Here is a 71,321-nt window from a genome sequence, read left to right as displayed (position 1 = left end):
TTTTCAAAAATTATAAGCAAGTTTTGTCACCTTGAGTGGTACTGATATCTGGTCTGGCCCATGAACTACATTAAAAGATCCTCGTGTTCGTTTGTCTGGTGCATCATAAGAAACCCAGTGAACAAAATCAAAGGCAAGGCAAGTTTATTTGTATAGCACAATTCAACACAAGGTAATTCAAAGTGCTTTACATCAACATTAAAAGCAGCAAGACAGAATTAAACAGTAAATAACAAATAAAATGATAAGAAAAGAGGTAAAATAATAAAAAGCACAAGTTTCTTAAAAAGTAAGGGCAGTTGAGTACAGCAGTAAAGTATTTAATTTAAGAGTATGCTTCAATTTCAATAAATTCAACAAAGTTGATCAAGCGGACATTTCTTTGTCTGCAAAAACTTTGGTAAAGAATTTAATTGCTGATGATGCTTGTAACTTTTTCAATAGTTTCTTTTATTTTTATTAATCAAAACAACAAGTGCAAAGTGAGATTATTTTTGACACGTTTTTAGATTATCACTTTGAATCTTGGAAGTGTGTTTAAAACTACTTAAAGACACCTTGCAGACTAGAAGATGTTGTGTAGGAACAATCATCAGACTGTAAAAAGAAAATAATGGAGGTAAAATAGAGGTAAAATAATAAAAAGCACAAGTTGGATAAAGCACTTTGAATTACCTTGTGTTGAATTGTGCTATACAAATAAACTTGCCTTGCCTTGTCTTTTAAATGCAGATACTTTCTTTGTGTGAGCATTCTGAGGATATACTGTACGTCAGGATGATTCTTTGAACATAAAATGATGATATTTTTTTTTACATTTTGTGTGCAATATCTCCCTACCTCATACCTCCCATACCTACCTGCTTTTTTTTTGCATTTTTTTTTCTTCTCGTACTGCACTACTTTTATTTTTTATTCCACTGTATATACTGTTTATATTTTGTAATTATATATTTCTTACTTTTTTATCCTTCTTTTGCTGCATGTGTGTGTGTTGTGTGTACTACTGCTGCACAAATCAAATTTCCCCACTGAGGGATGAATAAAGGACTATCTAATCTAATCTAATTTTAATTTTGGTGTCCCCCACATTTTTTTTTTTAATCTTTAAAAGTTGTGTATTGTGCCATTTTGCATCTAATAAGGTTATATGGCAACAGGAATGATGGGATCTTTTTTTTAAGAAAAAAAAGAGAGCATCTAAAAGAGGCAGGGTCTTTCATAAGTTAAAAAGACGACAGCTTCTATAGTAAAATAGATTCTATGGTCTTGTAGTAATTTAAGAATACTCTTATTTAATGTGAAAGTTCAAGGAGTTTGGGGATTTCATTGTCCATGTAACCTAATATCAGAAAATTCAGAGAATCATCAGATATCATTGTAAGGGATAGAAGATGATGCTGCAAACTGATGACGGTTATCTTTTATGTCTAAGGCAGCAGTACATTAAAAAAAAGACATTATTTGAAAGTGAAAATCATTGTGTGTGAGCTAAGGCACACTTCTAAAAACCAAATTTTCTCGCTTCATCCACAAATTTTGTACCTAAAGTAATCAGCATTTTCAGTTGTCAAATGCTGACAGAGTGTTGTTAAAAGGGATTTATGCAGCATAGTGTGGCAGTAATCTATCTTCTTTTTTTAAGCACCCAGCAAGCACTAAATGAAAGATTTAGCTAAATGTATTTCGAATTTTAACTTCAACATTTGATCTGATATTTTTTAACTATTTTCATCTCAACGTTATTTGAATTGCAATTACAGTTTCTATCAGTTGTTTACATTATGTTTACATATGGATTACTTTCTTAAAAGTCAAAACCTTACATACACTATGTTGACTGCAGTCTTAAACTACGACGGTGTTTTGGATATAAAAATTTGATTGGCACACTGATGTGAGTAAAACTGTTCTGTACTGAAAAACCACACACTTGAGGAAGCCTGCCCCAAAACCAACATCAAAAAGACAGATTACAGTAAGCAGCTGCACTTTTTTTTTTTAATTAATTTTTTTTTTTTAATACTGTGATGAAACTAGAATCGAACTGTTTGGAAATATAGATCATTATATTTGGAAGAAAAAAGGGAGATGTTTGGAGGCCTTAGAACACCATCCTACCTGTGAAGCATGGGGGTGGCAGCATCATGATGCTTGAGTGCTTTGCTGCATTAGGGACTGTTCCACTTTACAAAAAAGATGGCATCATGATTATGTAAATATATTGAAGCAACATTTCCAGCCATTAAGCAAAAAGTTCAAACTTTGGCTGAATCTTGTAAATGGATCACCCCAAGCATACACCCAAGTTAGCTGCAAGACGGCTTTAAGATTTGGAGTGACTAACACAAGCCCCTTACCTTAGTCCTAAAAAACTTGTGGGTGGTACTAAAAGGATATGTGTGCCCAAGAAGACCTGCAAACTTGATCCAGCTCCACCATGTCTGTTGGGAGGAATAGGACCAAAATTCTAGCACGAGATTGACATAAACCCGTGAAGGTCTACCCAAAATATTTTTGCCAAGTTCAAAGTTTGAAGGCAAATCTACCCGATACTAACCAAATGTATGTAAACAGAGTTTACAGAAAGAAATTAAAGAACTAGAGAAAACAACTCATATTATTGTGACATTTTACTGTAAACATTTTTTCTACAACTTTACTGTCAGTTGTAGGAAAAGAAAACATTTGCAAGTAAATTTCCTGAAGCATACATTTCATTTTGGTTAAATTTTTACTGATTTCTACAATCAGCATGGTCTAAAGCTGCATACTTTGATTTGAAGTAAGAAAAAAAAAGGGTCTCTGTAATATAAACTTCCACAGATCTGCCCAAGAGGCCACTATTTTAAAATACAGGAAGATATAGAGGGGGAAAAAAAAAAAAAAGAAAAATGGTGGTGACCTTGCGGTTCTGGCTTTCACCCAATTATTCAGCTGTTTTTTACGCTGCAAATAAACAGGAAGGATGGTGAGGTTGCAACGTGTTTATTGGACATGTTTCTCTCTGAACATCGACTGAAGCAAATGTAAAAAGAGGATGGAGATGATTGTCATGTGGACGCCTGATCTATGCTGACAGACCGGACTATCTGCTTTAGCTGCACACATATAACACATGGTCTTCATGGGTTTGTACCGTTTGATTATAGCCACAGCCGACAACCAGCTCAAGAGACAACAGCAATATATTTCACAATTTCCAGACAGAGCGAGGGAACTCCAGCCTTGTGGCTCAAAGCAGCAGTGTTTAATGGAGCCCGCGTATGAGTAAAAGTGATGACCAATGTTTACAATCACAGTGAATGTTTCAGTAGCTAAACCTCTGTGCTGTGTCATCTACAGCTAATCCGTCTATGAGTCATTATGATTATAAAGATATGAGACCATTTTAAGCAAAATAGGAGTCCATGAAAAACAAAATTTCCCTTAAGACGAGAAGTCCTTGATGGATCGACCGCAGGATATACAGCATGTAAAGTAGTCTGCAAGCACCTTGAGGTTATCACACGGTACACAGCCTCATCTTTAAAAGAACAAAATTAAATTAAATTAAATTTCAAGAAACACTTTTGTGTTGCATAAGCTATATCAAAGTATAACATGATTGACATAAGCGTTAAATCTCTTATTTGGCACTTGGCACATTAAGATAAAAACACAATAAAAGTCAGTGCAAAATTTAAATAGACACACGCACACACACGCACACGCACGCGCGCACGCGCGCACACACACACACACACACACACACACACACACACACACACACACACACACACACACACACACACACAGCATCTCTGCGAGAGTACCTATCCTTTCAAACCGAGCCATATGAGCAGTAGCATATTATCCGTTCTGGCCAAATACGTGTGGAGTATTTGCAATGAGCATGTGGTCATTTCTATGTGGGGCTACAAACAATGGTTGTGTTTTATAAGAATTGTTCGTATATTTTAGAAATTGAAACCAAGAAAAAAAAATGAGGGAAGTGGGAAAGACACAAAGTTTCGTTGTGTGAAGCTCATGACTTCTTACGTCGGGACATTTAGGGGTTTAAGTAGGGAAATTATTTATTTTTCTTTTTTTAATTTTGATAAAAACCAAATGAAGTGACTCCACCTGTTTCCAGTGTTTTAAGGGGATGCCAGCTCCAACAAAGTGCTTTTTGTTTGAGCAAAAAAAAAAGCTGAAATGGCAAGTGACCCCTTTAATGCACAGTAGCCGTTTCAGTGAGAGCCGCTGGGCGACGCAGCCTGGTACTCATGCACGTTACCAAAATAAAAGACACAAGTTCTCATCCTACAAGAAAACCAAAATATTACAATACTTCGAGTGTATCGGCAAGCGAGAGGCAAGGTACCCTACTTAAAGGCAACAATGAACAACATTAAAGCAGTAAAACCCAACACATCTTTTTTTTTTTTTTTTTAAAGAAACAACAAACTTTTATGACTTTTCAAGTGCTTCAGATCAGCCATTTTAAATAAAATATGTTAAAAAAATACATAAAGAAACTATTGCAAAGAGGCAGCTGACACGAGCGGAAACCATTGAGTCGTCCAGGGTTTGCGAGCTACACGAAAGTCTGGAGGTGAAACCGCCACTCGCTTGTTGTCGAATCCTCTGACTGAGTTATGAGTAAAGTTTTGCAGTTTGCTCCTTTGCTGAGTCATGTAGTCCACGAGACAAACTTTGTGTTTCGGTGACTCACGGCACTCTGCATGAATAGTAGCGTTTTTTGACGAATCAAAAACACATGTACGACCTGGTTTTGAGATGAGGTCTTGCCAAAGCAAAGACCTCCACTTGTAGTCGGGAGGACAAATGAGAGCGACAGATCTCATTTGTGAAGACGTTGGTTTTGAAGTGATGCGTTGTGGTCATCCGATCATCTTTGGAAGCCTCTGCTTAGATGTTATTCTTCAGTGAAAAAAAAAAAAGGGCCGGCGACTTGTAAACATTTGCTTTGAATGCCATCTCATCTGTAATACAAAATGTTTCATATCTTCTCCCATTTCACAGCCATAATTTAAATAAAAGTTTTATTGGTGAGTTCACTGGCGCAGTGCTCTTGGCTCATGGTCTATTATCTTTGGCCATTGAGTGCATCATCCAGTTGACCTTTGTCTTCCAGCTTTCCCGCAAAGCTTCGTTGAACTTTACTTTGAAATTCTTCAGTGCTTCCTCCTCAGACCTGCCCAAAGCTAATGAGTCCTTAAAAAAAAAAAGGAGGGAGGGGGGTGAATATTCTCAACATGCTCCTCATCAATATTGGCAGCAGTATTTCTTCTGTTAAATACCTTCAGATATTGGATATCTTTGAAGGAGGTGAGCTCAGGCAGCCCTGCCGCCTTCATCATAGCGAAGAGGTTGACGAACAGCGTCCCGTTCCGACACAGGATCTTGTAGGCTTGCTCGCAGCACTCCCTGAACCTGGCAGCACGGAAACAAGAGTGGGCGTCCGTCACGAGAGCGTGACAGGACCTGGAAATGCATTAAACACGTCACAAAATGTCACTGCACCTCTCAAACTTCTCGCTGTTGTTCGTCTTTCCTTGCTGGATCACGTGGACGAAGTCGTACGTCAAGATAAAAGGCACACGCTCCCTGTTTATCCCGAGTTTCCGCTTGAAGTTGCCCAGGAAATGCCCGAAGTCAATGTGGAACAGCTACAAAGCAAAGGTTAAAATCACGGTCAGCAGGGTTCTGAATCACTGATCACAGTTATTTCTGATTAACTCAAAGGAAAGTGTAACGGCATGCAAACAGAAGCGCAGTAATGGCATGTGCGGTAAACCTGCCTGTCCAGTTTCCCGGATCATGATGTTGTCGTTGTGGCGATCTCCGATGCCCAAAACGTATGTGGCTACACAGTAGCCGGCGCAGGACAGCGTGAATTCCTCGATTGCCTGATCCAGCTTGTCCCTGGTGATGAAAATAGCCAGAGAAACAGGAAAGCGGTACATTAGAGTACACGTAAACATCTCTTATAAACAAGCATTTGACAAACACAAACACACAGCCTTGAGGAAGGTTGTCTTTACTGCTGTAGCATACTGCCTAATATAAAGTATTCACAGAGGACTTCCTGGGGCAGATTAAAGACTGACCGTCATATCCTCTCATAGTCTAGACTCTCACTGCGTTAAGCTTTTACTCCTTTTCCCTGCTCCGTTTCAGGCTTTGCAGCATTTCAAGTTGATTACCTTTCTGTGGTGTCGTGCGGTCAGCTGGAGTCTTTGTTGCCAACGCGACGCACAAAGGCTTATTCATTATATCTAACAGTCTGCTTTTTTTCTTTTTTTCTTCCCTTAGAGCTTTTAGAACAGATGAAACCTTCAGACTGCAGGGCACCAAATCAAAATTTACTCTCTTTAATGTTGCTAAATTTATCAGTGCAATTAGTCTTGATTTGTCATTTGTTTGAAAATGCTGCGCAGGAAAAGAAAAATAAAACCAGACGGATCACGTTGAAAGAGCACTTCTTGTGCTGTACGTATGCACCCTTTACCAGTCTGTTTGTATCCCTTCCAGAGGAAATAAAGAAAAGTTAAGCACCACATCGTGCCTCTTCAATTACGGCGCTAGGAATGGGTGATATTTTACCGTTAACGATATACCGTCAAAAAAATTCCCCACGGTAAGAATTTGTCATCTCGCGGGAAAAACTATAAATTCCCGTTGATGACGTTTTTGTGTAAAACTGATTTATGGTTCTGTGTTAAATCCACGCACAACCTGAAGGACGGAAGGAAGGAAGGAAGGAAGGAAGGAAGGAAGGAAGGAAGGAAGGAAGGAAGGAAGGAAGGAAGGAAGGAAGGAAGGAAGGAGAAAAGAGGAAGGGAAGAAGGAAGGAGAGAGCAGAAGGGAAGAAGGAAGGAAGGAAGGAAGGAAGGAAGGAAGGAAGGAAGGAAGGAAGGAAGGAAGGAAGGAAGGAAGGAAGGAAGGAAGGAAGGAAGGAAGGAAGGAAGGAAGGAAGGAAGGAAGGAAGGAAGGAAGGAAGGAAGGGAGAACAGAGGAAGGGAAGGAAGGAAGGAGAGAGCAGGAGGAAAGAAGGAAGGAAGGGGAAAAAGAAGGAAGGAAAGAAAGAAAGAAAGAAAGAAAGAAAGAAAGAAAGAAAGAAAGAAAGAAAGAAAGAAAGAAAGAAAGAAAGAAAGAAAGAAAGAAAGAAAGAAAGAAAGAAAGAAAGAAAGAAAGAAAAATTCCAATTGAATTGGTATTTTTTTTATCGTCATTTTTATCGTTATCGGGATAAATGCCAGAAATTATCGTGATACATTCTTTAGTCCATACCGCCCATCCCTATACGGCGCCATCAATTATTTTTTCTTTCAGTTTCAATATGTTACGTGTGATAACAGAAAGTGCAGGCAACAATCGCACGCCTCCCTCTTTACTGTCTTTGAGGTGAGCACGGCATACACCATGAAAACAAAGCTGCAACTGGGACACGGCTTATGACAGCGGCGTCTTCGGAGCACACGAGGCGATTCAATGTAGAACTGGGGCAAACCCCCCCCACAAAAAAAACATAACTATAGGTAGATGTGCCAACACCCCTGCTGCTGTGTGACCCTTCCTGTAGCTCAAAATAGAGCGTTGGTGCTGACACAATTGTGGTTATGTTTTCAGGAGTTAAAGAGGGTCATCGCGCCCAGAGAAGCTGACATTTTTAAGGCTTCTGAGAAAAACGTTCACCATCAACTCACCCGGGATTCTTAGATTTGAGCCAGTTGAGCAAGGCATCCTTTTTTAAGGCGGCCGTGGCTGCACTGTTGCTGCTGTTGCGCTGGATGTTGGCAATAGTGTCAGAGTTCTTCACCGCCTCGATGAGCCCCATTTTGTTCCCGGTGGACAGGCAGCCGTACGGGATCATCCTGTGAGCGCAGAGTTTAGTTTGTATCGAAGCTCTCCTCTCCTTCAACGGCTGTAAGTGGGCAAATAAAGCAGCTCCTACCTGAGATCCAGGCCTTCGCTCTTCCACAGCTTCTCCATGAGTTGGATCATCTGCAGGGTCAACATGTCTTGTCGAAGATCTAAAAGCAGTTGAAAGTAGAAAAAATACATTTCATTTAACTTTTTGATTGATTGATTGATTGAATTGTTTATTTCGAACACATAAAAAAATATAAGATTTTAAAACAAATTCAAAACATACAGAAAAAAAAGCAACAACAACAAAAACGTAATACAAACAGGGGAAAAAAAAAACAGTGTCCGAAAAGGAGCAGGTTGAAGTAAAACTTATTTAACTCTGCCCCTTTGTTACCTCTATCATAAATTAAACATAAATATTAAGAATAAATAGCTGCAATTACCTAATAGGCTACCAATTTTCCCATTGGTTGTGCCTTTGGGAATAACCAGCTAACAAACTTTCAACCGTTTATTTATTTATTTTTTGTTTTTTCCAATTGTTTTCTTTTTGAGCTTCAGTTATATTTAACCTTCCCACATATTTTTATCTTAAGCTTAATTTTTATGTTAAATGAAATTCAACTCCAGCTTCCGTCTGGACTTGAGTATTTGCTTGTGATCTATTAACTTGCATCTCACCATCTCCATTTTTGAAGATGATGCCCACCATGTCTCCTGGAGCTGAAGGGTTCTTGTACATCAGCCAAAGCGGCTTCATCTTGGAGTCCATAAATCTGCATTTATCTGCACTGCAACAGCAAAAACAGCCACTTTAAATACGTGCATGTGTTTTTTAACAGAGCTTTAGTATCCTGGTGAGAAATGAAGGTTATTTTGGCAGTATAATGCATATACGTGTGTGTGTGTGTGTGTGTACTTATGTGTGTGTTGTGTGTGTGTGTGTGTGTGTGTGGACACAAACCTGATCTCAGTGAGGAGGATGCTCGGGTTGAGTGGTGACATCAGGTTTGACAGGGCCTCCAGATAAGATTCCTGTCTGATACAAAGCTTCAGGTCCTCCACCGTCATCTTCTGCGAGCCCGACTTGACGATGTCACTCAGGGCCTTCATTTTTCCCAGGGCCTCGTTCTGAGAAGCAACGGGTTGAGGTTTAGAACCACAGACGTACGTGTTAAGTGGGTTCATGTCGGCGTGAGTGAGCGTTTGATCACCTGTTTGGTCAGGAGCTTCATGTGGTGGATGTTCCCCCTGCAGTAAGCCTCCAGAATCAGGCCGAAACGCAAACTTACAGATGGAACGTGAATCTCTGACCTACGATAAATGGAGAAAAAAAAACCCTCCAGTCAAACAAAACATTTCAGATGCATTTGATGACTTGAAAATATAAAAATTTTAAAATTAAAAAAATTCTTAGACTCCATCTCACCTGAGGTGCCAAAAGAAAAAGTGTCCTATCCTCCTGTTAGACAATGCCCTCTCCAGCAGGAATCTGGTGAGGTCGCAGTCTAGATAGGACTCGTACTTCAGGACCTGCACCAGCTGGATTAAGTATTGCAGCAGCTCGTCGTTACTGTGCCCAGAGAAATGTTGTTGACATTATTAGCACTCAGATCTGATTCTACATGGCGGTCAAACATGTGTATAGTGAAATTATTTGTGCACCTGAGCTTCCTGAGGCATCTAATCGTGAAAGAACGGACCGCTGGGTCGGGGAAACTGTAGTCTAAGAGCTCCAAAGCAAGAATGGCAGGAAGTTCGGGCCAGTTCCCCAGTAAACTCACCATCTGAGAAGAATCAGGCGAGGATTTGACCACAATTAAAAACGTGTTTGACTACATTGGAAACCTTTTGTGTACCTTTTTTTGTACTTAATTCCCCCTAACAAGAAAGATCATATCCTTCTACAGATGAATATTGACAAAACATCATTTAGTAGCAGTTAGGACTATGGAGGAGGATTTTTTAGAGGTTTATGAGTCTCTTAAGTGCAGGAGCGAAAAAAGGTAGAAGAAGAAAAAAAATTCTTCAAAGGTTGAATGACAGTAAGGTCACAAAAGGTCCCTGATTATAGCTGGATACCTTAGAAACAAACCAGCATAACAGCGTTCTTCAGTCCAGGTCCTCGGGACCCAGGGCCGTACATGTTTTAGATGCGTCCCTGCACATCTAAAACACATAAATGGGCCGTTAACAGACCTGTGCTGATGGCAACCCTTTCATTTGAATCAGGTGTGTTAGGGCAGAGAAACATCTAAAGTATGAAGGGCAGTGAGCCCAGAGGACCTGGATTGAAGAAAACTGTCGTATATTGTAAATAAACCTTTTTTCTTGTTTGTAATTGTAGCTGAGGTGATAAGAAACCTGATCGTTTAGCATGGCAAAGAAGTAGTCTTATTCCACTGGTCTCAGCCTTAATTTTTCCATTGACTTTGATTATTGGCATCCAAAATAGCGTGTAGTGAAGCAGGAATGAAGTAAAACCTATTGATCCAAGGTGTCATTAGCAATTCTGCAACCATCTTGATTTTTTATCCCTCTTTTTTTTTTTTAAACAGTGGCTCTTGGAAGCTCCTGAATGAGTCATTGCATAAAGCCCACCCCCACCTTGTTGGGATTGGTTCGGTATGTTCTGCAAAAGTGGAAATGGCTATGAACTGGAGTTCCAGATCCTTTTTGTAAGGGGTTTTCTGATGACACTAGTGATCAGAGAGCCGGATGTTAAAATCCAACCCAAAAATGCTTAAATGCTTCGCCTATATGTGCAGTGTCATAGTGTTTAGTTTGTGATATTACATTTCGTTAAAATATATTACTGCCATTCTTTTCTTCTAATTATCTCCGTAATGACACAACCTCCTCTTCTTATAAGTGAAGTGTCAGGAGATAGGGGAATTTTGTGTGAAACAAACATCAAAGACTCGTGCCAGGCTTTTATGTGGGTGCAGAGCCTAAAGCAGAAAGCTGAGCCGAACTAATTCGGCTGATTATCACTGTCCAAGTCCCCAGTTATCTCTGATCCTCTATTTCTAAAGCTGAAAACTTTTTTTTTCTGTCTTTTACAGCCTCATGATGGTTACTCTTCACTTTCCATTATGACATTTTAACAAAAATGCACCAAGAGTGTGTGTATCCCTCTGTAGAAGAGCGTTTTATAGAAGGTAGAACTGAAACGTATTTGTGTAAATGCACACATTTAGAGGTTCTCTTCTAGGTTTCCAAACCTACAACTTAGTTAATATGTCATCTGTTTTCATGCACTGATCAAACACTTTCAGATGGGTTTACAGAAACCGAAGACAAACTATTTACCTGTGCTACATCCTCGCGTTTATTCCACTTAGTGATGAGGAGCATCTTGGACAGACTTTCAGGATAAATGTCGCGGACGTCCGTGCGGAGATTCCACAGGAGCTCTTTCTCATCCTCGAAAAACTCCACGCTGTTCTTGTTGTCCATGATTTCTTTTAGTTTCATGTACTACGGGAAGCAAAATAACCAAAACACAAAATTCGTAAAAACGGCAAGAATCATCGTATTCATGCGCCTGCTACATGAACCGTGGAGTCTCACCTCGTCTTTGGAACAAAAGTGTACATCACCATTCTGCTCCTTGTGACATATCTGAAAACAGATTCATAATGTTTTTCTTTAGTTTTATTTTGTTTTTACTCATCTGCAGAGTTCAGTCTCCTTATTTGGCCAAATACCTCCTTTCAGGAGAAAGTACCTTCTCAAGCGCAGGGTAATAGAGGGGGTGCGGCCGGATGTTGGGGAAGCATATGAGAAGCCCAGCGGCACTGTCCACGTTGGGGTTTTTCTCCACCGTTCCCATCGGGTTCAACAGGTCACTTTTGTCATCTGTGATGAAGATGCCAAATATGAAAAGGTTTTCTCAAGGGTTTCGTCCACATACCGGCACCATGTCATCCTAAAATCCCTTTCCTTTAGCTAAAGCAGACTGCTGGGTCAAACCGGTGAAGTCAAAAACAGAAAGATAAAAAGATTAAATGTAGCTACAGTGTACTGAACGGATATGCTTATGAAACTGAAAAAAATTGGTCTTTCAATGTTTCAAAAGGGCTTTTTCATGCATCAGAAAACACAAAATATGCATCTGAGGTGTTTTTTTTGGTTAAGGTGCCACATGTTAGTGTTTTAGACGACTGTAATGGCGCTTTTATACTAGTACCTACTCAGCGCGACTCGACTCGTCACGCCGCGTATCACCTCCACTCGCCTTGTCCTCATTTATTTTCAACACCCAGATGAGAAGTGGGCGGGTTGGAGCGAAGCTGCTGTGACATATTTGATTGTGTGATCTAAACGGAGAAGACAACAACACTAAAGATGTAGAACCTGGAGGAGATGATATATGTGCTGCTTGGTCTGTGGCTTGTGTTCGATATCAAGTTAAAAAATAAGAGTGAAAGAAGCTTCAAGCGGCAACGCTTTTTTTGTTTGTTTGTGTCGACGCTGATGAAAAGTCCGTTGGGAGCCGCGAGCAGCTATGAAGTGACAGAGCTCCTGGTAGATCTTGTCGTTCCTTATCGCCCGTCTAGATCCCTTTTTAATTCTCTCCTCAGCCACCAGGTTTATGAACATCTGCACCTCAGAGTTGGATCACGAAACAGACGTTTGCGCTACCGTTGCCTGTTGAATAAAATCGCCGCGAGCCGCTCTTGCGCTGATTCCCGCTTCCTGACTCAAATGTCTGACGGCCCCGACCCCCGACCAATCGGTGGCGTGTATTGTGATGACGTCAGATACAGGGCCGACTCAGCACACTTACAACCTCGGCAGAATAGGTACAGAAAAAGTATCTACTCGGCACGCCTCCACCCGCATCGACCCGTAGTGTAAAAGCGCAAATCGGAGGCGAGTCGAGTCGCGCTGAGTAGGTAGGTACTAGTGGAAAAGCGCCATAAGTGTTTCCAGCACCGCGGATGTGGCAGCGAGTATGTGAGGTGTTTTTGAGAAAAGAAAGAAAAGGCATAAAATACCAGGTACAGAGGGCCATGTGGATAAGAGGAACTCTCCCGTCTTGAGCTGGTCCTTGTAGTCAAACACCATGGTGTTTACCCAGGCTATCGGACAGTCCTGAAAAAACAGAGAGAGTGCCAGGAAAGATGAGGTTTGTTTGTTCGCTTTGTAGACTGCAATAGCAATGCTGCAAAATCGTCCTGGTTTCTGAGTCCTCAACATCCATTTCTCTCTAAACTAATATCTACAAAAGTCAAGTTTTTGCTTATTCACAACAAAAGTAGTTTATTTGAGTTCAAATTAAGTCCTTCTTTCCATGTTTTTCTCTAAACTATAAGGTCAATTATTTCACAGCCAACTCATTCATATAACATTTATCAGATATTACAGATGCACGCTCCGCTTTTTGAAAGTTGCGATCTGATTTGGAGATATAACGATTCTGATATCAGAGGTGGGCTGTTGTCGTTTTCAAATGTAATATTTGCAATTTAAGTGTAAAAGTCGTCAAAGAAATAAACGTCTACATTAACAAACCTTTCAAATGAGTTAAAACAGCAATAATTGTCATTAACAAGATAAATCAAATTGGGGTATTTCACCATTAAAAACCTAAAAGGTTTGAATTTGAGTTTATTTATTAATTTATTGGTCGTAATGTTCTTCATTACGTCAGCATCAGCCCCTGATACTTATATCTGATCTGATCGGTTCCACATCTACCAGATTTAACTAAAAATCGTTAAATATCAAGCAAATCAAGCAAAGTTTTGACCTTATTAGCATGTCCATAATGGGCTTTGACTTGTGCACCAGTTGCATTTTCTTTCCCGATTTTCTTATAAGCCTGACCTGCTAATACAGATTTTGGGCAAATTCTTCTTCTTTTCTTCTTAAGAACTATAATCAATTGCATAAATTATCTTCACCAACAATAGAGGATAGCAGAGACTGCAGGCTGCATGGTTTGCTATTCTGAACTCTGAGTGAAAAAATGTTCACATCATCATGATGTTGTCAGTGATCGGGGAATAACATTAGATTTGTCAATATTTTAAGCTGCTTAGATGGTGTATTTACCAAAATGTTGTATTTGTAGTTGTAACTGGATTATGTGAGGCTTCATGTCTTACTCAAAGATGTGAAAATATGATATAAATATCGCTGTCCTGCTCTCATTAGTTATTTGTGCATCCAAGTGGTGAGTCTCTTTATAAAAAAATCGTCCGCTCATTGTTGACCCGTGAAAAAGAGATGCTGACCAAGACGAAGACCGGGAGTCTCTCAAAACGTGACTTTTGCAGCCTGTTGGTGTCTTGGTAAACCATTCACAGGAAAAAAGAGCATTGCCGCTCCTAAAAAATATATCCTGCTACATAAATGGAACTCAGTTCCAGGCAGTCAGTCGGTATGAAAATAACTCCAATTATTTACAGCATGAACTGAGAACACCCAGTTTAAAACTGAGGCGACGCACATAACAAGAAAAGCTAAAATAGCTCCTCTTCCGTTTGTCTCAACGCCGTCTGGCTGCAGGACTTCTCTTCCAGGCAACAGAAAAGAGAAGTGGTTCAGAAAGCAGAAGTTGTTTGAAAAAACACACCTGAGCAGCGTGTTAGGGTTGACCGCCCAAACACGCTGCCCACAGCTGTCAAAAACAAACCAGACTGAGAGCACAGCTGCACAAAAGGGGAATTTGTTGTTTGCTGAGGGGGTGTAGAGGGGGTCTTTACAGTGCGGCTTCACGCTATTGTTGAAGGGGATTTGAAAAAAGTAAACAACAAGAGGAAAAACCCTTCACTCAACGTCCCGCAGATCGCAACTGATTATCGTTACTCACCGCAGTAAGAGGTTGGAAATGACTTATTAGATGTTATGGATGATTATGTTACACCTGTTAGAATTTAGGCATTCACCTTGTGAGAGAAATTTAAACAAATTCTAAACATTTAATATTTTCTGCTATACAGTACGTCAATGTTAGTTTACTTGTTGATAATAGATGGATAATGCCTTTTTTAATGCCAACATGAAATGGAAGATAAACAGCTAAAGTAAATGGATCATTTTTTTGTTTAAAGATTAAGGTCCTTCATGTGAGCTCTGATTAAATTCAGCAGGTAAAGCGTCACATTTAGGAGCGACCATCTACAACACAGCGGCACTTACTGACACTTTCTTCCTTTTCTGTGGGGGAATTTGATTTGACCGCAACTGTACTAAATATGCAAAGTGCATATTATTTTTATCCAAATAAGTGAAAAAGTAATATTTGTGTAGCTTATAATGTTATAGATGTGTCTGACACATACAGTAGGTTTTTTTTTTAGGCAGTATCTTCCCACAAAATAATTAAATTAAAAACTGTCACTAACATCTTATGATTTGTTGCAACAGAGAAAAGAAACTAATCCTCACATTACAAAAGCTGGGATCATGCAACTTAGTATATCTAAAACACATTCCATTTTGTCAGAATGACTTATTTGATTGTTAAAATATAAGGTTGTTTTTTTTAAATCAATTAACTGTATTTGAGACAAATTAGACATTTTGCACTGTTTTATTCATATTTTACTTTCCCATGTCCATAGTTATTAATCTTCAAAGATATTTTACTTTGCTTCCATTTAAACCATCTAAAAATATATAAACTGCCCCTCGATACCTCGGGGGGTTGAGCGGGTGCCGCTTACAGAGGCTGTCGCCCTCGTGCAGCCGGCGCAGGTTAGAGGCCTCTCGCTCTTTCCTGCATGTCTTCCCCTCTCTCTCTATACCCATTTCGTGTCAATAAAGGCCACTAGCAACAAAATATAAAAAAGATTACCCACACACACACACACACACGTATATGTATATATACACCGTATACATATATATATATATATACACACATCAGTAAATGGCCTGATGCCCTACTCAGAGACAACCTGTCAGGCTGTTACAAAAAAGGCCAGGTGCCAGCAGAATTTAAAAAATGCACACGCAGTAAAACATGAACAGAACAACCTTCAGAATCTCCATCACATTTAACACAAAGACGATAAAAACTCGGCCACACTTCGGAGAGTAATTCAGCCTTAAGCTCATGACAGGAAACAACCTTATTCCGCAGTGTTTGCTTTGTTTACCCAGACAGCTGAAAGCAAAGCAGCTGGGTAAGAGCCACGCTGCAAAAACAGCCCCTCCAAAAGTAACCTAATATTCCTAAATCCAGTCAAAATTGGTTTATTTTAAGCAAACATAGCTATCCCAATGGGGTAAGAAAGCTTTTCCTGAGCAAAATAGTCTAAAATAAAAAAGGCTTAAAACAACAAAAGCTTTCTTAGAAATGTGCAGTGTAGAAGCTTTGTTGCCATTGATTCAGATGGAATAGCACTCCCCTACCCCCCAAAAAAGGGTTGAGCAGACTGCAGGAGCAGTAGAGAGTGACAGATGGGCGGCTAAGTTAAAGAAAACAAATAAATCCAATTAACTATATATGCAATGTTTACTTCAGGCTTTTTTTGTTTGTTTGTTGATGCAGTCATTTGATTAAAGCAATAGAGATATATAACAGACAAACTGAATTCATGCTCTTGCAGGATGTCGTTGACCATAGTGTGAACCCCAAACATGAGTCTTTAAACAACTAGCAAAAGCTTCAAATACAATTGTGAATAAGTAATGTTCACTTTGATCTTTAAACAGCTAATTTCACCTAGGAGTTTAACCTAGTCATGTGTGCTTACTTGAGAACGCTCCTAACATGTAAATGTATATATAGACTGTTGATTAGTGTATCTTGAGACTGACTTTTGTGGATCATCTTGGGTATAAATGTTCATCCCATAGTTTTCAGATCAAGCATGTCCATGTCCACGTTCAACAACCGTGTCTTTAATCTAATTTTATGCTGATGATACTGCTTTTAAATCTGAACTGTCCTACGTCTCTGTGGGCTCAATAATTAAAGAAGGCAAAAACAATCTCAGTGAAAACCGCCCACATTTCAGCTGCGCATCTTTCTGCCATTTACACGCCTAATGAAATTCTGAAAAGGCTGCTTTGTAATGTTTTAAACTTGATGTCAAAACTTGCAATAACGACTGAAGATTAGTTTGAAATTCCTTGAAAATGCTTTCCAACTGCTTCCTTCCTTGGAGTGACGAGCAGATAAAAGGGCTAAAGCGGATGAAATGTTAACCGCAGCCTTGCCACTGAGCGCACTTGCACAACCAGACGCAACAGCAAAAACACACCCACACACTCACCGCCCACACTTACACACTGGAGAGGAAACTGTTGTATCTGTTTGTGCCTGCTAACAAATTCACACCCACCAGTCTGAAAGCTATCCAGCTCAATAACAAGTTGTACACTTCAGCTCCCCCCCCCGAAACGGTCTCTTACAGGACTCACCGCTTTCTTATTCTTCTTTTTGGTGCCCCGGGGCTTCTTGTTCTTCTCAATGATGGCGTAGAGCGCGAAGCAAAGGCGGCTCATGCGGGGCAGGTCGGACACGTTGATGTCAAACTCCAGCTTCTGATCCCACAGCGGCTCGGAGCACACCGCCACCTCCGAGCTTGTGACCACCTTACAGAGCAGCTCGCTCCCATTATAGAGACCGGCCTGCACCACGAGCTGGAGAAGAAGCGTGCAGCGATGATTAGGTGAAAGCGTTGCTTGAGGACAACTGGTGGAAGATCTACAGAGTTTGCAATAGATTCTGAGCTTCCTGTGTCACTTGAGATATGAGTCAAAGGGTCGACATGATCATAACAAACTGGTCGAGATGAATTACAATGCAATGTGGAGTCATAATAACTGCATATTATAGAAGCATCAAGCTTCGGCACATTGCACAATTAAGATAATCTAAATTTACAAAACACAAGAGCCAAGGTTGTGTGTGTTTTTTTTAAACCCCAGCCAGCCAGCTGCAGATAGGACTGATAATTACGTGACAGGACAAATTATCCATGAGTCACGATGCCGTCAGACAGCTGCCGGAAGTACACTTCCACTTAATAACTAATTGAAACAGACAAACAGTTACATATGGAACAGAGTTGAAAGAGCAGACTTATTTGCCCTTGCATTGTCATTCTTTTCTTTTTTTTTGGAGAAAGCAAAAAAAAGAAAAAAGAAAGAAAGAAAGTCACTTAAAGGAGATACTAGATGAGGCAACATCTATTTATCAATCATTTACACAAGAAAATAACTGGGAAAACACTGTCATCTGGCATATTTTAACAAAGTGCATGTAACACTATAATTTAAAAAAACAAGTGTGTGAGTGAGAGAAGGGAAGAGAGCATAGTCTTTCTTTTTCTTAGAATCTAGGCCTCAGAATGAGATGCAAAACCCAGATAGGCCCTCCCCACTTCCTGTTTTCAAGTTTTAACCAACCGCCTTCTTGAATTATGGGAAACGTGTGGTCTGGACCATGTGACCCACTGTCTTTTTTACATGTCAACTCTTCGTTTTCTACAACTGATATTGTGAAAACTGGTAAACAACTGACTGCCGCATTTCATTGAGCAGAAAGGTGAGGGAAAACCCACGCAAAACCGCACCAACCTTCATTCCCTCGTCTGCATTGACTCGGCTGCCCTGCATCAGGTGAATGCAGAACGTCTCATTGATGGACCAGAGGGAGGAATTGTTCTGTTGCAGGAAGGAGTCAAAGGAAAGGAAATGACATGTCTTCCTCTCGCATTAAAACTGCATTCATATACTGTAGCTTTCACTGGAGTTTAAGTCATGAAACTGTTGCAACAATTTCCCCTTTGGCAACAGGTTAAAAAGAAAAAACAACCTACACTTTCAAAAGAAAAAAAAAAGAGAGAACAACGTCTTAAAACTGTGAGAAACTCCCAAAAGTCCTCCAGGGTACTTAAAAGTTCATTGGGAGGCATTTTTTTTGTCATTATTAGATGCTCATTTATATACCGTATTTTCTGGACTATAAGCCGCTACTTTTTTCATAGGTTTTGAAATATGCGGCTTATACAAAGGTGCGGCTATTCTGTGGATTTTTCTTCCACCGCTCGGGGCGCTCTAACCGGTATTACAATCAAAACTAAGACAAAATAAATGCAAAGAAGAATACGCTACTTCTTCTTTAGCAGATATAAGTAGAAGCAGATTTCAAACAGATAAATAGATAAATAAATACCGGTTATTTTCTCTTGGTTCTGTCCCGTTTTAATCAGCAAAGTTGCTGCCGTGTTAAAAGACACTGTTAGGAAAGGATCTATTTAGGTACAAACATGTACATCATTTACAGTTCAAAATCCTTCTGTACATGTAGTAAATATCTAATCTAACAACAGAAATATCTGCGGCTTGCATATCTTTTTTTTTTAAATAGAGCGGATGCAGCTTATATACAGGTGCGGCTTATAGTCCAGAAAATACGGTAATCTCTTTTAAAATAATCTGGTTACTACTATTTTGTTATTTATGCTTTAATTTTAAATGATCTACATGTGACAATGTCCCTGGAGGGTTTGTGATAAGGAGAATAAGAAAAACGTCCATCTCGGCTAACAGAAGACTTCTCACCTTCTTCTGGGGCAGAGGAGGGGGTCCGGACTGGGCGCGACCTTTGTACATCTGGTTGGACAGTTGGCCCTGCTCCTCCTGGTACTTGTTGATGGTGGAGTAGTGCACCATGGTGACCTGAGGGGTTTGGCCATTTCTCAAACACAGCACGATGTACTGGGGGGGGGGGGGGCGACGAGAGAGAGGGACAGGAGATGAGCAGGGACATAAGAGAGCAATCTTTGCTTACTGGTACAGCCATCAGTCGGCTAACCCACAGACATTTCCCAGCGTCCCGATAGCACCGGCTAACTCCTGAATGCTGTTCATTTGCTGTAGGTTAATGCAGTCAAAATCTCATTATGTGTGGATGGATGCGGTTCCTCTCTGAAAGGCTGCTCGACAGATATGACTCACTCCCGCAGGTAACTGGAGTTTCAGAATCAACCGTGGAGACTCCTGACTCTCCTACCCCCCGCTCTTCTGATCTGACAATCATTTCAGCAATTTTGGACCACCTGCAGAGGCAGGAGACCAGCTGAAACGTTGTAAAAGCATTAAGTAGCAACGCTAAGATTACTGCAACTCTATCTGATTAAAGGGGATTGATGTTAATTCTGAAGTTCTTTTAAATTATTTTTGTCATATTTGATGCAACAAAGGGAAGGGAACCAGATGATATTTCTAAATTGGAGGTATAAAATGCTATGAAAATAAAATAATAAAAAATGGCACTGCTGCAAATCTGTGCAGGTATTCAGCGATGTCAGAGAGGACTGATTGAGGCTTCCAGCTGCTCTGAAAAATGCTTCTTTATTACAAAGGAGAATGTTGGAAAAAAAACTTTTTTTTTTTTTAAACTGGAGTAACTCTGCAGCAAACCCCGAAAAACTTGTGAGTGGAATTCAAACGCAACAATTGTCTCTGTCAAGCTTATAAAACTGAGTCCTTGGAATAAATTGAACTAAAGATTTAGCCAGCCAATACTTAATACCTTGCAATAAAAAAAAAATACCGCTGTATCTCCTTCTCTTATCTGCTCATTGTGCTGCCTCGTGAAAGCAGTCATGCAAAGAAAAACACGGCCAAAGACGGACAAAAGTGTCTCACGAGTCAATGTTAATATTAACTCACTGTGAACTAAGGTGCCCTTAAAAGAGTCCATATTAAGCTCAGGAGCCTGTTCATAATTTTGCTTTGCCGCACCTCCAGTTACCCTCAGGTGGACACAATCTGTTTCAGTTTCTGTGTCTTTAAAGCCCCAAAAGGTCTAATGTGCTAGCCAAACACCTGCTTATTCTTTGTTCAGTGCATGCCAAACAAGCCAACGGACTGGCATTACGCAAACGTGTTTCATAATGATGTTGATGAGAAAAGCTGATTTTCACAACGTCACTACAAATTTTTTTTATTTTCTGATCAGACTTCCAAAACCATGTGAACTCACTGTTCTTTAACAGAAAATTGATTTTGACACATTAAGATAAATGTGTCTAGTTTTCATTGTGACGTCAGTAACTCACTTTGAACTGGTTCAGCGGGTGTTTCCCATAGATGAACTCCCATCGCCCGTTGACCTGTAAGACGTAGTCCTCGGGCTCCTGCCGCACTGAGCGGAAGACGGTGGCCTTCTTCTTCAGGGCGCTCCTCATCAGAGTCGCCGGGAGGTCCTGGGGGTCCTGCTGCAGCACGAAACTTTCCTGGAAGAGCCACAGGTAAGGTGGTTAAAGAAAAGGAGCCAGATTTACATAAAAACCTCACAAAATTAAGCTTTGAATGTCATTGGATTTTCTGCCCGAGTGTTGTTTTGAATGTAGTGTTTGCACAGTAGGAGGGGGATTTCCAAAGGTGCGCACAGTTACTTGAACGCATCTTCCACAATCAGTCAACACAAGGTGGAATCACCATTTTTCCAATCAAAGGTACTGTGCTCTCCGTGGGCTTCACTATTACCACTCCTTTAACCAATAACATTAACATCTTGACTACATGACTCATTACAATCACTAAAGCAGAGCAACTCACATCGGAAGCCTCAAACTTGACATTGATGAAAAGCTTGTTGTGTTTTGACTTGAACCGGCCAGCAGCCGGTGAGAAACAGCGCGGCTCCAGGTCGCACGAGAAGCTGTACTCCATCCACTGTTTCCACGGCAAATTCTGCCGCTCCTGAGCCTTTTCTTCGCAAAATGTGCGCAACCTAGTTCGAAATTCATCCACCTCATGACTCTTCTGGGCTTCAAACTCATGCAGACCTGAAAGTTTGGGGAGAAGTGTTACGTTTATTTGGAGATTCTTCTCCCTGGTTGAAACTCAGGCAAGCATATAATCCAAGAATTAAAGAATCAATGTTACGCTTGTTTATTTTATTTTCTAAGATGACTAGAAAGGGTCTATGTGACTTTATGCTGAAACTAACTGTCATTCTGCACAGTACAATATAGCAGGTCTTGTCAGCTAGTGTCTAAAATGCTCCGTTCAGCTTCCAAAAAGGACAACTGGACTTTAGTTGCATTTAAAACTTCTTTAGGAGACGCTGCTTACCTTTGCCAATCAGCAGGCTGATCTGGGCATTGGTGAGTTTCTCTACTCGGTCACCCTCCCTCGCCACCAGCCTCAGCACACACATAAAAGGCCTGACGTCACGTATCCGCCTGGACTCCTCTTCCAGCTCTTCCCTCTCCGCCGTGTGGTTGATGCAGGTGAAGACATAGCCGTCAGGGTCACCAAGACCATCGAACAAAGCCTCACTGCTGGCCTTTTTCCAAACCATCTGAAATGAAGAAAAACACAAACAAGATTTCATGACGTGTAGCCTACAGATTCCTCCCTCTGCAGAGTTTGAAAAAGGACTCGAAAATAATTAAAAAAGAGAATTATAAAATGACAAGAAAAGCGTCAGCAAACATCAATAACTCAATGGGAATACCTGTTGGCCTAAACTGAGCTTCCACTATCCATGACTGCAACTGCTTTATGGCACGTTTTCATTAAGAAATATAATCTAAGATGATTAAAACAGTGTCTGCTTTCTGATGGTCTATTGTGTAAAATGTTGTGGGACAGGGTTATTTCTGAGTTTATTAACAACATTACTGCCTAATATATTGTTGCAACTGTATTACATTGATTCAAAACAGATGATTTACTTCTCTATGGTTATTCAAACATATTACATTTTTAATGTCTGTAAATATTTATTTGAGGGGTGAATGGCACATCAAATAAAATAAAGAAATATCCCAGATAAGTATTTAGACACCTTGTAAATGTCTATAGCACCCTGTGCATCAACCAGGTTGTGATGTGGAACATCATAACTTGTATGCATGCATTTATTTATCGTTTTATTTAAATGTAAATTCTGATAAATGACAAGAAAAGCATCAGCAAACATTGATAACTCAATGGAAATACCTGTTGGCCAAAAACTGAGCTCCCACTATCCATTCCTGCTACTGCTTTATGGAACATTTTAATTAAAGAAATATAATCTAAAATGAAAAAAAAAAAGAAAAAAAAAGAGAATTATAACAGAATGAAACCCTCTAGTCGAGTGTTGTTGAAGAGCAGCAAATCTGCAACAGATCCAGATACGTCCTCGAGCAAGAAAATGACCCTGACAAATTTTTTTGGGGAACATTTATTAAAACCTCCTAGCGAATTACCATGACCAGAAAGGCATTTCATCTTTTAATCATCTTCACGGTTTCCAAGAGACTCAGTACTTAACACGGCTAAAATCAAACAGCATGAAGAGGCAGGACTGTTGGCAGAGTCACACTTCACAGCAGATCCGCCTCAGCAGAGAGCTGGCCGCACTCGAGAAGAAATAACTCCCTCTCTAATAGCTGCATCAAACCCAGCAAGCCCTGTTCGGGCTCTGGTGTGTTATAATGGCTTTAATATCAGAATTAAAGGTCAAATGATCGGTTCAAAAATGTGTTGAAGATGTAACGTATTTTTGCAACTGCGGTCATCTGAGCCTCACTGCAGGCCTGCAGTCAATCAATTAAAGTCTGTTAGAAATACACTGCTTTCTTATGATAGATGCACAGCATACGATTGCAGCTCCCCTCATGCATCAGTGAAAAACAAAACCGGGCTTGAACGATCTTTGAGGTCAGCTATCGATCATTAGGTGGTAATGTGAGGAGACGTACTTTTTTGATGGTTCTGATGGTGTCGTTTCGGGACACTGGGAATTTGAGGAAGATCCCAGTAGGCAGCAGGAAGTCCATGTTGATCTCCTGGTCCCCCTCCTTCTCCCACTCCTCCTGCATCCCATACTTCCCCGGGGGCATGGTGATGGCCTCTCATTTACTGTCAGCTCCCCTGCTGCTGATCGGAGCACGGCACAAAGAGGAAGTACAGTCGGGGTTAACAGGTCCACGGCAAACGTGTGCTGCAGTCGAGCATTAGCTGTTCTGACAGTCTTGTTTGTTCCAATGCAATTTACTGTATATAATGTTTATATCTCATAATTATATATATATTTTACTTTTTTTTTACCCCTCCCCTGCATGTGTGTGTTAAGTATACTGCTATAAAGTGAGTTTCCCCATTGAGGGAGAAATAAAAGATTATCTTATTTTAAAAAGCTCTGGATAACTTGTGTTTCTGGTATTTATAAAATACATGAGCCATACCATTTGGGGGCTCTGCCCTCTCAATGCTCTCCTAGTGCTGCTGGGTCTAATGCATCTAAATTAAACTAAAATAATGATGTATTTAAGGCTGCACTAAAACACAGTTATTCCAGTTTTCTTTGTGTGCTGTTAGTTTAAGATCTGTAATGTTCCGTCTTTTGCTTCCACAATTATTAACCTTTACTGACTCAATGTTCTGTCAAAAACATGTGCTCAAAGGTCAAATAAAGTGAATAAACACCACCAAGAATCTCCATTGCACTTATAATACACAGTATAATACTACACACTGTTTAGTAAGCTGTAGAGTCTTAAACCGGCTGAACTTTATTTAATGGCTTGCCTTAATGTAATTCTACACTATTGATTTTGGCAAGAGGAAACAGAAACATGCTGTGTTTTAAATAGAAGCTGCATTATTAAAATGAGTCCCAATGTCGCCAATACGGATCTTGGATTCGTTGCAGTGAAAAGGAAATTAAAGTAGACGGTGCTCTCTCTCTCTCTCATTGGAATAAGAACATTTTACACAGAACAGTGTGTGATGATGATGGGGAAACGTCCTCCAACCTGTTGGCGCACACTTCTCCTCAGCTCTGCGAGCCGCTCATGTCTGCACGGCTCTACGGCAGCGAAGATGGAGGCGAGGACCACGCAGAGAAACGTCCCGCCATCCGTCAATCCCACAGGTCAGGTTAAGGCGACCAGACTCACAGATCCACGTACTCGAGCGGGAGGCTGCTTGGGTTCCCGTGAGGCGGTGAAGGGCTTCCTCCCGGCGGGGTTGGTCTGCGAGGATGCGGCTCCGCTGCAGCAGCTCCAGCGGCCAAGGGACCGTCTGCAAAGAGCAGGCTGCACGACAAGTGCAGGGACCTCCTCCTCTTCCTCCTATAGGCTGATTTATGGTCCCGCGTTAAGTCGACGCAGAGCCTACGCCGTATGGTACGCCGTAGCCTACGGCGTAAGCGCTGCGTCGATTTAACGCGGCACCATAATTCAGGCTTAAGTGGAGAATGGAGAGACTGACGACTGCTTTTAGTTTAAAAGTTGAATTATTTCATGGAATTTGATAGCTTGCTCCAAATATGCATATGGAGGTATGCGCCATTTGTTTTCTTGTCGTTGAAGGCATATTAATTGTTTCACATCCCTAATAGGGCTGTTCGATTATGCCCAAAAATAAAATCTCGATTTTTTTCTCTCAAAATCCGATTTTCGAATACGATTACGATTATTTTGTGAATTGACAAAAGGCAAAGAAATGATTTCAAATATGCTGTTTTTTTATTGAACATTTGCCCCATTGGGCTTTAAGTGCAAACTTTGCTCTTATTAAACCAAAAATGAATGAATAAAGTGCAAAACTCAGTAAAATAAGTTGAAAAAAAGTTTTAAAAAATATAATAAAATATAAAATTTTATCTCTGAAAAAAAAAATCAGCAAATCAGCACTTGCAAACATACAGTAAGTTATATTTCCAATTAAATAAAACAAGACATTTTCTAATTAAACTAAACTGGGTCTTTGCATGCTAAGTAATAATGCAACCCATGAAGGAGGTAGAGGTGTGTAATGTCAGTCATTACATTTGCTATTCACATTTGCTATTCACATTTGCAAGTTTTTTGCAAGGAACACGAGCCGGTCTACCGCATCTGGCTTGAGGGATGCCCGGTGGCATGTTACAACCTCCCCTCCTACACTAAAGAGCCTCTCCCATGGGGCACTTGTCGCAGGTATTGAGAGGTATTTCCATCAATCATTAATATGGTATCAATCATTAATATGTGTGCAGACAAGGTTAAAAAAATAATCGCGATTACGATTTAAAATCGATTAATCGAACAGCCCTAATCCCTAATGTGGGCTATATGGTTTCATTAACAGATTACATAGTCCATGGGCCAGAGCCCAACATTTCACTTGTCAGTACCACCCAAGGTGACAAAATTTACTTATGATTTTTGAAAATATCTATGTCTGTAGATGATATTTTGGTGTGATAACCCTTCCCGAGTGGCAGCTGTGTCATAGTTATCAGCTCATGAAGTTAAAACCCCCTTCAGAAATTACATTTTAGATGCTGGTGCATATCCTGGTTTAGACTCATGTACAGGATATCTGTCAATGTTTCACAATATTGTCTTTGGTATCATTTTAAAGGGGACCTTTTAAGCATTCATTCAAGGTAAGATGTGAATCTTTCTGACCAACATAGAGGTCACTGCAGCTCTTTAAACTATAAACAACACACATTTTTACACAGTTTTCGCCTCAATGATGTACTATCTTTTATCCCTGTGTCATCTAGGAACAACAGAGACCCAAAATACAAAAAGTGGAATACTCACAGGACCATAAGGATTCAGGAAATGTATAATATACCCCAGGTTAAACAGGTTAAACTAGAAGAGCATCATTAGGCTCCTATGAAACTATAACAGCCACTAGGCTGATGTCACAAACTGGTTTTTATTATGCAAATACAGGACATACAGGACACCACAATGAGATAAGGAACCGGCTTAGTTTTATAAACAACATTATAAACATAACAATATTGTAATCAAAATTAACATCTTTTCAAAAATCATAAGCAAGTTTTGTCACCTTGAGTGGTACTGATATCTGGTCTGGCCCATGGACTAATACAACAACAAAAGAAACACAAGTTAATTCAATTATATAAAATATTTGACTAAATAGACTAAAGAAAAGAAGAGTTACAAATAATGAAATTAAAATTAAGTTATTGACAGAAAATCACCAGTTATTGTCGTAAACCCTTACTTTTGTAATTTTCAGGTTTCCATGCATCACTTATTAGGTTATTTATGTATTTTGATTTATTTCTTTTAATTCACATTTTGAGGGATTTAATCGTAGGGTTAAAAATATACTGGCTTAAAACAATTAAGGAAGACTTAACCTTAATGTAATAAGTTATTTATAATAACAGAATAAAAAAAGGAGACTACAACACTTTTCAATAAAATCATAGGACAGTTAATTTCTTACCCATTTTCCCCTGCTCAGGTCTTCTGACTAAAAATTAAAACTACTTAAAAATACTGAGTAATGGAGTTTTTTGCTTGTTATTTTGTCTCATCCTTCCTGTGAAAACTTCTAAATGTGTGCAACAGTTGGAGGTTATACAATTTCTGCATGTTTGCTTTTTCTTTTTTCGTTTTTTGATAAAAAAAAATTCTTCAGGTCAGAACTGCAGTGGGCCCAGTCCAGGCAGTAACCTTGCCTTCTTCTGCCTCAGCCATGTATTTGCAAGGTTGCACAATGCGGTTTTGCACCATCTTTTTGAGAAATAAATACTTGGACAACATGCTGTTTCAATGGAAACTAAATATTAATTATCCTTGCAATAATACAACAAAGAGCATACAACTCCATTCCCTCTCAGACCCTGGCTGTTGGACTCAGGGATAAGAGTGTAGTTGTTCTGGTTGGTATGTGATTCATTCATTGCGCCTCTGAGCCCAGAGATGTTGACACCACCTCTGGGCTAAAAACAAATAAAAAAAATGTTTCAGAGCCTTCTTTCCCTGCCAACCTCATCATTGGACCGAGTACCCACATATAATTTAAAAAACAGAAACAAAATTAAAAAACAGAACAGATGTATATTAACCAATATATATTGCTTGTACAGTTTAAAAGATTTCTGTGTTAAGATTTCTTTCAGGACCCCCGACCTCCCATCATCACTGTCCCTACTTTTTGTAATTTGTTTGTTATATCTTTGAAAAAGCTTTTCAGATGTTCACATCTTAAGAAATTGGAGATACTACCGAAACAAATTTCACAGATGTATTGATTGGATCACCTGAAGTGAGGTGGGATGGGCGTCAGCATATCCTCGTGACCCTGACGGATGAGGAATGGATGGATGATCTGATAAAGACCAATCAGACGCATTCACTTCAGGTTATTACTATGTTTTGCAGGGGCTAATCACTTATCTTATAAAATCAGACTGATTCATCGAGAAATAAATGTAAGAGTGATGAGCAAAGTGGCCATCAGTTAAAGCCATTGTCTCTTGTTTTGATATTTATGTGAAAACATCAAGGTCGTCATCAATCTAAGAATTATTACTTTCTCAAAGCAAGTAAAAGGAATAAGGTAAGCTTAGAGAAAGAACTTGGCTGAATATTTGTTATGCAACATAAAACACAGAAGGTGCTTGGTCCTTCGACTTTCATCTACTTTTGCAACCGCGAACCGTGACCCAGAATAGACCACCAGCACCTGCGTTCCTGTAATTCACACTCGGGTTAAGTCGGTATAAATGTCAGGACTATCCACCTTATTCCTGGAGGGTCTACTGTAGAAACCGCTGTGGGAGTGACTTCCGGTTAGACGCCGGAAGTTGCGTAACGCCATTGACTAACATGGGCAGCTGAGCATGAACAGCGGTTTATTTTAAAGCAATTTGCTTTCAATCTAGCAGAGAAGTTACGGTTTTGTTTTCTGACATTTAATGTTTAACATGTTTATCAACCGTAGCATTTACTAAAATGTCCTTGCGGAGCTCGGGTACGTCGTTTTGTGGAGGAAAACCTGCATCATACTTTGTGGCTGAGATCCGACAAACCACCGGAGGAGAGACGCCGAATCCTCAGAGGAATGACAGGAATGTCATGAAATATCAGGTATGATTTCAGGTTAATGTCATGAAATATCAGGTATGATTTCAGGTTAATGTCATGAAATATCAGGTATGATTTCAGGTGTATGGAGGACACAGCATTGTAGTATTTGTAATGACAACCTTTAGTATTATTTATTATTATTTTCTGTGCAGTTAAAATACAAAGTGTGTTTATGGCACGGACTGCAGGGCAGCATTAGAATAAAAATACAATAGTTTCACTACAGACATGTTGATAAGAAAAAAGTTTTTTGTTAATTTAATTTTAAATCTTAGCTGTGATCAGTACTCGAGTTGTAAAAAAGAAATAAGGGGGGGTTATCATATGGGGACAGACAATTTGTGCTGATTACAAATAATATATTACAAATAATAGCAGTGACCAAAACACCTGCAGAAATACTGCAGGAATGACATAGCAGCAGTTAAATGCAGCCTTCTGTAAGCTTTAAATATCCACTGGGCTTACATCAAATACATCAAAACACAACAATAAAAAACAGTTTTCTGAACTTATCAATATGACTCTGTCCTTCACAGGATAAGTAAAATGGATCACTGCAGAAACTCAATGTTAACAAGAATATTTGTCTTATTTCTAGTTAAAATGTCTTATTTTAGTTAAAAAAATCTCATTACACTTAAAACAAGACTCATCACTGGAAAAACAACAATTTTCACCTGTTTCAAGTAGATTTTCACTTAAAATAAGTAGAAAAATCTGCCAGTGCAACAAGATTTTTTTTCTTGTAATAAGAAGATAAATCTTGTCCCACTGGCAGATTTTCTTACTTATTTCAAGTGAAAATTTACCTGAAACAGGTGAAAATTGTCACATTTTTGTGGTGATGACTCTAACCAGAATGTTAAATGTAAATGTTGAAATAGCAGTAAAACCACTTTCATTGATGAAATGACATATAGGGATGGAAAGGGGGGGTGGCAGTTTTACAGGGGGGATGATTTGGACCGTTTTTATTTCAGGGGGGGATGCCATCCCCCTCATCCCCCCTCAACTCCAGTACTGGCTGTGATAATGTACCGGTTTTTTCCTAAACTTCTGGAGGGCTTAGGTGATGTGGTTGCAGGTGGGTCTTCCCCCAGGTACATTTGATGAGGGGGCTGGGGGTGTTAGTGGTTAATAATTGTGTACTGTATTGCTCCCTCAGATGAGCCTGACCAGATGGATCAGGAGGAGCTGTGATCAACACCAAAGCTTCCTGTGATGCCCAAACACAGTGGTCAGACCCAGGGATGGAGGACCACACCTATTCTATTATTTACGTGCTGGAGATGAGGTGATGGGTGACCGTAGTTTCACAGTTAGAGACTTGCTGGAGGAGTGTAGGGGGAAGCTAATCATTCCAGCATTCACACGCAAAGGATGCCAGCTGACCAGTGAGGAGGTCACTCGCACACGCCGCATTGCTCATGCCCGCATTCATGTTGAATAAGGAACCTGGAGATGTACAAGATTCTTTCTCAAACAGGACCAAATTAACTTTGTGCCCAAAATTGACAAAATGCTCAAGATCTGTGCTGGTTTAGTGAATTAAAGAGCTGAGTTTATTTCAAGTGAAAAGTGAGAAGACATTTAATATTGCACTTAAACATACTTACATATTTCATTCATTTAACATTTTCTGAAAACAATTGAGGTTCAGTTAAACTTACAGTATCTTTAACATATAACTCTCAACAGGTTAAGTGCTGTATGTAGTTTGTAGAGCTGCACTTACATATTTCATTCATTTAACATTTTCTGAAAACAACTGAGTTCCAGCTGCAATTGTTATTTTTTTTGAGGAAATAAAAGTTCAAATAGTCCTCTGACAGTAAACTGAATCTCTCTCACTTAAGACACAAATGTAATGTGCTTTTGTTAAACAATATTTTTGTGTTAAAATGTTTTGATTCATGTCCCTATATTGTATGTCCTAATATGTCAGGAGGGGATCTTTCAGGTTCTGTTTTTAATAAAACTGAAAACAAAAATGAAGTCTGTTGTATTGTTTTCCCCCTAGCTTTATACAGAGGGGCAGAGCTGAATCTTCTTTGTACCAAATTCATCTACAAATGTTGGAAGTATGTGAAAGTTCTGGAGGTGTTTCATGTGTGTATCTGAAGTCTTTGTCAAATGAAATTTGGAACTCCAGGTGCTCAGTTGGTGTCCAGATAAGCAGCGTGCAGCTCTGCAGCCCCAGGAACATCACTGCCAGCTGGACCTGAAAGAATAAATATAAAAGATGCTTACAGTTTGTCTTAATGAAGGTTCACAAGTAGCCTACCTGTCACATTAGTTCATAGATTATAAGCAGTACTCGAGTTGTAAAAAAAAAAAAACCAGGGGGGGATGGTGGATTTGATCATATGGGGACAGATAATTTGTGCTGATTACAAATAATATAATATATTACAAATAATAGCAGTGACCAAAACACCTGCAGAAATACTGCAGGAATGACGACAGCAGCAGTTAAATGCAGCCTTCTGTAAGCTTTAAATATCCACTGGGCTTACATCAAATACATCAAAACACAACAATAAAAAACACTTTTCTGAACTTATCAATATGACTCTGTCCTTCACAGGATAAGTAAAATGGATCACTGCAAAAACTCACAATCTTAACAAGAATATTTGTCTTATTTCTAGTTAAAATGTCTCATTTTAGTAAAAAAAAATCTCATTACACTTAAAACAAGACTCATCACTGGAAAAAAACAACAAGGTTCACCTGTTTCAAGTAGATTTTCACTTGAAATAAGTAAAAAAAATCTGCCAGTGGAACAAGATGTTATTGCTTGTAATGAGAAGATAAATCTTGTCCCACTGGCAGATTTTTCTACTTATTTCAGGTGAAAATTGTCAAATGTTATTTTTCTGGTGATGACTCTAAATGTTGAAATAGCAGTAAAACCACATTCATTAATGAAATGACATAAGGGATGGAAAGGGGGGATGATTTGGACCGTTTTTATTTCTCATCTCGAGTACTGATAAGTAACAATATTTACCCACCTGGAGGAGTATCCACTTTGCCCATTGGGAAGAATGAGATACTTCTCATCTTCTAAGCATTTCTTCACTTCTTCAGGTCGTCCTCCCATCCCTCAACAGCAGGAGGCAGCGGTAAGATGATATTGTCCCGTTTGAGCTTTGACAGGTGGTGTTTCCACATGTTTTATATCCCCAACGCTCAGAGAAAGAGGGTTCTGTTTCATTCCTTCCAGACTGCCAGTGGCAGTAAACAGAGTGGATATGTCTCCTCGCGCTCCGCGCAGGTCGAGATTTAATAACAACAGTGTCACGTGAGTGACGTGTAGGCTACCTGTGCGTCTATAAATACCGCCCGGTAGACTACATCCGGCCTCTTGAATCTTCTCGCTGTTAACCTGACGTACATCGCTGGTTAATCGCTCCGTAGATCCGTGTTTCGGATCTATATTTTCTGCAGGTTCGGGGAGGTAAGCTCAACTCTGGTTGGTGGTGTTTGACAGCCTGCCTGTGACTCTTGGTCGGAGCGCACGTTGTGCCCTCTAAGGCTGTGGCTGTCAAGCCATCTTACCTCTCCCTTTCTCCATCGGGAGGATCCGAGCGCCCGTGTGTCGGGCTGGCTCGCTCCCCAGCCACACAAACGGTCTTGAATTGTTTGTGCTGAGCTGATTCCTCCACATGCTAGATGTCCCAGCCGCGTTCAGTGGTCCGCCCACTGCTCTCGTCTGTTGGTTCCTAGCCTGGCTTGGTGAGTATTTTTTTACTTAAGCTTTAAAAAAAAAAAAAAAAAAAAAAAAAAAAAAATATATAAATTTAAAAAAATATATATTTAAAAAAAAAAAAAAAAAAAAAGCTAGTCCAGAGGTTCCGGACGCGTTCTGTGGCGGCCACAGTTCTCGCTTGGATTGCCTGGCTCCACACTGAATTGTTTGGATTAAGAACAGTGGTGTGAGGAGTCTGTTAGATGTTCTGATCGAGTCTCGGTTCTCGCCCAGATTTCCTAACTTGACCCTTTTTATTTTTTGGAGGAAGCGATGATGGCTTGTACATCATGTGGCACTCTACTGTTGGTAGAGGATGGCCATGAATTGTGCCCCCAGTGTCTGGGGGTGGGGCACCTGAGGGAGGCCCTCTCCGACCCCTGCATCAACTGCAGCATTTTGCCGCTCTCGGGTGGGAGTCAGATTGTGGAGACGATGCTATGTCTACCAGGGCTTCAAACTCCATGTTTCAAGGCCGTGACAGTGTGTTTAGCTCTGGCGAGTATCCCTCCCCTGAGCTGCCGTGTCTGGTGGTTGACCCAGCTAGCATACAGGCAGAGGCTGGCTCGGAGACATCCCTCAGGAGCTCTGGGAGCACTGAGCTGGGAGAGGGCCCCTGCCCTTTGCAGGCAACACTACGTGCGGCCCTGGCTAAGGTCGGGCTGGATGATGCGCCCGCTGCCCAACCGGCGAGCAACCCATTCTTTCGCCGGACTCCTGTAGCCCCGCCCTTTGATGTCCCGCCCTCGCCTGCTTTTTTGCAGGAGCTGCAGCGCTGCTGGGCAGATCCAAAGGCGTTTGCCTACCATGGCAAGGATGCGAGGACTTTGGCCTCCATGCGCCAGGCGGAGCAACATGGCCTGGTTCACATGCCTCCCGTGGACCCGTGTATCGCCTCACTGGTCCTTTCACCAGATGAGGCGCTCAAAGATAAGGCCCGCTGTCCTAGGCCTCAGTGCCGGGTAACGGATAGCCTTCTCTCGACGGCTTATGATGCGGCAGGCCGCATGGCTCGCATTGGGAACTCCCTCTCCGTGCTCCTCCTCGCCCAGTCCCAGATGTTGCAGTCGGAGCATGAGGGCGGGGAGTTGGGTGACACTAACGACGCTGCGCTCCAAGCCTTCGGGCTGATGACCAGAGAGCTTGGCCGCCTGATGTCCACCCTGGTGGTGACGCGGCGTCAGGTGTGGCTGGCGCAGGCACCCATGTCTGATGATTGCAGGCAGACGCTACGGAAGCTTCCGGTAGTGCCGGGCCAGTTGTTTGGGCCAGAGGCAGAACAGGCGTTGGAGCGCAGGAAGCAGTCGGGTCAGGCATCAGAGGCCTGGGGTCGTCGGAGTGCGAGCATGGGACCCCCAGCTCAGCACTCCAGGAGACGGGGCGCACAAGACCTGCGCCGCTCACATCCCCCGAGCCCCCCTCCGCAGCCCTGGCAGCACAGCCGGGTTGCTGGGGGTGGTGGGCGTCAGCCCAGGGGCGCACACCCTCCACCTCGCCGGTCTCAGCGGGTGCAGGGGCAACACCAGCGTCCCCCCAAACCCCCAAATAATCCTCGAGGCACTCTATGAGGGCCTCGGGCCGGCGGTGGGCAGGTTTTCACATCAGCACCTGGCCTATTGGGCAGCCCATTCTCCAGATGTATGGGTTTTGAGAACACTGTCCCAGGGCTACAGGTTGCAGTTCCGCCGCCGGCCCCCACCACCCTCCGGGGTCAGGGAAACCTCGGTCAGAGACCGCGGGAGGGCCCTGTGTTTGTCACAGGAGATAGCCAAACTCTTGGACAAAAAGGCCATCACAAGAGTTCACCCACATACACAGAGCAGTGGGTTTTACTCAACATACTTCCTCATTCCGAAGAAAGACACTTCTCTTCGGCCTGTGCTGGACCTTCGGGGTCTGAACCAGTACCTGAAGGTCCTCCCATTTCGGATGCTGCGTACACGCGACGTCCTTCAATCTGTCACTCCAGGGGAGTGGTTCACCTCCATAGACCTCAAGGACGCCTACTTTCACGTCCCAATACACCCAGATCACAGACGGTTTCTCAGTTTTGCCTTTCAAGGCCACGCCTACCAGTTCACCGTCCTGCCTTTCGGCCTGTCCCTGGCTCCTCGCATCTTCACCAGATGCATGAGGGCGGCCTTGACATCGCTATGCCTGTCGGGAGTAAAGATTCTCCCATATCTGGACGACTGGCTTATATGCGCCCCCTCGCTCCAGGAGGCGGAGCTGATGACATCCAGGGTCCTCACACATATCGAGGCTCTGGGCATGTCGGTAAATTGGGAGAAGAGCTTGTTGCGTCCTACGCAGCAGACCACCTTCATCGGCCTGTCCCTCGATTCCGTGTCAATGCAGGCACGCCTTACTGCAGAGCGGGCACAGCGGATTCAGGACCTGCTACGGTCCTTCCGCCTCGGGATGAGGTTGCCCGTCCACGCATGGCTCCGACTGCTGGGGATGCTGTCGGCGGCCTCAGCTGTGACACCTCTGGGGCTGCTGCACCTGCGCCCCCTGCAGATGTGGTTCAACAGCCTCCAGATGGACCCTCGCCTTCACAGGTGGGTCAAGGTCAAGGTTACCCACCAGTGCCTTATTCATCTCCACCGGTGGCGGGACAGCACCTTTCTATTGCACGGTGTTCCTCTCGGCTCAGTCCCTTCGAGGCGAGAGGTGGTGACAACAGATGCCTCACCTCAGGGTTGGGGTGCGGTATGGCAGAAGAGGTCAGTCCAGGGGGTTTGGGGCCCTCTGTGGCGGGGACGGCACATCAATGTCCTAGAACTCCGGACTGTCTACTTGGCGCTGAGGCACTTCTTGCCCTTTCTCAGGGGCAAGCATGTCCTCGTCCGGACAGACAACACTTCGACAGTGTTTCATGTCAACCACCAGGGGGGAACCAGGTCGCTGGACTCCCTGAACGAGGCCCGGAGGTTGTGGATGTGGGCTCATCCTCAATTGGCCTCCTTGAGGGCAATGCACCTCCCTGGCAGAGCCAACGTGGTGGCGGATTCCCTCTCACGCCGGCAGCTGCCCCCAGGGGACTGGCGGTTGCACCCCCAGGTGGTGCGAATGATTTGGGATCGATACGGGGAAGCCCGTGTGGATCTGTTCGCCTCGGAGTGTACGACTCATTGTCCACTGTGGTTCTCCTTGGCAGAGACCAGTGCCCCGCTCGGGATGGACGCTCTCGCCAACACTTGGCCGAGAGGCCTCCTTTATGCGTTCCCTCCGATTCCCCTGGTGATGCCCACGCTTCACAGGGTGAGATTATCGGGTCACAGGGTCCTCCTGGTGGCGCCCAAGTGGCCCTCGAGGATTTGGTTCTCCACGCTCCTCAGCCTGTTGGACGGGGAGCCTTGGCAGCTCCCAGTACGGTCGGACCTCCTGTCCCAGCTGGGCGGGGAGGTATGGCATCCCTCTCCGAGCCTCCTTCAACTCTGGGCCTGGCCGTTGAGAGGGAAGGGTCATTCTTGACGCACCTTGAGCCCTCGGTATGTGAGACCTTGCAGAATGCTAGAGCTCCTTCCACAAGAAGGGTGTATTCGCATTGCTGGGCCGCTTTCTCCTCCTGGTGCAGGGACGGGGGTTTTGACCCGATCTCCTGTCCGTTACAAATTGTACTGCGGTACCTGCAGTATCTGTTTGAGGCAGGCCGGGCGGCCTCGACCTTGAAGGTGCACGTAGCGGCTATTTCTGTCCACCATGGCCACATCGATGGTAGACCAGTTGGTGCGCATTACTGGGTGGCACAGTTTCTGCGGGGTGCCAGGAGACTGCGCCCCCCCAGAGTGCAGCGTGCAGCAGCATGGGACCTGCCGCTGGTCCTGCAGGCCTTGGGCGAGGCCCCCTTTGAGCCTATGGCAGGGGGGTCCTTGAGGACGACGTCATGGAAGACCGCCTTTCTGTTGGCTGTTACGTCTGCCAAGCGTGTGAGCGAGCTCCACGCCCTTTCAGTCAGTCCTACGTGCCTTCGGTGGAAGGCAGACAGCTCAGGAGTGACCCTGTGGCCAAATGTCGCTTTCCTGCCAAAGGTGTTACCCCCTGACCATGCCAATCAGGCCATAGAGTTGGCAGCATACCATCCTCCCCCGTTTGAGTCCCGGCTGGAGGAGCGGGCTAATTTGCTGTGCCCAGTCCGGGCGTTGCGGCTCTACCTTCAGGCAACACAGAGCTTTCGACGCTCTGAGCAATTGTTTGTGTGCTACAGGGGGGCGCACAAGGGCCGTGCCCTGTCGAAGCAACGTCTCTCCCACTGGATTGTTGAAGCAATCAAACAGGCTTATGACGTGGCAGGTAGACCTGCCCCTTCAGGCGTTGTCTGTCATTCCACCAGGGGTGTGGCCACTTCCTGGGCGGCAATGAGAGGGGTACCGTTGTCTGAGATCTGTGCAGCAGCATCCTGGACGGTGCCGTGCACCTTCTCCAGGTTCTATCGCCTTAACGTGGCCTCTGGGTCCACGCTGGCTTCGGCCGTTCTGCCTTTGGCTTCTACGGCTGACCACTAGGTGGGTGTTGTTCCTCGTGACAGTGCTGGTATGAGTCATCCACTCTGTTTACTGCCACTGGCAGTCTGGAAGGAATGAAACAGAACGTAAGTTACGGATGTAACTATGGTTCTGTGAATTCCTGGATGACTGCCAGTCACACCGGTCACTCCGAACTTCCTGCGAGAAGATTCTGGGAGGCCGGATGTAGTCTACCGGGCGGTATTTATAGACGCACAGGTAGCCTACACGTCACTCACGTGACACTGTTGTTATTAAATCTCGACCTGCGCGGAGCGCGAGGAGACATATCCACTCTGTTTACTGCCACTGGCAGTCATCCAGGAATTCACAGAACCATAGTTACATCCGTAACTTACGTTAACGCGTTCACTCAGCATGTAAACAAACGCGGTTCTGGCAGCACCGGAAGGAGCTCCCACAATTCGCGCAAAGCCTCATGGGGCGTAGGAATAAGGTGGATACTGGGGTTTTTTTGTTTTACCAAAAGTTTTACCATCCAAATACACATGAAAATCAAAAACACCAAAAAGAGATTCACCATTTTTGAAAAATGTGTTGAACTATATATTAAATGTGTTTTATAGACAAATTAGAAGTTTATAGATTACTTCTAAAGTTTTTTCATTTTTACCAAATTTTTTTCCTGTTTTAGGAGTTTTCAAATCATATATTTTGAAAACGAGATCCCTGCCTTCCTTTTTTTTCCTTTCCATTTCTATAGACTAGCAATGAGAGCAGTTACATTTCAGTGTTGATGCTGAACAATGACACCACGCATATAGAAGTGCAACACAAACCACAGTACAGTACTGGTGTACTGTGCAAGAGTGGAAGAGGCAAAAGCCAATGCCGTGACCCTATCCCTACTGAATTTGAACGAGAATACCAGCATGAGTTTGCAAGATCCGCCAGATGCTCATTGTAAGTTGTGGAAAAACACAAAATGGGTCATGAATTCACCTCAGACCAACTGGTTTAAAAAAAAAAAAAACGAACAAAAAAACAAACTAAAAAAAAACAGGAAGTGATTGTGCAGAAGAGAAACTTCTTCGACCAGGAAAACAGACTTGAAGCATTAACACATGAACATAGTTCCCACACCTCACCTCTAAACTCCCGGTCAACTATTTTAAACTAAAAACATTTCCAGTGAGAAAAACAGGCTGTAGAGTTGACACTTTGGTTTCTGCATCTGGCAACAATGCACAACTCTAGCTGCGTTTGATTGCTTCCTGAGCTTGAACCCCAGTGCTGTATGCAAGTAGTGTAGGGTATTTACACCTGTGGTGGTTGAAATTCTCATGAAAGCAGCTGTGGACCACAGTGTCACCACTTTCTTAATGCAAAAAGACACCAAATTTTGAGACAATAAACTTACCCTGACAACATGTGAACACATAGTAGCTTGTTCATGTGATGTTTAGATGTGTGACCTGTTTACCATCTTGTGGCTTATCCCCTGATATGAACTGGGTTGGAGGAGCACAGCTTTTTGCTTCCTTGATGAGCATCACCTGCCCTCTGAGCTAAAAATAAACATTGCCATGAGAAAAACAAAATATGCTTTCTTTCACTACAGAGATTAGGAAAATTGTGGTCTTAAAATGAGCTAAATATAATCCCAAAGAAACTGCAACATGGCTTAAAATTAGTTTAAGACAAAAGAAACGCAAAAATGCAGAAGTAGTGTGTGAAAGTCTCATTTCTGGGGATTGGGAAGTCTGTAGGCATTTGATTACATCGATCTATATTTATAAAAAAAAAATTTTTTAAATCCTTCAATTAAAAAGTCAGTGTTCCAGATGATGGCAACCGTTTCTGCTGCTAAACAAGACAGAACAACCCCTCAAACAACTGATGTGTAGTGTAAACAGAACAAGACAACTTCCACTTTGTTTCAGTCTGAAACAGACATTCTTTAATTTAACATCATGGTGATACAATTCAAATAAAACCTCAAACACACATTCATTCTAACAAACAAAACAAAACATTTGTTTAATTCAGGACACTTTTACTGGGCTGAGAAAATGTGTACATGTCAATATGTACATGATCTTTTAATAATGAGGGGAAGAAAAAAAAAAGTCATCTAAAAAAAAAAAACAACAAAAAAAACAAAACATCAGCTTGGTTATACATGAACTATAAATGTATAGTTTTTAAAACTATTCATTATAATAGTGTTTGTTTTTTTCGACACCCATCGTTGGACACTCAATGATGGACACTCATTTTTTTACATTAGCGTCATTATTTTGGCTCAAAATCGTTTCAAAAACATGGTTTTAAAAATGATCGAAAATTCATATCAGAATAAAATAAAAAAAAACCCAAAGGCTTGTGCACATACACACAACCCAATAATTGTTCAAAAAGAGCTAAATTGTTTCTTATTTAAATAAAAAGTGAAACATGTGCCCAGTCCAGAAGAGTTTTAAATAAGCAAACAAATTAAATAACCTGCTTATACTGAACTGAGAAAGGTCCAAAATGTACCATTTGAATACATTCAAATGGCCCACTTTGCACTCCACCACTCAACCATTAACACACAACAGAATTAAAAAAAAAACAAAAAAAAAAACACCAAAAATAACAGTGCAAACATTTTCCAAACTGTGTTACTGCAAACATCACACTGGGTTTTGCAAGAAAGAGTTCACAAGCCGAGGTAGCTGTGAAATTACAAGAGATAAGGGACATAAAACAGAGATGGGCTAGTTAAAGAGAACCATTTCAGTAGTGAGTGACTGGAATGTGTATGAAATGAAGGTTAAAAGTGTTGACCCTAAACTGGGTAACATCAGAGCACCAGTGAATCTTTTTGCTGCTGAATATACACAGAAGAAACTATGGTAAACTCAGGTTCTGAGTTCCAAATGTCACTAATGGAAAATCTGTACACATTTCAAAAAAGCAATTTTTCTTTCTTCTTCTTTTCTATAAACAAAACATTCTACTTAGCATTTCCTCCAAATTTGGCTTGTTTAAAGAAGCAGAACTGGTCTTCAGCTGGGGGAGAGTACGGACTCATCACAATCAGTACAAGTCAGCGAGACGTTACCCTCTGTGCCCAAGCAGCATCGACTGAACAGTACACATTGATTGCACATTTCACAGCACAGGTTTTAAAAACGCCATCTAGCATCAGTGCATGAACTGACCCTTTAAAATTCAGCTCCACACACCTGCCTTCGTGTTTGAAGAGCGGCGACCGAAACACAAAATTAACGCCAAATTGTGTTTCAGCAATATTGACTCACAAAGTCAAAGATATACTTCAGAAATTTCCTTGCATACTTCTTGTAGCTCCAATAAAATGGGAGGTCTGTTACTGTAAATATGTCAGCTGACATCGGCATGGTTTTGTTTTTTGTTTGTTTTAAATAAAGCACCAGCAAACGAAGAGTGATGGTGGAAGTTTTTTTAGCCCCGCAGACTGACTGAGGTCTACAAATATAACAAGTGTCGGCCCAGAGGCTCGGACACTGTGCAGGCTGAGAGAGCAGCAGCAGACCTGCCGACGCTTCATGTCCAGTTGTGGTACGTATAGAGGCCGGCGAACAAGAGGTTGGCTGTTAGACTTGCCAACAAAAGCCCTGGCCAGACGAGACGCTTCACAAAACCTGAAAGAGAGACAAAGCCGAGGAATCATGAGAATCATTACTAGGCTATATCAAAATTTCCACTTGATGTTTCACCCCTGTATTGTTCATTACCAAACAAGGAACATTTGGGAGGTGACAAGAAAAGTAAGTCAGTCAAATCTCCCCAGTACATATAAATCTGTTAATTTACAGCAGTATCCGAACATGCATATAGGCTCCACCAGTTCAGTTAATGCTGAAACTGTTTTAAAAGTCATTTTAAAAAGCAGTTGGATAAAACACAGTAATGTCATTAAATATATTCAAGATTCAAAAGTCTTTATTGTCATTGTTCATACTAGCCGTAGGCTAGTATATAGGCCAAGTGCTGGTCCTTATTTACAGTGCAGAGAAAATAAAAGTAAGGTAAGTAAAATGTAAATATAAATGTGTAAGAATTAAAAAAAAAAAAAAAAGAGATGGATAAAAAGAAGACTTCTTACCTTTTTGAGGAGGGATGTTCTCAGGACTTTGTGTTGTAGTGCCGACCTGGCAAGCAGAGGACTCAGAGGAGCTGCTTCGTTTCTCCTCTTCAATCACACTGCCATCTCTCATTAAGGAGCACAAATCTGCAAATCATTGGTGAAAAGTGAATTTAGAAATAGAGAGTGAAAAAACAACAAAACAAAACAATTCTTTAACACGATTAACATCATTAACAGTGGATTTAACAATGCTCTACACTGCCATCTGGTGGTAGCATCAATAAAGACTATCATGGTCAACTGCATGTCACATTGCAGCAGATCCCATACAAATAACCAAAAACACTCTGCCGTCAAGTGTACTTGCCATTTTGACTTTGGAAAGAAGATATTTCTCGTGAAAAACTGCTACTGTAAATGACAGAGGCTGGATCCACGTGGAAATGAAAAGGGGACAAAGGTGGGGACATGGGGCTGGGTTCTGGTTCGGTGGAGAAAAGACGGAGTTTTTGGCCACTGATGTTGAGGCGAGCCGGACTGATGAGGGGACGGCGGTGTCTGGCAGAACCTGCGCTGGACGTGACCGAGCCAGCAACAGAAGGAGTCGGAGAGGGTGCTGGGGACGATGGACGGCTCCCAGACTTCAGTGAAAAGTAATCTAGGTTCAGAAACGTTTACAGAAAAGGTGAAATATGTAAATTTAGTAAGGAGAAATGGTTAGGACTATATTATGAAAGACTATCAGATTAAAAACACAGTTTTAATACCTGATGATGGAGAGTCTTTGTATTGTGAGGCTGGTCTGCTCCCACTAAATAGATATCCAGAATCTGAAAAACATTATTATGTTAAACCAGACATTTCATCACTTCCATAATTTTTTTTTTAATTATCAAGTTTTATGCAGTGCAATTATTTCCTAACTAACTTTCCTCTTTTTATATGTCAGGTAATATCCCAGAAGCTGAGAGAAAATACAATAAAAATGATAAAAGCTGATGGTTTTATCACCATTTATGCCAAAAGCAGAACGTTTTCTTCCAATAAGAAATAAATAAATGAATGAATAAATAAAAAGGCATGGGGTTGAGGTGTGGATCTTTAAGTTTCATCAATGTTAGAGAAAGCAGGTCATTCTAACATTTGGAAAAGCAGCAATGCTTACTTGAAAAACATCCATGATTGTCAGCTATCTTGAGTGATGTTTGTTTGCTGATTAGTCCACATAATTCAACAACAATAAATCATAGGACACTGCCAAAGAGTGATGGTGGTGCAGTATAGTTTAATTCAAACATCTGTGTTACCTGTCCTGGTGAGGGTGGGGATCGTTCCAAGGGAAAGGGCTCTGTTGAGGCGTCCCGGCAGAGAGGAGGGGGAAGCCTTGCGCTCGCGGGGGCCGTGCTGGCGACTGATGAGCTGGGAGAGGTTGGGGGGTGGGGTGGGGACGAAAGAGTCCACCGGATCAGAACCGGGAAAAGTTGGCTGGATGCTGAAGGGTTGGGCTGCAGCACTGCCTGCAAGATATCTGCAACACAAGAGCGACATAATGGTCTAGCGGCGGAAAACCAAATGAAAACGGAACCCGTAAAAACGGTTCAATCACGGCAGAAAATACAAATTTAAAATGATTTTTTTTCCCATCATTCTATAATTACAGGATACGATTCCGATGAGCATGACAAAGTAGTCGGAAACACCTCTGGATTTCAATGTTTTTGTATCTGTAAACAGGATGTACAATTGATTCAGCTCTAAAAAAAAAAAAAGTAAAACTAATAATATATAATCTTAATAACAAGCATGAAACAGCTAAAGTAAGAGGCTTTATACCATGCAACTACTGTACCAACTAGGAAGGAGCAGTATATTACTACCGGTGACAAAATATAGTAATACTGACTTTGAAATAATGCTGCAGATGCCTTAAAACATGGCACATCTGGAAGTAAAGAGCAAAAGCTTCAGCTATGATAAGAACAGCTTTGGCTTTTGATTGTACAGCCTTAATTGTGTCTTGGTTGTTTATACTGTAAATGAAAAGCAGAATTTAAAAATGAATTACAACTTCACAAACCAGTGAAACTAATGCATGCACAAGACATCTAGAAACAAGCAAAAGCCATATTCTTTCACCAACTGTTTATTTAATTCCATATACAGCAAGTAGTCCTATAAAAAAAAAGAATTACTTAAGCTCTTTAACCATGTATTGAGTTTGTTTCCCCAGACCCTAAACAGGGCTCAGAGCTCAGTTTCTGTTGCTGCTACAAAATCTACATCGACATTGACACATGTCTGTTTATGTTGTGACTTAATGGTGAATGGTAACTTATCAAATTCAGACAAATTGTTTTTAATCAAAAAGCATGACAACCTGGCACAGTAACACCTTATACTTGCATATTTGATCTTGCAGGGTTACTCCTTTACATGGCTAAAACATTCAAGAATTATACAAATTCCTTGGCAATACTACTGGTATCTTTAGCACAACAGGGAGGTAAAGCAAAATTACGAGGTCTCATCACTAAAAAGGAGACCATCAGTGTAAAAACATCCCAAAATATGCCGATGACTATTATTGGCAGATTATAGTAGCTTAAACATAAAACCAATGTAACAGTTGGAATACAGTGCATCTCGAGCTAAATGCTTGTCGTAGTGAGATCTAACATTCAGACAGCTTATCAAATCCATACAAGGTCTGTAAAAGAAAACATGCATAAAATAAAACATACGTTTGGATATTATCAAACATAGCATAAAACATGCATACTGGAGTTTATGGCAAACAAACTTTTGTACATGGCATGTAAAACTTTGGCAAGTTGTGCTTTACATACATGGACAAAAGAAAAATACACCAACAAATAAATACTTTGAGTAACTGATACACACAATGAGGACCAGAGCACTACTTTTGATCGAGGCCTTTCAAGTACACCTCAAGACTTTCCTCCACTATAACATACTTTGCTGTGTAACATGTTTTACCTTTAAGAGAAAGGTTCTTTTTCAATCAAGAGTTTAAGATGCAGTTTGTCATATGATTAAAATTGTTATTTTATTTTAACAGCTGTTGCGGCATGATGCGTGAATATGATTATGCTGCAGTGAAATCTTTTTTTAATTTATTTTTTTTATAAATAAATCAGAGGGAACAAAAAGTCAAATCACAGCATTAAATTTGAAAATGTACCTTAATATGTTGGGGGAAAAAAACAACAACCGGTAGTCATAATGAACAAACTGCCTCTCTAACAGTATAACATTATCAGCTTGTCAAGCTTCGAGACAACAGCACCAAAAGGTTGGAGAATTGAACTCCAGCTACACAACAGCACTAAATACTATTTTGACAATACAGTAACACCACTATAACAATCAAACATTTCAATACATATTCTCCACTATTGGTTAGTGACTCTTTTTCACATTGTCAAATAAATACCCACATTCACTCAAAGTAAAAAAAAAAAAAACTAAATGAAAATGATTAAAGAATAAGTGAAATTTTAGTGCATGCGGTGATCATTAGTGTATTATATATCAACATTATATAATGTTAAAAAGCAATACTTTTATTATGTATTATATTAGGATGGCATAGATAATCTAAATCCCTTATACATTTGCAACACTGAGTGTGTGACTGCATGTTCACTTCAAGCATGGATACCATAAGTCTACCAGAGACTGCTACCACTCCTTTAAGTATCTCAGAAAAAATGCCAATAAAGTACCTTTCAAACCATTTTCAAGCATTAGTTGTGTTTTTTAGCTGACACAAAACATTTGAATGTATACATACAGTATTGTGCAAAGGTTTTAAGACACCGTAGTTGCTTAAAGGCCAGGGGAACATTTTCTCAGTTCCAGGTATAATCTGCATCATAATGAGCCTGCACATAAAAACATCCAATCCCTATTTTAAACAGGCCTTGAATGTCTTAAAAACAAGCTTTTGATTGTTTTTGCTAAATAAATTAGAAATTTTGTTTCTGAGCCATGTCTTTATCCTCCCAGTTTCTAACCTCCTTCTCTATGCTGGATTCTGAGTGGACGGGGAGGCTATGATAATGAGGTACTGTGCTGATTGGCTGCCTGACGCGATGACGCGAATGACGCGATACACCGCTATGAAAAAATGGCGGAAGCTCCGGCCGGCAGAGTTAGTTGTGGGCGTGGTTTCACGCATCGCTCCTGTCGTTACGTAACGACGGGAGCAGAATCTGAACGGCTCATAGAAGCCACATCACACTGGACGGCTCATCCGGCTGTACAGACACTGCAGAATTTGGTTACTTTCCTCCTTCTCTGAGTTGGCAGGTTGAGGGGAGACCACTTTATATATGTTAAAGCAAGAGAAAACGTGTTTTTCATAATAGGTCCCCTTTAACATTCTTCAATCAGAGCTTTTACCTCATCCTCAGGTCTGACTTAATTTCTCCTGGAAACTGTGCTAATTGCGTGTTTGTTTAGGTTGTGTTCACCCTCAACACCTCACAATGTAGTTCCCTTCCTACACCTGGTCTGCCTGAATCATACAGTTTCAGGCAAACTTTATTCTGCTTCCTCGACCTGCATCTGAGTTTGATTGGGCATTCACAATTTCCCAAATGAACCAAATTTTCCAAACACACTAACTCTGGTTTGTATGAAGTGCACCAATAGGCTGGTGTGATTGCACCCCAAGATAATGTCATATAGGAGAAATAAGGGCTGCACAAATAATCAAATTTTAATCGCGATCACAATTACGTGGTCGTGCGATTATTTTGAAAAAATGAGGGTGGGGTAAAACAAATTTTCCTGCCATCATCTTCAAAGCAAATCAGTTGCTCACGTGAGACCACCGTCTCAAAATTTCTGTGTGTGCGCATTTGTGTGTGACTGCCTGACTGGCTGCGTGAGCCAATAAGAGACCACTGACTCACGGCGGGCCATCTGCATCCGCCAATTACAGCTGTTCCCAGAGCCGCAGCGCGTAACCTCACACGCCAGAAATTGACTGGATACGGTCTGGATTTGGAACTAAAAGAGAAACACAATTTAAGAGTCTGGCACAGTAGAAGATGAACTGCTTGTCCCTCGACCTGGATCATCATCTGTTGTCTGGAAATATTTCGGATTTAGGTCAGGCTATGTTAACCAGGAACCCGTAATATGCAAAGAGTCCTCTACAGGTGTTTCTGGGTCACAAGCCAACACAACTAACTTGTTGAACCACCTAAAAACAAATCACAGTCAGCTATGATGAATGGATGAAGGCAAAGAAAAACCTTGCATCCATTGCAAGTGTGAGTGGTTCATCATCAGCGTCACTGTATCCATCCACCTCGCAGACATGTCGAGATCACTAAAGCATCACGTTCCATTTGGCCAATGATATGTGCCCAATAAACACTAGGCATAATGATGGCTTCAATTTTATTTAGTTCAAATGTAAATTCTCATCCAAAATGCAGGTGAATAAACACCATTTGTTTCAAAAAGGGCCTGTTATTTAACAGAAATGTATAATGTTATTAAGTGTAAGAAGTGTCCTGTTTATTTAATTTTGTGTTACATTTATCTTTACCATTTCTATTATGAAGGCACTGAAATGAAGGTGAAAAACGAGCACCACTTTTTTTTTTATGCAAATGTTTGTAAATTAGCAGTAATGTAGCACACAAATGTCATACAAAATGTTTTGACTAAACTCATTGAATAATTGTGATGAATAATCGTGATCACAATATTGATCAAAATAATCATGATTATGATTTTGGCCATATTCGTGCAGCCCTAGGAGAAATTACAACACCATTTTCAGTGACATACCATCCACTGCATGGCTGCTACATCACTTCAGCTTTCCCATCTGTAGAATAAACTCAAAGGGGAAAAAGGCCTTAAGCTCAGCAGCAAGAACAAGGAGCCTTGGTATCATACTGATGAGCCCTAGCCTCAAGCACATTTGGGTCAGTTAGGGATCCCATACATTTTGCACAATACTGCACACAAAGAAATGTTTTGCGGATATTATTGGTGTGTTGCCGAGGGTTGTATATTACATCAAAAAACAAAACAAGTATGGAGTATTGTGTACATTAACATCATGAAACCACAAGTAATAGAGAACAGACAACACACCTTAACTAAAAGAATTTGAGCTCATTGAGTGCTTTTCCCAAATGGCAAAATGCTGAGTTTTTCAATGATTGGCAGGTGACGCTTATTACCTCAAATCTTCCTTAAAGTAGGGTAAGCAGTTTCTGGAGGATATCCGGTATGTCATTTGATCAGAACAACAAAAAAAAAATACACAACACTAAGCCTCCCTCCCCCTTCCTTCCTCCAGTGCCCCCTGATTAACACACACACACACACACACGTGCGCACACGCACACACACACACACACACACACACACACTCACACACCTTATCATGAAGCCTCCCAGGCCACTCACCTCACTTCCCGTGCATGAGCACAAGGCCTCTGCTGCCACACATGCACCTTCCCAGAAATGTAATTGACCCATCACAGCGACAAAGACCACGACAAATGTGGTCTCTACATTCATTCACTAATGTTTTGGTCACCACTGCTTAAAGCAGTAGCACAGAAACCTGGACACCCACTAGAATATTAAGAGGTCTAATGGCAGACCAACATGGCCCAATGTCAAACAGATTTAAAAGCACACAATGACATGGGTCACTTGAGAAAGCATTGTGTCAATTTGGCAAAAATATGTAATCCAAGTTGGAAAAAAGGGAAATGTGCATCAAGTATTTGCAATGACAAGGTCAATCTTTGGTATTGCAAATGGTGTGAAGCAATGCATGGAGGGATGCGATCTCAAAAACTAAGTCTTGAATATGGCCTGCTGTGGTTTAACAAGTTAGTATATCATGCAAATGACCTGTTAGTTTAACATTTCTAATCCACAGCTACAACAAAATGTACATATATAAATAAATAAGCACACTGAAAACACTGAGGGAGACATAAAACTGGGGACTATTAATAGTCATTTCTAAGAAAAGGTCAGGTATCACATAATACACACCACACTAGCTTTAAAAAATACACTTAAACAGTAATGTCTGCAACTGAAAATGAATAATTCCCTTATATGATACTGTTTATTGGCTAGATTAAAAAGAAAAGGTGAACAGAGAAAATTTGGGACGGCTTCCAAGAAAATCTGATAAATAATTGAAGTGAAGATGCTTTTCTAAAGTTTGTAATTAGTAATTTTTCATTAGTCTGTAATAGTTCACCTCAACTTCATAATAGAAAAAAAAAACTTTCCAATTCAGTTTTTCCTTAATGAATACATTTAAAAATAACAAATGATGGGAGCAGTTACAAATCTATTACCAACAAGGACCAGTAATTACCAGCCATTTATGCATAACTTCTGTTCCCTTTTGTTATGCATCTTGCATTCAACATTTGACTTGGGAATTTATCACTCATGTCATTATTGCACATTCATCCTTACACGTGAAAAATGGAGGTTGAGTGTTAAAAAAAGGTGGACAGTGAATTAAAAAAATGGAAACAATACAATAACCTCATCAATATTTAAGTATTTGTTTTGGTTCTGTTGAAATACAAACCACTCACACAACAGGCTCCTTGTGGAATCCCAACTTTGAAACACAATGCGAACATATATTACTGCTCAGGTTCTGACCTTCGATATCTGCCTCTTCGTGGACCCAGTGGTTTACGAGTTGCAGCTGCAGCAGCGAAGCTGACAAGGCAACAGAGGAAGATGGTGACGAGCTTTGCTGTGTCCATCCAGCCCAAATCATAAGTAGAGTAGCTTTCAACCAAGTAGAGGCACAAGATGAAGAACCAAAGGACAGATGCTAAAGCATCAATTCTCCTCAACCTAAAAAGGAAAGACAAAAAGAAAATGTTGATTAAATCAATGCTGAAGCACTATACTGATAAGACGTAAATTGTAGCTGTTTACCTCGTGGGACCTGCTAGGAAGATAGCTGTGAGACAAGTTAACAGGCCAACAGAAACTATTGCCAGCTGGTTGTCCGCTCCATGCTTCCACATTACTTTGGCATTTTCGATGGCCTCATCCGGGAGCAGCTCCAGCAGACCTTGCCACACAGGCAAAGGTCCACTGGTATCATTGATGGGAGTGGACTCATTGTTTGACTTGGGCTTTGGCGGAATGATACCTCCACTTAATGTCTGTGGACCACTGGGCAAGACGGACTGATCTGGCAACTCATAGAAAGATGTAGCGAGTAGGACAGCACACATCAGGAACACAAGGATCCGTAACAGTATAACCCCCATGGGTGAGGACATAAAATGGGAACTCTGTGGAAGAAAGAACATATTTCTGTGTTGAAACCTGACATTTTTAATTCTTTAAAAACTGTATGAATGGGGGAAAAAAATAAATTATGATAATAATTATAACTTTATTATGTGTACATGACTTCATTCAATAACAGCTCCTTCTCAGCTGATTTTTGGTTAAACTGACCTTTACAAATCCTGTGTCAGAATCCCGGGTGCGCCGAAGCTGGTGATTTAGGAGAACCGTACGAAGCTGGCGGTTTTGGTATTTAATATAATATTCCACTGCTGTCTGACAAGGTCTGCATAATTTATAAGTCTGCTCAAGGTGGTGCTTGTAGGCTTCAATTTCATCGTCATAGCTCTCCTAAAAAGACACAAACAAATTCAGTATCAACTATTTTCATAATATGAGGTGGATAAATATGTATTAACGAGAGCACTATACATACATCATCCCTCGGGGTGTATGAGGCCAACTGTTTGATCTTGACAGACTGGTTATTATTACACTTCCTGCATAGAAGCATCTGACAATTGACCCACTGCATCGTCTTGGGTGTCTCAGAGGAAGGGAGACTTCCGGATACACCATGATTCAGATGTTCCTGGTACTGAGCTGGGATGGGTTTGTTGTAATCTCCATTCTGATATTTAAAAAAAAAAAAAAACAAAGGACACAAACATACACAAAAAGTCAACCTGGCTTCACTTCTGTACAAAGACAACAAATTTGTTCCGTCAAACTTCTTAAAAACTCACCTCCTGGAAGCCATTATACTGGTCACAAGTGGGACAATCCCAACAGTTTCTGTTTCCATAAGGCACCACAGTGTCCTGATTACAGAACCAGCAATTGACATTTGCATGCGTCGGCCTCTTCCTATAAGAAGAAAAAAGTATCCTTTATTTCATAAACAACCCTGCAGAAAACGTTTTCCTAACTGAAAGCTCCAGAGACATGTGGCAGCAATCGCTTCAATAATCATAAAAATATTGATGGTTATCTAAATTTATTGTAATCAGAAGAATAAGAATCAGAATTAGGCTTATTTGGCCCAAATCAGGTCAAATAAGACAAGGGATTTGACTCAGTTATTTTCGCTCACTGCACAGTAAATAGACAAATGACAGATCTTATCAACATACAGGACTGTCTCAGAAAATTAGAATATTGTGATTTTCTGTAATGCAATTACAAAAACAAAAATGTCATATATTCTGGATTCATTACAAATAAACTGAAATATTGCAAGCCTTTTATTATTTTAATATTGCTGATCATGGCTTACAGCTTAAGAAAACTCAAATATCCTATCTAAAAAAATTAGAATATTCTGGGAATCTTAATCTTAAACTGTAAGCCATAATCAGCAATATTAAAATAATAAAAGGCTTGCAATATTTCAGTTGATTTGTAATGAATCCAGAATGTATGACTTTTTTTTTTAATTACATTTTTTTAATTTTCTGAGACAGTCCTGTATATACCATTTTTTTTTAAGTGAAAGGCACAGCAGTATGAGGTAGACATGGTTATTGATAGGTGCATCGTTACAGCATATGATTGTGATTATTATTATTATTATTATTATTATTATTATCTGTTCAGATGTGTATAGTGTGCAAAAGTTAGCGAAGTTCTCATATTTGTTTTAAGTCATGCTACTTGCAAGCGTGCATGTGGTACACATGTGTAATTATCTAGACTAAATACTTTGAAAAACCACACACAAATAAAACCAATCTTAAAAAAAAGTCTTAAAGGCTGATGATTGTGATCCAATGCTTCACAGCAGTTTTTCATCAAAACCATCATTATTTAGTTGTAACAAATTTTATAATAAGTGGCTTCCTTTTCTTACATTCTTCCACTCTCTCCAGTCCCTGCCTCCTGATTGACGGATCCCCCCTCCCTCTCTTCTTTCATTCCTCTCTTTCGTCCTCCTTTTTATCTATTTATTTACTTTTCCTTTGTTTTTGGGGGTTTGTTCTTTCAGTTTTTTTTTAATCTCTCCCCCTTTTTATTCATCTATTTCTAATTTATACTGTGCAGCTTTGATATTACTTAGAATAATTTTCATTTACTTGTCATTATTTTGTGTGGATTTTTTGTTTTGTTGAATCAAAAAAAAAAGGTGGTGGAAGTAGACTGTATATTCTGTATGTTATGACTGTTTGTTCTACAGCGCCTTACCCCCTGATAAAAATATAAAAAAAAAAAACATCATTATTTGAAAACCTGTATCAATAACGACACGTAATAACAGCTGATCAGCTGATAAGACTAGGTTTATGTAAACAAACCCATATCAATATTACTATAAATCTGCACTTGTGGAGACTCATTTGGTAAAAACTTTACTGAATCTTAAAATGAAGTCAATACCTCACCATTTACATTTTAATGTGGCTCATTTACCATGACAGCCGTGCTGCACGGGACAGGAACATAAATCCAGATTAAATCATATATATTGATTAGCCCCCCTAGCAGAGTTAGCCTAGCCTAGCGGTGTTTGACTCCTAAAAGGAGAATTACACCTACAAGCTTTATTCCTGGGCAAGATTCATGCCTCTTACGATGAAAGTGCAACAAACCTGAATACCAGTCTGCACCAGAGGCTCAGAGAGCTGATTTAAATGTTATTCCACGGTTAAATAAAATCACAGACTGCGGCTTTTGTACCGCGATTTTACCTGGTGGCTATTTTGTAAATTAGCGCTCCGCCGGCGACAAAAGCCGTAGCTCCGACTCCACTGTACATTAATTCGGGGTATTCCACCAAAAGCCGGTTAAACGTCTCCATTTCACGTGAATTGATCGTAGTGTTATTAGTCTAAACACGGCGCCAGCGCGCACGCGGCAACTACGGATGGCTCTTCTTCGCGCGCATGCGCAGGAAACGGAACCTGCGCATGCGCACTCGTCTGGCCGCGTCCCAAATCAAATCAATCTTTATTTGTATTGCGCTTTTCATACAAAATAAAAAAATGCAACGCAAAGCGCTTTACATAAAACATAAAACTTAATCATGCAAGTGATTGCCTGCCAGAATCTGATTTCTCCCCTGAAAATGGGTCTTTTTACCTGCCAAAAATTGATTGAAGGTCAAATACAGTTTATGAAAGGTTGTTTCTACCTAAATATGATTTGATCTCATTCTTGAGCTTCATAATATAAACACTAGAGCTCACAAGATTGCTTTTAACTCTTTTAAAGGACCATTACAACACAAAATAGGTATTTTCGCCTGCCAAAATTTGATTGAAGGCCAAATACAGTTAATGAAAAGTTGTTTCTGCCAAAATATGACTTTACCCCCCCCCCCCCCACGCACGCACACACACACACACACACACACACACACACACACACACACACACACACACACACACACACACACACACACACACACACTGCAGTTCACACGAGTAAATGGCTGAGCTCCCAATAAGTTTATTCTCTATTTCTTGCTTTGCCTCATTCAAAGAGTTGTATGTTATTTTTCAATAAAATTCAACCTTTACCAGGTTTACAGCTACGAAGGTGGTGTTTATCAAAACAGGAACGATTTGTAACATAGCGGGTGTGTAAAGGATGACTTTTACCTGGGTTTGCCTTTCCTGCCTCCAAGTTGGAGAAAATCACAGAAACAGATTTGATAAGATTATTCACCCTTACCCGTATGTTGCATTCTTTTGCACTGTTTCTCTTTCTTTCTTGTACTGCACTACTTCTATTTCCATTCCAATACAGAAATTGTTCATATTTTGTAATTATATTTTTTTCAAAACTTTTTTTACCCTTTCGCTGCATATGTGTGTTGTGTGTACTGCTGCTGCACAAAGCAAATTTCCCCACTGAGGTAGGAATAAAGGGCAATCTAATCTAATGTAATCAATACAGATAAAAGCAAAATAATCATGGCATTATTATCTCACAATCCTTGATGTGATAGTCTAACACATCTGACAGCGTTTTATACATATGTCTTTAGTAAAAAATAAACTATACCGGTAGACAATCGTTTGATGATTGTATCAAGACTACAAAACAAACCGTTTGTCAGTCATCACCCCTTATCCTTATGTGTTCTAGGCCTATGTTTTCCCTTTTCAGAGGAACATGTAATCCAGTTTAAGATTCGGATACAGCACTTGATCGTTAATTGGCTTTGTGATGGAAAGACAAAATTAAGATTAAAAAAAAAGTTTATGATCTACTTTTTAATGGGATAAATTTAAAAATAGTTTTAGCTTGTTTTTCCTTGGATCAAACCACCTATGTGCTACTTGTGTATTAAATTCTACCTTTACCTTTATTATAAATGTACACTACAATCACTATCAATGCTGCAAAAACCAGTCATAATGCCGGTTACAAGGATCACACAAATTCACTCTTCTTAAAATCCAAAACATTAAAATTTACTGATCTGGTTCACTGTCAAACAGCACAAACTATGTACAAAGCAAAAAACAACAGGTTTCCTGGAAATATTGAAAAATTGTTTTTTTAACAGAGATGGGGATTATAATTTGAGAGGGGAGAACAATTTAAAACATCTTTGTGTCCGCACAACACTAAAAACATTTAATATTTCCATATGTGGAGTGAAGTTGTGGAACAGTTTGGGTGCGGAGCTCAAGCAATGTCCAAGCATGACCCAGTTCAAACTGCGGTACAAAAAGATGCTTTTCACAGGGTACAGGGAGGATGAAGGGATTTGACAATCACAAGGTGTTTGCACAGATCATTTAGTCCACTGTTTCCCAACCCTGGTCCTCGAGCCCCCCCTATCCTGCATGTTTAGATGTTTCCCTTCACCAACACACCTGATTCTAATTAATGGTCCTGCATAACTCTGTTGATGACACAGGTACTTTTATCACGGTGTGCTGAAGCAGGGTAACATCTAAAACATGCAGGACGGGGGGGCTCGAGGACCAGGGTTGGGAAACACTGATTTAGTCACTTGTTTACTTACATTATTTATTTTCTTTGTTTGTAAATATGTACATATGTAATGTAAATATGTAAATTCATGAGGTGCTGGTACACAATATATGCAGTAGTTATGAATATGTGTTAAGACAGGATATTGAAATCAACTGAGGATTGTAATTACTGAGAAGGAAGAAGGGGTAGGATTAAATAAGCACATGCTTCTTTCTACTCCTTTTCGGACATGGTAACATTGTTTTATCTTATTTTTTTGTTGTTTTGACTATTTTGACTTGTGTGTTGTTTTCTCATGTTCGGAATAAAGCTTACATTCATTCATTGTTACTCTTACCATTGCTGGTATTTATTATAAATATAAGTTAACGGTTTATTATAAATATAAGTTAACGGTTAACTATAAATATTACTATATACATTGTTCCTGGATTTGCAGGCATTGTGGCCATGAAATGCATCTACATTTCGTAGTCACAATGTGTTTGAATTTAGGTGAGGTGAACTGTAGAAACATTTTTTATTATAATTTGATATAGGTCTTTTTTTCATTTTTTTGGTTCAAATGTTGAGACAGGAGGAAGCCTTAAAAAAAAATCTGTCAAGTTGTTAATGAGAAACAGGGGTGGGATTAAATACGTTTTCTTCTTCCCACTCCCTTTCGAGTGTTGACGAATTATTTGTATTTTGAACCTGCACCTGATAAACCTGATAAAAGGTATTTGTTTAATTTTATGTTGCACGCAGGTAACTTATGTTATGTTTATTGCTCGAAATAAATAAATATGAAATGAAAAATTCATTCATTCATTCATTCATTCATTCATTCATTCATTCATTCATTCATTCATACCTGCATGTATTTAATTGTTTAGCTATAGTTGCATGCGTATCTTAAAATGCAATCACACCTGTTGCGCCACTAAGTGATTGATGCAGTTACTCCAAAGAGAATATTAGGACTGTTATTAAAACATAGCTCTTTGACCCCTGCTTCAACTTGAACCGCTTGCACAGTTTCTCACACAGTGTGCGCAAGTGGCGTGAGAACCCCGGCGAGATGAAAGAGGACACATGCCACGGTTACCAGCCTGTGGGCGGGCGGAGCGCACCTGGGGGAGACATCCACCGCCCTGCCTCGCTGGAAACCACCAGACGCATTCATTCCCAGCAGGACGCAGCAGCGGAGACCAGCCCGAGCCATGGACGCCGAGGAGAAACCCCGCGGCGAGCAGGGCGAGCAGGGCGAGCAGGGCGCGCAGCTCCTGGACATCAGCTCCAGCTCCCCCGCAGCAGCAGCCGCTCAGCCCGGGGGCGAGATGGACGCGCTCCGGCCCGAGAAGCCGCCCTACTCATACGTGGCTCTCATAGCCATGGCCATCAGAAACAGCCCGGACAAGAGAGAAACTCTGAGCGGGATTTATCAGTACATCATCTGCAGGTATAGGGTCGCCACCCCGTCCATTAAATACGGAATTGTTACGTTATTGGGAATTAAAAGTTGCGTTCCGTATTGAACCAATACGGACATATATTATGCTCGTATTTATTTATGTCATAATGTAGGCTACAGGTGAAGGTCGGAAAAATTTTGAATATATTGCAAAACTTCATTAGTAGTAAATTCAACCAAAGGTGAAACAAATATATTATTTCTCACTACATTCAAAGTGAGATATATCAAGCCTTTATTTGTTATAATTTTGATGATTATGGCTACAGTTTATTAAAACCCCAAATAAAAAATCTGAATCTTTTTTCTTTTATTCAATCATCAAACTTATAACAAATACAGGTTTAACATATCTTGCTTTGCATGTAATGAGACTATGAAATGTATTAGTTTCACCTTTTAAGTTTAACTTTTACACTATATTCTAATTTTCCAGCCTTCACCTGTGGCTATATTCTTGCTGATGGACTTACGTTTATTGGTTGGCTGTCTTGAATCGTGCAAGCTCAACGCTTTTAAAGCACTTTAAACTTTAAATCACATCATTTTGTTTGTTCATATAAAATAAACGCATTATAGAAGTTTTGGGGACTTATTTCTATTTCTGAAAGGTGCCAATTAACTCTATCTCCAGGTTCCCCTACTTTGAGAAGAATAAAAAAGGATGGCAGAACAGCATCAGGCACAACCTGTCTCTGAACGAGTGCTTCGTCAAGGTGCCCAGGGAGTGCGGGGGGGACAGGAAGGGAAACTACTGGACGCTGGACCCGGCTTTTGAGGATATGTTTGAGAAGGGGAACTACCGGCGGCGGAGGAGGGTGAGGAGACCCTACACGCCCCACGCTGGGGTGTACCAGACCGGGACCCCCGCGGATTATTACCCCGAGCAGCAGTACCTGCCGCCCTACGGGAGCGCCAGCTCCTCCTGGGCTCTGCGGGCGAGCGCGTCCCCGCCGGCGGGTTACAAGCAAGCTGATTGGTGAGTCTCAGCTTCATCCAGAATCCCTGTATACTAATCAGTTAGGATTTCAGCTGCTCCCATCAGGTCGGAGGTTCATGGTACCTGCTTGCCAAACGCTTTGAGAAATTTCTCTTTAAATTGTTCTGGTTAACCAAATTATACTCCAATCATTTAGCATTGTAATCCTTAATTATTTTACTTTTCAATATTTTTTTTTTTTTTTTTAGTTTCACTTCATCACTAAGTTGATTCCATAATTTGACTCCCAAAAATGAAACACATCTATATTTAACATTAGTCCTCACGACATCTTTCAAAGACCCACAGCCTTCTTAAATTATAATTTGTTTCTCTTAATTTAAAGAAATGCTGAAAACAAGCAGGAAGGCTATTATTCTTAACTCGAAACAAAATTTCTAATGTTTTTAAATATACAATATCTATGAATTTTAATATGCATGACTCTACAAATAATTTATTAGTAGTGTCACGATAAGAAACTTTATTTATTATTCTTACAGCTCTTTTCTGGGGTTTAACTATAGGGTCTATATAAGTTCTATACGTATTCCCCCAAACCTCCACACAATATGACATGTATGGCATGATAAGAGAGAAATACAGTATGTGCAGACATTTTTTATCCAACAGATCCCTTGTTTTGTAAATTATACCAATAGATTTAGACAATTTCTGCTTAATATAATCTATATGTGGCTTCCAACAAAGTTTATGATCTATACTTACTCCCAAAAATGTACTAATCAGTTACAGAGGATTTCAGCTGCTCCCATCAGGTCGGAGGTTCATGGTACCTGCTTGCAAAACCAAACGCTTTGTACCAGCAGCCATCAGTGCTATTAAAGCAGCACTATGTAACTTTTCCACCTTAATATATAATATTTCCATAGTCATTGTGATGGTACATCAACTTCCAACAGGTTTAATGACACCTCTGTCATGGTCTGAGAGGGTCTGCATCACCTTCACTGGCACTATGTAACTTGGAGGTGGATGGTAGGAACCCTGCCACACTACTGGTAAAGCAATACCGCTTTTGTCCAAAGGAGCCGCCAAACTCAACAAAAGCTGAAAGTTACGTTGTGCTGCTTTAAAGGCTGATTTATGGTTCCGCGTTACACCAACGCAGAGCTACGGCATAGGGTACGCAGCGACACTCACCGTACGTGCGCGTCGTCGCGTACCCTACGCCGAGGGCTACGCCGTACCCTACGGCGTAGGCTCTGCGTCGATTTAACGCAGAACCATAATTCAGGCTTAACAAGTGAGAGAAACTGCAACATAACCTTGCATTTATGTTTTTCATTGTTTCCTTTATCTTGTTTTTATGAAAGGGCAAATCTTTTATCCTTTGGCTTGGTTTGAATATTTTAGTGTTTTTATCTACTGATAGGCCTTTTTAACTTATCTTGCTTCTTATCTCGGGGCCGTCCTTTTTGTTCTTTGTTCTTTTAGCCAGAGCACTGTCGTCACTTTATCTGTGTTGTTGAGTGTATGGTTTTGGATTGTATGAGAAGCACTCACTGTAAACCAAATTTACCCAAGATAAATAAATCTATCTATCAATATATCGATCTATCTACAGCGCAGTGCAGCCAGCCGCCCCCGGGCATCTCCCCTCTTACCCTCCCCACTTCCACCAGCACGTCTACGGAGCCTACCATCACCACCACCACGGGCCGGTGCTGGTGCCCCGCAGCGGATACCCGTACGGGGGAGTCACCCAGCCCATGAGCCCGGACGGGGGCACCGTCTCCGTGGCCTGCAACTACCAGCCCTTCACGTCCTACCTGCGGCACGCAGAGGTGCTGTCAATGTCCGCCTTTTCACCGGATCAGTAGACTTTCTATAATGTCACTGCTCACTCAAAGTTGATCTCCTTCATTTCACTTCGGCTAAAGCCTGAATTATGGTTCCGCGTTAAATCGACGCAGAGCCTACGCAGTATGGTATGGCGTAGCCTTCGGCGTAGGGTCTGCGTTGATGTAACGCAGAACCATAAATCAGCCTTGAGTCGTTCATGGTTCATTATTTTGGGGTTTACACGCCAGGGGTTGTACAGTTACAAAAGTTAAACAATACCTGTCAACTAAATATACTTACTGTAAGCTTGTCAGGTTCTTTTTGTTAGAAAAATGTTTTGCTGGCATAGTGATGGCTACGTTCTTGTGTAATTTTTTATATATATATGTTCTTCTATGCCACGTTATTTATTGTTTTGTGTATATTTGAGCTGCTACAACAATTAATGACACTGACGCACTGCCCAGTTTTTTATTCGATTCTGAATGTTTACTTGATGTAAAGTAGCTTACATCATATTTGTTCAAATAAAATGTTATTTTTGCATCCGATTGTGTAATTGATTGACTCAAACAGGTGTTATTATTATTATTATTATTATTATTGGCCTACTAGGCCTCCTATCGTAATAAATATTCTGACAATTAGAGTAACGTGAATATAGATATTTATTTATTTATTTATCTAAAGGTTTAGATTGCAGGGACAATGCACATTAATAACACATTTAAACCAATGTAAAATGTGCCGGAATTAGCCAAAAAGGCTATTTTGCATCCGCTGTCCCTGGACTGTTGTAAAAATAGTCAACCTAATAGAGAGAATTGTTAGATACAATCAATAAAACATTTCCGAATAAAAAGGCTATATCAGAATATAGATACAGGTGAAAGCGGGTAATTTATAAATTCTTGTTTTTCTTTCTTTTTTTTACAGCATACTGGGTAGAAGTTTTGCTCTTACTGAATCTAGGCAAGGCAAGGCAAGTTTATTTGTATAGCACAATTCAACACAAGGTAATTCAAAGTGCTTTACAACAACATTAAAAGCGGCAAGACAAAATTAAACAGTAAATAACAAATAAAATGATACGAAAAGAGGTAAAATAATAAAAAGCACAAGTTGTTAAAGAGAAAGGGCAGTAGAATACAGCAGGTAAGTATTTAATTTAGGAGTAAACAGTAATGTTTTTATCCTGATTTAAAGGAGCTGACAGTTGGAGCAGACCTCAGGTCTACAGGAAGTTATAGCAGAATAACTGAACGCTGCCTCACCTTGCTTGGTTCTTGTTCTTGGGACACACAACAAACCCACTAACCCACATTCTCAAAAGGACTAGAGGTGTTAGACTTTTTGATTGTGTACATGGTAGCAAGCTATTATTGTTTGTTTATCAATGCTTTTCATTTGCATCAAACTGCAGTTGTTTAGCACTGTTCTACCCAGGTCCCCCCTCTCCCCCGTCTACCATGGACTGCCCCCCCATCCCACTGTACGTTACATTAACGTAAAGACTCCAATCCTGACCTTATGCGTTACATTAACGCACATCCTAAGTCACTTTTGCACAGACTCATATCCGGCACTTTAAAAACCTCATGTTGTACATTTTTGCTTGTACATTTTCTCTCTTTTCATTAGCTCTTGTATTGTATTGCACCCATCACCACAACAAATTCCTTGTGTGTGTTTAATAAACTTGGCAATAAACCTTTTTCTGATTCTGATTCTGATTCTGAACCTGGCAGGGGTCTTTCTGTGTGGCGTTTGCATGTTCTCCCCGTGCTTGCGTGGGTTTTCTCCGGCTACTCCTAAATCTTAAATAGGAATAAGCAGGAATGGGTGAGGCGCAAGTAACGCATATGCACACACATATGCACTCACCCATTTGCATTAGTTTTTAATCCTTTCACATATAGGTTCCCTTTTTCACAGCTTACCTTATCGTTTAACCCAGAGGCATGTGAAGGTTGGGTTTTTCCAGTGCTCACTAGGAAACAGACTGAGATGTAATCTGCGCGGCTGGCAGGTATCAGAGCTCAGCATACCACCCACATACAGTGAGGTATGAACAGCAGGTTTGTCCGTCGAGGACAGCAGATAATGATCACCTGCTCTCTCCAGACAGTCTGTCGCCCTAAACTGATCAAAAGGTGAGTAACCGGTTGAAAAACAAGTATGTCACTGACTAAGTCACAGGCTTGAGTTTGCACATTTTGTGACAATAAAACAACAAATTGATTTTTTTCAACATTTCAGTATCAGACGAAAGATTGCTTAATGTCATAAGATTGTGCAATGGCTTTTAATTAACTATTTCTGCTAATTTGCTAAAATGATTTTCTGCATGTATATTAATTCGGGAGAGTTTTTCTTTTTTCACATCAATGAAAAGTTTGTTGGATCTTACAACTCAAAGACAATCTTTTGCAATCATTTCCAGCACGCTATGACCTGATCCAATAGAAAAGTTGGAAAGTTAATTAAGTTGAAGGACTGACAAAATTGTCAAATGGAAGTAAAAACTGCTAAAGGTCTTTCTATATGCTATTGAATCGGGGGTTTGCATAGATTTCTCTTCTCTGCTTCGGCATTTTGGGTTAGTTTTCTTTTTTTCTCCAGTAAATAATGACACAGTGTAATATGCCATGGGTTGTTTTTCTCTGAGGTCAAGGCTCAGTAAAGACTAGATCATTTTTGGCCTGATGGGTAAAACCTTAAAATTAAAGGGAGAGTACTTTCTTTTTTATTTAACTGAAGCATATTACAAAATTGATAATGAAATAGTACAGTCATCACCAATCAGTGAGGCTGTTTCTTGGATTCATATCTGTTCAGTTTATGAATAAAGCCAGGAGTTAAAAATACTTTATTAAAAAGGCACTGGCCTTTCTTACAGTTAAGGGTCAAGAGGATGAAATTTGCAGTACAGAAAGCCTCTTGAAGCAACATTTTCCTTTGATTTAGACGTATGAAAATAAGCTTTGGTCTGAGTTTCTTAAATTCTGTTGATCTTGTATGTCTTTATCTCTTCTTGTTTTCCAAACAAAATCCTAATTTCTCTTTGTTTCTCTCAAAGCATGCAGGTGGTTATGCAAAACTGGGTTTTAACTTCCTGCTTTGAACTGGCAGGTGGAAGCAGTTGGATATATACATTGTTGGATTGACCTAGCAATCTAGATCAATCTAGCAATTTAGATCAATCCACCACGCTTCTTTCCCACAGCCGTCTCCCTGTTCTACTCTGCTGTTCTATTGAAACCAAATAAATCTAAATTCTTTGTATCTTCTCGTGTGTTCTGGACGAATGTGAGCCATGACAACAGATGATGTTTCAAATAGTGATGTTGATGTAGAGAAGCTACTCCCTAATTCTAAAATGTCAAACCAAACGTTGTTAATTACAAGGTACTTACACAATCAGCACAGTTTCAAGATGCATAGCCAAGGTTAGGTTCCCCGATTTTGCATCCTCATGTGAACCACTCTTAATGACGCTGCATAATGTCAGAGAAGGGATTTATGAAAAAATATTTTTGGTGTTAAATTTTCACCACCACATAATTTAATCCTACTAGATATAGTGTACGATTTAATCAGAATTTGAGTTTTTGGCTGTGTGAAATCTAAGATTAAAAGATATTACTATGATCAAAGTTAATACAAAAACCTAGTAATTTCAACATTATCATAAAAAAAAGAATATTTAACAATGGGTTGTCTGCTTACACCAGGTGACAATCCTGTATCACCTGAAATGTAAATGTTTTATTGAGGTGGAGAAATGTTCAACCTGCTGGATAAGCAGCCTGCTTTTCTTCATATTATCAATCGTGTTTGACTTTCCATGAATTAAATAAGAGATTGTTAAACATTAATTGAAATTAATCCTGCAAATGCTTTCCTTTAGATACCTGGTTCTGAGGAAAAGAGATGGATACAAGAGCTTTGTTCATGAACCATTAAGCCATTATGCTCAACCTGCAGATTTAAAGAAATCAATTAAAGTTGAATTTTAAGATGAGTGTGGCAAACCATGCTTTTTAATATGTACGCGCTGATTTAAAGTAGTCGTTCCATTAACCCGGCCAATGTTCGGATGTTTCCCTGCTCCACCAGATGAATTAATGACCTCCTCCGCTGTGATAGGGCTGCAAGCCTGTTAATGACCCATTAAGATCCATTCATTTAAACGATAACAGTTGTAATAATAATATATTATTGATGCAGCGTTCATTTAAACCATTAAGATTATTCTGCTACAGTAACTTTAAATTGAAACCTGTTAAATGTATGAAGATTATTGCGTTCCTATTTAAAATGTAGGTTCATAATAAAAATAGGAACACAGATAATGTTATGAATAACCAGTAAGTAGGGTTGTTGAACTAAAATAAGCTTGTTGTTTTTGTGTAGTTGCATAGTCACAGTAAAGCAGGGATATTCAATTGGCGGCCCGCGGGCCACATGCGGCCCGCCAGGAGCTTTTATGTGGCCCCTGGTCATATTCCAAAAAAGGGGGTGTTTTTATAACTGGCTACTATGGACTAAAATGGTTGTGCTCAATGCTTAATATAATATTCAAATAAGGAAATCTTGGTGGAAAGTGGTGCTTTGTCATTATGGCGTGTTTTATTAAAAGTAGGTCAATATCAATTTCATTAAGTTTGCACAATGCATGGTTTCAAAATGAACTTGCATTCAAAATAATATTTCTTTATCTGAATATTATATTTAACATTCACAATTACTAAATCTGGAGACAATTAATACATAATTCATATGTAAAGATATATTCAAATGTATAATACAAATGTATTATATTTACATAAGTCTTCGTCTTTGAGTGCAAAATACATTTTGAAAACCCCCACATTTTCAAATTGTGCGGCCCTCTCCATACAGTCCTTTTGCAGATGTGGCCCCCGGTCGAATCTAGTTGAATACCCCTGCAGTAAAGAGATGCCCACAAACACACAAAAAATGTAGTCCAAGGATGCTTGCTAAGGTACAAAACAGAGAAACACAAAACTGGTAGCAGTAATAACGGCCTATGCAGACATGAAGAATGAGGGAATAAAAGATATTCCTCTATAATTGGTTAACACATTTTTTTTGTGTCAACATTGGGTAATACTATACAAAGCATTTGGCCTTTGATTGGCAGCCAGGTTGGCCAATGGGAACTGGTAATAACTTCCTCATCAGTTATCAGTTACCCTCAGAACCCTCCCTGCAGTCATACCACAAATACCTCTTATGCATGGATGGAGACTAGAACTGCACTAGTCCAGAACACCGAACCCTCTCAACAGGTCAGGTGGCTCATCACCTTCATTTTTGTTCCTCCTGTGTGCTGACATGAGTGGAAAGATCGAAGGGTTAGTGTGTGTGTTTGTGTATGTGCCCTAACATGATACAAAAGGCCCAAATGTGTTGGGGCTGAAGCAACAGCACACTTGAATGTTGGAGAGATGAGTGATGTCCAGCTGCACTTCTCAACTCCAAGCTCAGAACATTTCTACGCCTCAAACTGTCATTACACTGATAACTGGATGTACTGCCATACTGACTGGTCATGTTGTTACTTGTGAATTAATGTATATCATACCTTGATATACGTTTACAATCTGTACAACATAGAGATATTATAAGTTTAGAGAAAATTCTTGCTTTGTGTAAGTTAAAATTGAAGAAAATACCTTATTTGACAACAGAACCTTTGCCTTCTCGAGGTAATAAAAGCACAAAAGATTAATTGTGGGACAGTCTGTCCCAGTAAGTCTTGAAGCTGTGACAGTAAACCAGCATGCTCTTTTCTTACATTTAACTTTTAAAAAAGTTTGAGGGAAAGAAAAAATACAAAGAAATCATGTCATCTTTGAAAAAGACAAATTTAAACAGGGAAAAATTATTAGTTTATAATTTCTGAAGATGCTGCATTCTATTTAAAAAAAAATCCACAGATCAGGAAAGTAATTTTCATACTTACTTTAATTGTCCTATCTTTATTTTGTTGTGACAGTTTTAGCTCGGACAGTGTGGTGAAATATGCTGGAAATGGTTGTGGGTCTGAGTCAGACCCAGGTTATGGAGGTGCCACTCTGGTATATGTTTGTGTTTACAGTGCTGAGCTATTTTAGTATTTCTCACATAAAAAAAGAAAAGACATGAAATGATTTCTTTATTTTTTGCCTGAGATTTAGAAGGTTTTTTTATTTAAAAATAAGTGCAACTACTTTATACGTTAATGCAAGCAGTTCAACAGGGCACAGTTTCTATGGTAATGTAATCTGTTCATGTTGAAAGCATAGTTTGTAAGCAATGACAATGCAAAAATTGCTTAATGCAAAGTTCAAATGTCCCAGCCTTGTTTGTCAGTAATGTCGGGAAGGTGTTCTGAGTCCGCGTTTCATGTCAGCAAAAGAATAAACTGTTGAAGTATGAAGTCAACTGCTGTTTTGTAACATCTCTGTAAGCTTTGCTTGGCTGCAGTAGAAAAATGTTCAGGAACATAAAAACACTTGTTCTTATCTTTCTTCTGAAGCTTGATGTCAATGACAGCCATAGCTTCCGCCTGTAAGTATGTTTTTGTGAAAAACAAAAATGACAGGAATTGTCATACAATGGGTTTGAAACAAGGAATTTAACTCTATATAAGTTCTTGAAAGTGTGTTTAAAAACTGTGAACCTCACTGGTGATGCAAAAGTTCCTAACTCGCAGACATATACCAGTCAGTCCGGGGTCTGTCATGTGAAACAGATGGGTTGAGGAAAATAAACTAAAGGAAGGTGAATTCACATGCACACACACCCACAATTTTGATCTGCATTTAATACCTCTTACAAGATATTAGGATCTCCCAGTTTGACTTTAATAATAAACAAAGACCAGAGTTATCATCCTTTAAACATTAGCAAAGTCTGAAGTTGTATAAACTTTGCAATAATAGAATATATTATTATTTACAATACTTAATACCTCCTTTTTAATCCTCCATCCATCCATCGTCCACCGCTTATCCGTTCCCGGGTCACGGGGGCAGCAGTCTCAACAGAGATGCCCAGACTTCCTTCACCCCAGACACTTCCTCCAGCTCTTCCGAGGGGAGTCTGAGGCGTTCCCAGGCCAGCCGAGAGACATAGTCTCTCCAGCATGTCCTGGGTCTTCCCCGGGGTCTCCTCCCGGTGGGACATGCCTGGAACACCTCCCTAGGGAGGCGTCCAGGAGGATCCGGTACAGATGCCCAAGCCACCTCAGCTGACTCCTCTCAATGTGAAGGAGCAGCAGCTCGACTCACCCTATCTCTAAGGGAGCGTCCAGCCACCCTGCGGAGGAAACTCATCTCGGCCGCTTGTATCCGCGATCTCGTCCTTTCGGTCACTACCCAAAGTTCATGACCATAGGTGAGGGTAGGTGCGTAGATTGACCGGTAAATCGAGAGCTTCGCCTTTCGACACAGCTCCCTCTTCACCACGACGGTCCGGTACATCGACCGCATAACTGCGGACGCTGCACCGATCCGTCTGTCAATCTCCCGCTCCATCGTTCCCTCACTTGTGAACAAGACCCCGAGATACTTGAACTCCTCCACCTGAGGCAGGACTTCTCCACCCACCCGGAGAAGGCACGCCACCCTTTCCCGGTGGAGAACCATGGCCTCGGTTTTGGAGGTGCTGATTCTCATCCCTGCCGCGTCGCACTCAGCCTCAAACCGCCCCAGTACATGCTGAAGGTCCCGGTCCGATGAAGCCAACAGGACAACGTCATCCACAAAAAGCAGAGACGAAATCCTGTGGTTCCCAAACCGGATCCCCTCCAGCCCCTGGCTGTGCCTAGAAATTAGAAGAAACTGTCCATAAAAATTATGAACAGGACCGGTGACAAAGGGCAGCCCTGCCGGAGTCCAACATGCACTGGGAACAAGTCTGATCTACTGCCGGCAATGGGAACCAGACTTCTGCTCCGATCATACAGAGACCGGACAGCCCTTAATAGAGGGCCCCGGACCCCATACTCACTGAGCACCCCCCACAGAATGGCACGAGGGACACGGTCAAATGCCTTCTCCAGATCCACAAAACACATGTAGACTGGTTGGGCAAATTCCCATGAACCATCAAGCACCCTGCGGAGGGTGTAGAGCGGTACTGTCCCCTTCCTCCATGCAATGTCGCTGAGGCGTGTCAACCAAGACAGCCCTATGACATCCAGAGAGTTGAGGTACTGAGGGCGAATCTCATCCACCCCCGGTGCCCTGCCACTGAGGAGCTTATGAACTACCTCAGTGACCTTGGCTTGGGTGATGGATGAGCACGTCCCCGAGTCCCCACCCTCTGCTTCCTCAATGGAAGGCATGTCAGTCGGGTTGAGGAGATCCTTGAAGTATTCCTTCCACCGTCCGACGATGTCCCCAGTCGAGGTCAACAGCTCCCCACCCGCACCGTAAACGGTGCCGGCAGAGTACTGCTTCCACCTTCTGAGGCGCCGAACGGTCCTCCAGAATTTCCTCGAGGCCGACCGAAAGTCTTCCTCCATGGCCTCACGAACTCCTCCCAGACCCGAGTTTTTGCCTCCAAGCCTGCTTGGCCTGCCGGTACCTATCTACTGCGTCAGGAGTCCCACAGGCCAAGAGAATACTGAACTAATACCGTAGTGGGTAGCACCTGTGTGGACTTTGTGTAGGGTCCAACCCCAAAACCTGAGGTGAACCCGAGTAGCCAACCACAAACAGGCAGGAGACCAAACAATTGAAATAAAGAGCCAGATGGCTGTTTATTAAGGTGAAGGGGAAAAAAACTGACTCAGGGGTTGATCCGGAGGGGAAGGCAGAGGAAACGGGGGAGCGATGGTTGGGGGTCCAGGAGACCAGGGTCAATCGTGAGTTGGCAGCTGGGGGGGGGTCACGGAGATCCACGAGAATGGCTGCAAGGGGAACAGAGGCGTCGAGGAAGGGTCCAGGGAGGCAACGTAGACACAGGAACAAAAAAGCCTTGGGACAAAAAACAAAGAGGGATTAATGTAAGCACGACACAAAGGTTCAAACTCGAGGGCTGAAAAAAGCTAGAGAAAGTTTCTCGAAGGGCCTGATTTAGTTACCGCATGGGTTCAGTACAATCAAGCACTGAGTGAAGGTCCAGGTCTTCTTTTAAGCCTGGGCTGGCGATTAGTGGCAGCTGAGGTAGATGGCTGATCAGCAGCACCTGTGCTGCTGGCTCTCCCAGCCAGAGGAGGAGGACTCCTAACAGGACCCCCCCTCCTACGGGAGACACCGGGCGACCGTCCGATGGCATCCGGGTGGGCTCGATAGAAGTCCTTCAGGAGGGCGGGGTCCGCCAGGTATGAGCGAGGGACCCAGGTGCGGTGCTCGGGGCCGTACCCTACCCAGTCCACCAGGTATTGATAGCCCCGGCCCCGACGACGGACAGCAAGGAGCTCCTTAACATCCCAGACCAGGTCACCCCCTTCCAGGACCCGTGGTGGGGGGGGAAGGGGAACTGGGGCAGAGAGAACGCTGGAGACTACGGGTTTGAGACGTGACACATGAAACACGGGGTGAACCTTGAGTGAAGCTGGAAGGTGGAGGCGTACCGTCATGGGGTTGATGATGCGGTCAATGGTATATGGGCCAACATAGCGGGGTCCCATCTTCCGGGAGGTGGCAGGAAGTGGCAGGTCCTGGGACAACAAGTACACCTGTTGACCCGGCCTGTAGTCTGGTGCTGGCCTCCTCCGTCGATCGGCAGTCCGCCGAGACCGCTCGTTAGCCCGTAGCATGGCCCTCCGTGCAGTCCTCCAGATGCGCTGGCAACGATGGAGATGAGCTTGGGTGGAAGGGACCGCCACCTCTAGCTCCTGGCTTGGGAACAACGGGGGTTGGTAACCCAAGGAGCATTCAAAGGGGGACAGCCCTGTAGCAGAACTTTCCAGGGTGTTGATGGCATACTCCACCCAAGGCAGATACTTGCTCCAGGAAGCGGGGTTGCTGGTGGTAGCGCAACGTAGGGCCGCTTCCACAACCTGGTTAGCTCGCTCCGTCTGCCCATTGGTCTGTGGGTGGTATCCCGAAGAAAGGCTGGCTGTGGCCCCAATTCCACTGCAGAAAGTCCGCCACACCTTAGCAGTGAACTGGGGGCCACGGTCCGAGACAATATCCTGGGGAATCCCGTGGAGGCGTACGACGTGGGTCACCAGGAGTTCTGCGGTCTCAGCAGCTGTGGGGAGTTTGGGCAGGGCAACAAGGTGAACAGCTTTACTGAACCGGTCAACAATGGTGAGGATGGTATTGTTACCTTGGGATGAGGGGAGCCCAGTCACAAAATCCACCCCCACATGAGACCATGGCCGACTGGGGACTGGGAGGGGGCGTAGGAGACCTGCTGGGGGCTGATGAGAGGCCTTACTGCGGGAGCAGACATCGCAGGCAGCTACAAACTCCCTTGTGTCAGCCTCAAGGGAAGGCCACCAGAAGCGCCTGCGGATAAAAGCCGCCGTGCGACGAGCACCGGGGTGGCAGACGAACCGACTGGCATGACCCCACTGAAGTACTTGGGGCCGGACAGCATTCGGTACAAACAGGCGATTTCGGGGTCCATTGCCAGGGTCAGGTTGGGTGCGTTGAGCCGTTCTTACCACCGTCTCGATTCCCCAGGTGACGGCACCCACAACCCGGGCTGGGGGGAGAATGGTGTCCGGGGTAGCAAGGGCCTTGGTGGATTCCTCAGATTCCAGGCGGGAGAGGGCGTCAGCCCTCACATTCTTGGAGCCTGGGCGAAAGGTGAGGGTGAAATTGAAACGACTGAAGAAGAGCGCCCAGCGAGCTTGTCGGGGGTTAAGTCTCTTGGCGGTCCTCACGTAGGTTAGGTTCTTGTGGTCAGACCATACAATAAAAGGTTCCTTTGCCCCCTCCAGCCAATGCCGCCATTCCTCCAGTGCAGCATGAACTGCTAGAAGCTCCCGATTACCCACGTCATAGTTCCTCTCTGCTGGGGAGAATCGCCGGGAGAGGTATGCGCATGGGTGGATCTTCTGATCCTCCTCCGACCGCTGGGAGAGAACGGCTCCAATCCCTGTGTCCGACGCATCCACCTCCACAATGAACTGGCGTGAAGGATCAGGATGGGAGAGCACAGGCGCCTTAGTAAATAGGCCCTTCAGTGTCCTAAACGCTGACTCTGCCTCAGGGGTCCAGCAAAAAGGACGAAGGGTGGAGGTGAGCGCAGTGAGAGGGGCAGCGACCCGACTGAACCCTGGGACAAACCGTCTATAAAAATTAGCAAACCCCAAGAAGCGCCGGAGTTGGGTCTTGTCAGTAGGGGTAGGCCAGTCCTCCACTGCCCGGACCTTCTTGGGGTCAGCACGAACATGACCCATCTCCACAACATGGCCCAGAAATTCCACTGAGGCGGAGTGGAACACACACTTCTCAGCCTTAACAAACAGGCGATTCTCCAACAGCCTTTGGAGGACGAGGCGGACATGTTGTTGGTGCTCCTCCTCAGTCCTGGAGAACACCAGGATGTCATCCAGGTAGACCACCACGAAAATGTTCAACATATCCCGGAGGATGTCGTTCACCAATGCCTGGAAGACAGCTGGGGCATTCGTCAGGCCGAAAGGCATGACGAGATATTCGAAGTGGCCCAGGTGGGTATTGAAAGCCGTCTTCCACTCGTCTCCTTCCCGAATGCGCACTAGGTGGTAGGCGTTGCGGAGGTCCAACTTTGTGAAAACAGAGGCGTGGGTCAGGGGTTCAAACATGGAACTCAAGAGGGGGAGTGGATACCTGTTCTTAACTGTGATGGTGTTTAACTGCCGATAATCTATGCAGGGCCTCAGGCTGCCATCCTTCTTCGCCACAAAGAAGAAGCCTGCGCCTACCGCGGAGGACGATGGCCTTATGATGCCTGAGGCGAGGGACTCGGTGATATAATTGCGCATAGTCTCCTTCTCAGGGACAGAGAGGTTATACAGCCGACCCACCGGAAGAGCTGCCCCAGGAAGGAGATCTATGGAGCAATCATAAGGGCGGTGAGGGGGGAGTGAAAGGGCCTGATGTTTACTAAACACGGAAGCTAGATCGTGATAGACAGAGGGGACACCAGAAAGGTCTGGAGGAGAGACCGATCGCCGAGGGCTACTGGACGGAGAGCGAGCAGAGCGAAGGCAGTTGGCGTGGCAAGCAACGCTCCAGCCCAAAATCCGTCCAGCTGACCACGAGATGTGGGGATCATGTCTCTCCAACCAGGGCCTACCTAACACCAGGGGAGCAGTGGGAGCGTGTAACACCAAAAAACGTGCAGTCTCCACGTGATTCCCAGAAAGCGTCAATGTGAGAGGAGCAGTGCAGTGCGTAACCTTACCTAGAGAGTGGCCATCTAAGGCTTGGACGGTGCAGGTGGAGTCAAGGGGAACGAGTGGGATACCAGCTTGACGGGCTAGGGAGATGTCTATCAAACACTCGTCCGCCCCTGAATCCACCAGTGCGCTAACCGAGAGTGACTCAGTGCCCCAAGAAAGAGTGGCAGGGAAAAGATGGTTCTTGGGTTGGGGTAGTGTGGTCTTGCTCACCAGGATCCCCTTAGCTAGTGAGCCAGGTATTTTTGGGCAGGCAGGGCAGGCTCTGATGAAGTGCCCCTTCTTCCCACAATAGAGACAGAGTCGACCCCGCATACGCTCTTCTCGTTCCTCAGGCCGGAGGCGTGACCTGGCCACCTTCAGGGGTTCATCAGAGGCTCCTC

General features: G+C 41.8%; 4 protein-coding genes across 5 annotated transcripts; 2 read left to right on the top strand and 2 right to left on the bottom strand.

The window, feature by feature from the left end:
• Nucleotides 1–2,708: 2,708 nt before the first annotated feature.
• Nucleotides 2,709–24,851, bottom strand: pik3cd (phosphatidylinositol-4,5-bisphosphate 3-kinase, catalytic subunit delta). Of its 2 annotated transcripts, none has more exons than XM_061736348.1 (23): nt 24,612–24,851; nt 23,556–23,733; nt 21,937–22,165; nt 21,418–21,647; nt 20,916–21,092; nt 19,414–19,569; nt 18,427–18,513; nt 17,266–17,487; nt 12,885–12,981; nt 11,612–11,742; nt 11,455–11,505; nt 11,194–11,361; nt 9,547–9,668; nt 9,311–9,454; nt 9,096–9,195; nt 8,846–9,012; nt 8,563–8,672; nt 7,964–8,042; nt 7,716–7,883; nt 5,808–5,931; nt 5,530–5,675; nt 5,307–5,439; nt 2,709–5,220 (listed from the first exon to the last, which is right to left on the bottom strand). In XM_061736348.1, exons 2-23 carry the CDS (start codon nt 23,694–23,696, stop codon nt 5,083–5,085), a joined length of 3,120 nt encoding a protein of 1,039 aa, XP_061592332.1. In that variant the 5' UTR covers nt 23,697–23,733; nt 24,612–24,851; the 3' UTR covers nt 2,709–5,082. The 2 variants fall into 2 exon arrangements, with proteins under 2 accessions (XP_061592332.1, XP_061592333.1); XM_061736349.1 differs by having other exon boundaries at nt 23,556–23,730.
• An 8,055-nt stretch (nt 24,852–32,906) lies between these two features.
• On the top strand, nt 32,907–36,036 carry LOC133456380 (uncharacterized). Its single transcript, XM_061734859.1, has 2 exons — nt 32,907–33,650; nt 33,715–36,036. The coding sequence occupies exons 1-2, from the start codon at nt 32,907–32,909 to the stop codon at nt 35,941–35,943; spliced, it is 2,973 nt and encodes a 990-aa protein (XP_061590843.1). The 3' UTR covers nt 35,944–36,036.
• Nucleotides 36,037–38,895: 2,859 nt separating this feature from the next.
• On the bottom strand, nt 38,896–52,260 carry tmem201 (transmembrane protein 201). The gene is made up of 11 exons (XM_061736347.1): nt 52,080–52,260; nt 50,142–50,262; nt 49,832–50,026; nt 49,567–49,746; nt 49,033–49,397; nt 48,748–48,948; nt 42,360–42,580; nt 41,820–41,882; nt 41,420–41,710; nt 41,071–41,196; nt 38,896–40,606 (listed from the first exon to the last, which is right to left on the bottom strand). The coding sequence occupies exons 1-11, from the start codon at nt 52,187–52,189 to the stop codon at nt 40,509–40,511; spliced, it is 1,971 nt and encodes a 656-aa protein (XP_061592331.1). The 5' UTR covers nt 52,190–52,260; the 3' UTR covers nt 38,896–40,508.
• Nucleotides 52,261–55,506: 3,246 nt separating this feature from the next.
• foxl2l (forkhead box L2-like) lies at nt 55,507–59,191 on the top strand. The gene is made up of 3 exons (XM_061734995.1): nt 55,507–55,783; nt 56,430–56,774; nt 58,363–59,191. The coding sequence occupies exons 1-3, from the start codon at nt 55,545–55,547 to the stop codon at nt 58,616–58,618; spliced, it is 840 nt and encodes a 279-aa protein (XP_061590979.1). The 5' UTR covers nt 55,507–55,544; the 3' UTR covers nt 58,619–59,191.
• Nucleotides 59,192–71,321: the final 12,130 nt, after the last annotated feature.

This window comes from Cololabis saira, chromosome 12 (assembly GCF_033807715.1).
Source record: "Cololabis saira isolate AMF1-May2022 chromosome 12, fColSai1.1, whole genome shotgun sequence".
Classification (NCBI taxonomy): Eukaryota; Metazoa; Chordata; class Actinopteri; order Beloniformes; family Belonidae; genus Cololabis; species Cololabis saira.
The sequence above is the reverse complement of the archived record's forward strand: the minus strand, read 5'-3'. Positions and strand labels throughout refer to the sequence as shown.

Excerpts from the sequence above, each read along its gene's own strand:
- pik3cd (XM_061736348.1), bottom strand. The coding sequence starts at position 23,696 with ATGCCCCCGGGGAAGTATGGGATGCAGGAGGAGTGGGAGAAGGAGGGG. Across the intron at positions 21,648-21,936 it reads CAGCCTGCTGATTGGCAAAG|GTCTGCATGAGTTTGAAGCC; the intron begins GTAAGCAGCGTC and ends CCAAACTTTCAG. Across the intron at positions 9,196-9,310 it reads TTTTTCTTTTGGCACCTCAG|GTCAGAGATTCACGTTCCAT; the intron begins GTGAGATGGAGT and ends CATTTATCGTAG.
- LOC133456380 (XM_061734859.1), top strand. The coding sequence starts at position 32,907 with ATGTCTACCAGGGCTTCAAACTCCATGTTTCAAGGCCGTGACAGTGTG. Across the intron at positions 33,651-33,714 it reads TGGTGGTGACGCGGCGTCAG|TGCCGGGCCAGTTGTTTGGG; the intron begins GTGTGGCTGGCG and ends AGCTTCCGGTAG.
- tmem201 (XM_061736347.1), bottom strand. The coding sequence starts at position 52,189 with ATGGAGACGTTTAACCGGCTTTTGGTGGAATACCCCGAATTAATGTAC. Across the intron at positions 41,197-41,419 it reads TTCTTTCCAAAGTCAAAATG|ATTTGTGCTCCTTAATGAGA; the intron begins GCAAGTACACTT and ends AATGATTTGCAG. Across the intron at positions 40,607-41,070 it reads GAACATCCCTCCTCAAAAAG|GTTTTGTGAAGCGTCTCGTC; the intron begins GTAAGAAGTCTT and ends TCTCTCTTTCAG.
- foxl2l (XM_061734995.1), top strand. The coding sequence starts at position 55,545 with ATGGACGCCGAGGAGAAACCCCGCGGCGAGCAGGGCGAGCAGGGCGAG. Across the intron at positions 55,784-56,429 it reads TATCAGTACATCATCTGCAG|GTTCCCCTACTTTGAGAAGA; the intron begins GTATAGGGTCGC and ends CTCTATCTCCAG. Across the intron at positions 56,775-58,362 it reads GGTTACAAGCAAGCTGATTG|CGCAGTGCAGCCAGCCGCCC; the intron begins GTGAGTCTCAGC and ends ATCTATCTACAG.